The following is a 62538-nucleotide window of genomic DNA, read 5'->3' on the forward strand; positions in this document are numbered from 1 at the left end:
GCAGAGGAGACTTTCTTTTTTAACAAACACAAGCCTGACATGCATTACAAGTTTTCACCAGGAATCCTAACTTTTATACTGATCCTTTACCTTGGAATTCAGACTTTACTATGTAGACTTAGTTTTCTCTTGGGGAAACTCTTAAGATCTCCCTCATTGCGTGCTACCAGCCACTTCTTCCTGGAGTCCCTGTTGGCCATACTCAGCAATTCTTTTTCTTCTCCTAGGTGCTAGGGATTCAATCTGACACCACTCGTGACAGTTAAGTCCTTCCTTCTCTGATGAACCAGACAAAGCAGTAGTCCAGCTGTTGCTCCCATCGACCTGCTGTCCTGGCTGGGTGCCTCTGCCCAAAGCCCTTCCTGTGAAGACTTACTTTTGTCCTTCCAACTGCATGAAACAGCCAACCAACTCAGCACGACTATCAGGACTGGCAAGTATATTTGTTTTCAGCATCTCTGTGGTGAGTCAGCGAGACAGATGCACTCTTCAGGGCTAGCAAAGTTGCACTGCCTTTTTATGAATAGCTGAGGTATTCGAAACTGCAAAACAGGTTCCCAGAGGAGAGGAGTGAACCTCAGTCTGAGACAGCTCAGTCCCTCCTGGAAGACTCACTACCTGGAAACATTAGAAGGTAAGAAATGGCAACAGCAACTGTAAATGTCAAAGAAGAGACTTACTACTCACTAATGATACATTGAAGATCCCCTTCCAGGGGGAGAAATGCATATGATATTAAGCTCTCCCCAGACACAGAGCTCTGCTAGGTAGAGCTGGGATATTTGTAACCGAAGTAGATAAATGCTTCGGCTGCTTTTAGAAAGCCTCCTGAAATATTTGGTCTTTTTCAGTCTAAAAGATTTATGTATCAACACAATCAAGCTATACTAGGACAAGCAGATAAAAGGGAATGTCTGCAGGTGAAAGTGTTACCATGAAAGAGAGAGCATAGCTCCAACATACTGTGTGACCTGGAAGTGAGAATTGCTAGATACTTAGCTCAGTATTTCTGAAATTGTGGCCTGTGATGTTTCTAGGGTCGATAGAAGATACAAAAGACATTAAAAATGCTAGAGAGCAAGAGCAGCTGTAGTTCATTTCTGCAGGAGGTGGGATACAAATGCAGATTATAACGTAAGGCTACAACATTCACAAGACAGTGAACTGCAAATACCCTCAACTGTTGGCAGTAGCTCAGTTCCTTCAAGGCAAACGACTAAGTATAAACACATGCAGCTTGTAATTACAGTTTGGTTTGATTCCCCTGCAAGAAGTGGAAGGAGCTACTTCTGACGCAGTGAGTAAAAAGGCTGGGGTCACATGGAAAAAGATGAGTCAAAAGTAGTCACAGATGGTTTAGAAAATACTACGCCTGTCTTATAGGGAGCTGTCTGTTGTTTTCTACCATCCAAATAAGCTGAGAAATTCACAGAAGAGATCTTCTGTGATGGAAAAAGTGGACAGCAGGAACTGTCAGGCAAAGGGCTACAGCTTTGCTCATGTAAACTAGCACAATTTCATCAATTTCAGTGAAACTACCCAAGTTCATACCATCTGAGGACCATTACATGTACCTCCAAGAAATGCTATGCAAAAAGGTGAGAAAGAATAAAGGCCTTGCAAAAATGAAGTCCTCATCTACAGTACCCACTGGGAGAAAGAATATGGAATACTTGTATCTGTAAATCTTATTCACATACCTCCTTCTCTCACAAACACACAAATACATAAGAATATGCAAAAAGATAAGGACTGTGTGCTAATCCCTGGCTATTGGAAAGGAAGACAAGTAATCCTCTGTAATCAGATCTGTATGAAGCTTCCATTTTTTCAAAACAAAACATTCATGTTACAGATGCCCTGACAAATTTTACCATTTTGCCATTTCTTAAATAGGAAAGCTATCATACTTCTGACTGCTTCTCATGAGGAGACTAATTAGATTATTTCATCATCTGGTTCATCAAAGCAGGAAATACTCAAGTGTCACAGCTGGTCTCAGACTAAATATCTACTACCAAGATTTTAAATGAAAACTATTACATCTTCACTGTGTAAGTATTTCATAAATGGTTAGAAAGTAAAAAATTATGAAGACAACAGATATCACCTCACATCTCCAGGCTGCAAAGGGAGTCTTACCTCCACCAGTGCATTTGGATTTATTTTCATTTGCTTTTGCTACTACTGTCATAGAAAGAGGCTTTGCATAATGATCAGATCTGGAAAACTCAGAGAGCTATTTAGATTTCCAGCAATGATCTATGACTGAGAATTAAAAACTAAGAGGCAATGTCTTCATTTTAAGTGAATCCACTGTTGTTGTTGATGCAACCTTTCCAAGCAGAATACTCACCAGTACAGAGGGATCAACTGCAAGAAGTGTGTCCCCCATGGAGAAGACTGATCCCACTGTCTGATCACTATTCACTTCCCATCATTCCTCTCAGAATTTGTGGGATATTTTCTTCTTTTGTACACACTACTTTGTACAAAAATCAAATCCTCCTGAAAAGAAACATGTGTGACAAAGCCAGATATTCAATTTATATTGCACTTCACCTTCTCATGTGTGTATGCAGAGGACATCAATAGCCAAACTACTCATTTAAGAGTTTGTTCACCGTATTGATTTAGAGTAAAATTGCCAACTATCACCAGCAAACAGTTAACAAAAGGCCTTGGCTTTGGAGGTCTACTTAGGAACTCAAAAAGAGCAGTATGATAATGGATAAATCATTTCCTTTAAACAGCATTCTTAACAAAATTGCATGTAAAAGCAGAGGCTTAGTATTAGTACAATAGAAAAACCTCAGTAACTTTGTTATGGAATAATATAATCCTGTTTCTCTTCCAGACCTGTAATGTCATTATGTAAATGGCTATACAAAGCCATGATTATATCAACAAAATGAAATTGTTGTGTAAGACAGTGCCCAGTCTCTGTAAATGAGGCTTTTCAGCACTATAAAAACCAAAATTTTCCTCCTATAATGTTACAAGGAACGTTAATATTGTTGATTCTTGTTGCATTTTTTACTTTGAGGGGTATCACAATTAACCTTGATGGTCACAGGACAGAAAAAATATATATGTGTAAGCTGCATCACCCAGTGAAAATTGCAACCATATTTAGATTCCTCTTTTGTTCTGCACTTCCTTGACCTTATTAGAAATTTAGAAATCCTTGTAACTTTGCCTGCCCATTAATTGGTCAGAAATAGTCCTTTGTAATCTAAATCCTCTTGGGTTTTTTGATGTGTTAGGCTGTAGGTCTCGTAAAATTTTAGATGGAAGTTTTGACTGGGTCACTTTGATGTGGGAAAACATATTCTTTATGTCAAAACTGTCTCTTAGAAGTTATATGAACCAATAGATGAACCATGAACCTCAGAAAAGAACACATACTTTCTTTCTGAACTCAGCCTAACTTTTGGAGTGCACAGAATAATGAAATAGACAAAGGTCACGTAGTTAAAATCACACATTGAACAATTTGACTGTAGTAACAGTGTCATAAAAATATTTTCAATAAGGTGTCTCCTAAATTAATAGCATATAAGTGATACAAGATAATACTATTAAATAAAACAGCAAAATTTAGCCACAAACTTCAGTTAATGATCCTGTAAAATCATGACCCACATTGCTGATATTTTTAGCCTATTACAGTATTATTACAGCAAATCTTTCAGTTTCTAACATATATAATAATTTCTGCCTCCTTTAGGTAGACAACAAAACTATGACATTATTCTTTTTTTGAGCCTTATCTTGCAATTTGCATGAATAACACAATTGTTTACCTGGATCTTTCTTTAAGTAATACAGTTTAAAAAACAAACAAACAAACAAAAAATGAAAATATGATAGGGAAAAAAGTCAGAAATGAAATTCAGGTTTTTGTAATTTCTGCAATTGACCTGTAACCAGTAGCATTCAATGTCCACTGTGCTAATGATGCTGGGCAGGGGAACAGCGCTCACTCATGTTGAAAATGTTTTCTACAACTACCTGAAAGGAGGTTGTAGCATGGAGGGTACTGGTCTCTTCGCCCAAGTAACCAGGGATAGCGCAATAGTAAATGGCCTCAAGTTGCTCGAGGGAAGGTGCATTTGGATATTAGGAAAAATTTCTTTACAGAAAGGGTTGTCAGGCATTGGAACAGGCTGCCCAGGGAAGTGGCTGAGGCACCATCCCTGGAGGTATTTAAAAGATGTGTAGATGTGGTGCTTAGGGACATGATTTAGAGGTGGACTTGGCAGTGTTACTTTCACAGCTGGACTTGATGATCCTAAAGGTCTTTTCCAACCAAAACAATCTATGATTCTGTTTTGAAAAAGGCTAAGAGATAGATCTTTACAGGTTGTAAAGACTCAGAGCCAGTCCACAAAGGCAGCTTAGAGATTCACGAGCATTGCAGTGGCACTGGCTGTAAACTCAACTTACGAAAGTGTACGATCCTCTTTTCATTATTCCACTGCATTTTGACATCGGTTTCCACTTGGTCTGTTGCATCCTCTTTACTGTCCCTCATTTTCTTACACATCAACTGTTTTAAAAATGCTGTTTAAGGAGGGAAAGAGAATGGAAAAAAGAGCACGTCTAAGATGGACCAAGGTCAGGAATAGCTCACCAAATCTAGGTGATTACAGGACTGTCATCTCCATAAAGTCTAGTTTGAGGCAAATAGGGGCAATGTTACAGACAAAACGAGAATGTCTGACCCCCATCTTCATTAGCAGAAGATATTATTTGTTTTTTATAGAAGAAAACTGAATAAGAGTGCCCAAATTCTAACTAGCATTAAGTAATACAGCTATTCTATTTTGAGACAATTTCCTTACTGATGGGAAAAAAGAAGACATGTCACCGCATATTGAATGTCAGGGGGAAAAAAATCTTACTCAAATATTTGCCTTCATAGCATTTTATTAGTAGTACGTTAACCATTAATTCTGTCTCCCTAGCTGATCTCAAAAAAGTCATCTATATTCAGAGGCAGGGCCATCATTTCCATTAGTGTCATCAAATGAGGTCTCATTCCGCTCTTTTGTTATCAAACATGTAGCACCAGAAAACCGATAAATAAAATCCCACTTGTGGAAAACAACCCTGCTGTGGTACTATTTTTCTGTTTCTCTTATTTGCTGTTGGTTCTTGTCTATTCTCATTCCTACAAACCAGGCAACACCAGGATTAATGGAGAAATCACAGCTTTCTCACACGTGACTCGCACATTTTATGTCCTTGTGACAGCAACCAATTTTGTTATTGCCACGTTTTCAAATCCTCAACTCCAAGAGTTTGGCCTCAGGATGGCATGTTCACACATTCAGTGATGCTGTTGCTTCCATTCACTACCTTGCTACACTCTGCTATGTATAGCTGTCTGCGTGAACAGGTGACAAATCAATTCAAACTGGGTTTTCCTAAACCGTTCCATTTTATGGCCAAGCCTTCTCTGCAGTTACATGAAATTCAAGGCAATTCCAATTACAACAATGAGACTCTGATGTAACAAAATAAAGTTACTGATGCGTAAATAGGTGCTCGATTGAAGCAAATCACTTGAAAAACAGAAGATTGAAAAGGAGAAAGGAAGAACAAACAGCAGTAACCAGAGTTTATAGAAAGTCAGACCCATTTTGTCTTAAGTAGAGGGCAAACTACTAACTAAAATATGTAAGTGTTCTGAAATGATTAATAGAAATTTCATATTTTCTTATCACAAGAAAAAGATTGAAAATGTCACATTTTTTAAGGAAACAACACTGGGATTCCAGTGCCAAAGACCCCGCTGCCAATGGTGCACCCCAGCCTTTCTCACAGGACTGATAGGGAGATACAAAGCCAGAAGGTAGAATCACTGAGGAGGACCACCTGCAGCCTGGCAGCCAGAGTACTTCCAGGAGAGAATGCCTCGTCATTCAAGGGAAGGGACTGTTGGGTGGTGTTTCCTGGAACCGTAAAGCCCTTGATTCACACTAGGTCACAGCGTGCACCTCTTCTACCAATACCAGCCCTGACCAAAAGACAGTGGAGCTCCTCCTGATCATGGGATTACTTCCTAAGGCATCAGGATGTAACCAGGGTACACAGCTACATCACAGAAGCATCTTTCAGCTCTTGCAGTTTAGACTGGTTTTGTGACACTTTCCATGGTCAATCCCCATCCAGGTAAGGGCTGAAGGGCATGGGATGGCAACGTGCTGCCACACAAGGACACTCCTGGTCATTACAACCCAAACACGTTCTGTGGTAAAAGTCATTAAGTCAGGCAAGCTCCATCAGATTTGGCAAACTATTCCAAAAATACCTGCCAGTTGGGACACCACAAGACTTAGGATCATAGAATGTCCTGAGTTGGAAGGGACCACAAGGTTCACTGAGTCCAACTCCTGTCCCTGCATAGGACAACTCCACTGTTCACTCTATGTGTGAATTCTTGCAGCAACTTGAACAAACCTCATCCTTTCGCTATTCTCCAGCCATCTTCCATTGCCGCACTGTTGTGTTCAACCCAAAACAAGCAGTAGGTAAGTCTTACATGGTATGTTGAGGTTAACAAACACAATTCTCCAGGCATAGTAGCATTTTCCTCATTAGTTTATCATTGTCTATATAGTTTAGAAATTCATTTTCAAAGTCAACTCTTTACTGCTTCTGACACATGCCTGAGCCAAATCCTATAAAGAGGTAAGAGCTGCTCACTCCACTTTTTAAATAATGTTTAATCTTGCTAAAGAAACTTCCCTGTTTTCACAGGTGTTCATGCCTAGCAATCACTATTCCAAAAACATACCTTACTGGTCTAATTCTTTTTACTTTATAAAAGTTTAAAAATAAAAGTAAAGGTCATATGCTAATTTGACATTTCGAAATCATACTCAAACCTGAAGCTTCATAAAAGTAAGTTTGATTATGACACTTGATGTACTCTACATATAGGAGCTTCACCTTAAAATGACTTCTTATTGCTCTACAAACTGATTTTTTTTTTCAGTAACCCATAATTTTAAAAGGCTTTAAGTAGTGGAGAATACATAGACAAATATTTTTTTTATCATTGTCCTGCTAAAATAACAGCAGACATACCAAATAAAGTACTCTCTGAAAATTCTTGAGCATTCACAGTTCTCATCTCACCAAACTGCCACAAAAAGAATTTAGAACTGCAAAAAACCTTTCCTTTTTGTCAGTGTTGTCAGTAAAATGCACGCTTCACCTATTTTTCCTTGGAATGTGTAAATTTTAACATACCAAAATAGAAAACCAGAAAAATCTCTTTGAAAATGGGGGTGAAAAACCTATCTTTTCTAAGGAACACTGAAGACGTGCATAACACCTTGGCTGCTGTTTACCATATTCACCCCAACATCTCATTACTATCCTGTATTCCTCCATCCTTATCTTCTTCCTTGTCCTTTACTTTCTTACTAAGTTTGTAAACTCCTCAGAGCAGGTTTCCTTTTTCACACAAGGCTTGACACAACAGAGGGCATCTTTGCACACAGAAGTAATATAGAGCAATTGATATAGATAATATTATTCTTTCACGAAAGGAAATTGGATCTTAAATTGTCCTTTCATATTGGCTGGCTTCACTCATCACTGACTTCTCAATGCACTTTGGATTCTGCCTCAGAGGAATCATCTGATTGACACTGAAAGATCTGATGGCTGGCTGGGAACAGCTGGGATTCTGGACAGCTAGAAAAGTGTAAGAGGACACTTAAATTATGAATTAAGCATAACAGGCCAAACATAATTTTTAAAAGATGACCCTGAAACTATCAGCTGCTAATATCACCATGAGATTTCTGAATTAGCAACAAACTGAGATATACTGAACCTCTTCCTGAGAAAACCTCATAGTTTCAGGTTGGCTGCAGATGTAGAACACCACTTCCGACATATTCACAAGGTCTTTTTCATAGCCAGAGCACTGGAGAAGTTGCAGAGCAAACAGATGTCCAAGACACAATTTTTGTAACTATTTATCAGATATTATTTAGACTTCAACCTTCAATTTCTGGTTACCAGTTTGAGAAGCTTACAGCCTGCCTGCACATGCCCTCTACAAACAAACCACACTCAGGTGGGTGGATTCCCAGCTGCTGGAACTTGCTGCTCAGCTTCCAAGCACAGCAGCTCAGAAGACAGAGGAAGGGCTGGAAGGCTGGGACTTGCCAAGGGACCACACAGAAAAGACAGAATAAATAGGTCATCAATTCTTAAACAGCCTCAAGAAGGGCATTCCCTTAGAAGGATTCTGCTGCTTCGCTCAAAGGAGGAGGAAGGTGGTTTCGTGATCTCTGAGATTGTTCATCCCCTTCCTTTATTTGCAATTAAAAGATAATCTAGAGCCATTCACAGTAGCAGATGTGGAACAGACATCGTCATTTCTTGTGCTGTTTTATAGAATACAAAGGGGAAACAAGGTGTGTGCAGCAGCTATGATTCATTCCATCCTCAAGTCTCATGCACTGATTTAGTATTGGATGAGACCACCTTGAGAGAGCAGGGGAATTCTGGCTGGGAACACAGATCTGAAAGCAAATAAAGAACCTTCTTATCCCTTACAGTAGTATGTAAGGTTGTTCACGTACTGAAAGTTTAAAATGCAAGCTAAATAAAATGATGCAGCAAGAAGTGTTTTGTCTGTAACTACTTTCACTGTTACATTATTTACTGATGTTGAGTATATGTTTAACTGGTTGGGGGCGGGGGGGGGGGGGAAGAAAAAAAGCATTTTGTTTTCTTAACTCTACTGCTCCAGTAGGCAAAACACGAAATTGAACAGTAAGATAGAAACTAGGTCTGCAAATAAGACACTGACAAGTTTTTTTTATTATTATTTTTTATTACAAAATTATAAAAAAAAAAAAAATCTGCTAACATTTAAAGCTTAATTTAAAAACCTCCACAGCTCATCAGACTCCCAAAAGGGAAATGAATGTAAAGAAGGTATGCAATGTATGTTGTTCCCCATTATAAACAGTCAGAACTCAGGAGTTTGCCATCAGGGAAATCGGCTTGTCCAGCAGCTCTGCCTCTAGTGCTGTAAATGAGTAAGCGGCAGAGGGTTCATTAAGTTTCCTTTTTTGATTTTTCAAAGCAAATCTAAGGGTAGCAAAGGACACACAAAGTGTAGCATTCTTAGAAAAAATAATTAACATTTTCATGCAAGCTGAAAAATACAGTTCACTGGCATGGCTTTTTAATGTTCCAATAATATAAGGAAAGATAATTTTTTTAACACTTACAATCTGTTAACATTTCAGTTAAACCTAACAGCTTCATATGCAGAATTTGTAAAATGTTGAGACTGACCATTTACAATGTATTCAAAGAATTAACACCTTATACAGAAAGATGGAATTGCTGACAGTTTTAAAAGTGCAATTTTACATAGAATGTTGTCAGTCAATTCATTTGCCAATTAAAACAAGCACTGCTCCTTTTATTTTCTCTGAGGCAGACAGACAGATACAAACATGTAAGGAGGATACATTGCCTTCACGATTCCTTTAGCTCAAAATCCACTGGTTTGCAAAAAACCTTCTTTAAAGAAACATACGTAATTCAGAACTGTTTACACTCCCACTGCCACTCTTTAAAAACAATACATTATCATTTTTAAAAAATAATACATTACAATGGCAACACCGTAGCACTTACAATGCTCAGATTTTATAGCTGTAGTGAACATCTTTCTTTTCTTCAGGTTTGAAAAATAACTGGGATGGACTTACACTCTAGCATCGGTATTTAAATATCTCAAGATCATTAAAATAAAGCACCAGATTGAACAAATGGAGATAACATGAAACAGATATCCTGTCACTTCAAGAATTTTAACTGAAGCGCAAGTGGTTTTATTTCTGTTACCTTCTGAGTGCACCATCAGTAATAAAGGCAAGTTCGAGAAGCTGCTGGGAAGGTGCCGAATTTCAGAATTAAGCTACAAGACTCAACTCAGTTTTCATTCCGCAGAAGAGTGAAATAATCAATGTGCTGAAACTTCAAAACCTCATTTCCCCAGCTGGTCCAGCCAGGCTGCAGGTTGCGAGCAAACAACTCCAAGCATTCCACATCTGGCTTGATAAACTCTGCCAGAACTGCTGTGCAACAGAAAAACAGAAGACAACAACAGTGACAACGGTACAAATACCAATAGTAAACAAATAAAACCTCCCCTGTGCTGCTAGCAGATGAAAAACTAAATGTTTCATTAAAAAAAAGGAAGTGACAGCAAATTAATTTCTGGGGTTTCATCAAACAGCTGGACTATTTATATTGAGAAAGTCATCTTAAATAAGTGCCCTTGGGATTCTGAACAATACTGTCAAGGCCTTCAATAGCCTTGATTTATTGGTTTTCATTTAGGAAGGGGAATGAGGATTTATTTCAGCCTCTACAAAGATGAGTTCTGAATTTTTCACTAATAACAACCAAACGTCTCATAAAGACTCACTTAGCTCCTACAACACATGGGTGACTTTTCTAAAATAAAGAAGTAAATAAAACCTTCCCTTATTCAAGATCACACCCTCTCCTCTGCATTTTAAAGGCGATATAAGCATTTTTTTGATCACAACTGTTAAAATGTGAAATAAGAAACACCAGTTAAATAAGCACAGCAGTAAAAGGGCTACAAAAATGCAGGAACTTCATTTTTGCCCAACACCACCTTGGCAACTGAAGAAATATTTATGTAACTGTGGTCTTTCATTCAGTAACACAAATCTAAAATGTCTCCTACACTTGGGTATTTTTACTGCTTAAATCCAAATAAACAGATGCCTGTCATTAACACCAGTTGTGTCACTGATTATAACTGGTATTCTTGAAGTGACAGAAATAGATCTTGCAATTCACATAAAATGTATTCTTGTACATAGTTTATTGTTAAACATGTTACTTGCCATATAGACCCATTCAGTTTGTGGCTGGGTCAAACTAATTCTTAACTAAGTTTCAGAAAACAGCTACAAAGATATTGTGTATAAAAATATGTATGAGAAAAGCAAAGGTTTAAGGAATACACAACACAAAGGAGGTAGAAAGACTGAAAAATATCTCTACTAAAAATTACATGCTAAGTTTTAATTTTTGTTACTGAGGACAAAAGGAATACTATGAAACCATCTCCTTTTCCAAAGGCTGTCTTGGTCACTTTTTATCAGATCTCCCTGTGGTTTCTGAATTTCTATAGCTTAAAAATACATCTCATAAATCCAACATCATGTTGTTTGACTCAGTCTCTTCAGATATGATCAGTGCAGAATGCAAAAATATATCCAATCAGCATACTTTTATTTTGGTGCAATCCAAGTTCTGACTTTTTGCATCAAGTTTGCCAGTCACAGCCTCCCTTTGTGACACCCCAGCTGATCTTTTCATGGACTGCTCCTGTTGCAGAAAGATGAGCATCCACTTCACTCTTTAGTAAGTGTTAACCAACCCCAGATAAACTTTCTTCCTATGCAATCACCTCTTCCAAAACTTCAACCCATTCAAAACTTGTTTGTAAATATTTTGTAGTGGGTCTTTGCAGACTTTCTTGTATTTTGGCATAGCACATAAATCTATTCTCCTTCCCCCATCCTTCAACAAATGTCAAATGAATGTCTCAGATGGGTTATCATCGAGGTAGCATTTAATCTAAAAAATACTGCTACCAGCTTGAATCTTATTCTAAGAACCTGCTTCTTTTAGAGGCAAGCTAAAATGTTTAAACAGATTTAACATTTGCAGAGAAGAGTCTGGAAGGTTTAGAGGAAAATGTACATTCTGACACAGACTTGCTGCACTCATTGCTGTTTGGTGTCATGGGAGTTCATCTAATTAGACACCACTTATGAGTAGCTGCTTTTATACCATTTTGCAAACCCACCATATTTTTTAAAATGTGGTAAAAATGTATTGTTTTCTTTCCACGCTCTAATTAGTTAAGGTTTTCTTGTGCACAGTTTGCTGCCACCATGACCAGAGGGCTGGAACAGCTCTCCTGTGAGGACAGGCTGAGAGAGTTGGGAGTTGTTCAATCCGGAGAAGAGAAGGCTCCAGGGAGACCCTGTTGTGGTCTTTTGGTACTTCAATGGGGCTTATAAGAAAGATAAACACTTTTTACCAGGGTCTGCAGTGACATGACAAGGAGTGACGGTTTTAAACTTAAAACCAGTAGGTTTAGAATGGATATAAGGAATATAAGAAATTTTTTACAATGAGGGTGGTGAAACACCAGCCCAGGTTGTCCAGAGAGGTGGTAGATGTGCCATCCCTGGAGACATTCAAGGCCAGGCTGGACGGGGCTCTGAGCAACCTGATCTGGTCGAAGATGTCCCTGCTCATTGTAGGGAGGTTGGACACGATGACCTTTTGAAGGCCCCTTCCAACCCAAACCATTCTAGGATTTTAACAAAGGTCTTCCAAAAATCTATTCTCTTGATCGTTTAAGAGAGCCCATGTTGCAGGAGGCTGCATTTTTTCCACAAAAGAGAAGTAAGAGACTGAAAAGCTTTCAACAAGCTCTCTGTGAGCAGATCCTGACATGTGTATGGTATCTTTTTGGCCCTAGTGGGCATAAGATCATGCAGAGCTTACTGCCAAGTCAGGCTTAATATGATTTTTTTCCCTACCTCCCTATAAAAAAAAAAAATAGAACCATTTTATGCTTTATATCGGCTGCTAAGTAGAGGAAGAAATTATTTAGGTGACAAATTTCATTAAGAGCACATTAGTAATGTTGACATTTGTTCTGAAAACATACAGATTAAAAATATCATCACAGCACTAAGTCCACTAATCAAAAGCAGTTTTATAAGCACCAAAAATTCCTGTGCCTAAGAGAATAAATTTTAAGAGTATGATTAGGAGATTCAACCAACCTCAAAGAGTCCTTTGCCTAAAAGCAAAAAAAGAGATGCCAAAAAACTGGGCAGTTTAACAGAAGCAGGAAACTTGAATCTTTCAATCAATTTGGTTACTGAATTTAAAAAGGAAGTCCCAGGAATCTCCCCCTCTCCTGCTGCCAGAGAGATGGTCTTTTTTAAAGTCAGAGATTATTTTTCAAAAACAGAGACAGATTACATATTGTTCAAGATCACATTTTTCATTGGTAGTAAGTATTTACGTAGTCACATCAGGCGGTAACTAGCATTGCAATGAAAATTACTGTATCAAGAGGGAAACAATGTTACTGGATTTTGTTGGCATAAAATCTCATAACACTTTTTTCCTTACAATAGGAAAATCAGTATTTGAGTTATAAATTACAGCTTCTTTGTTAGGCTCTTACGTCACCAGAAGGCTATCTTAACACACATGGATCTGATTCACAACCCTTAAGCAAAGTCTGAAGTTTTTTTTTTTCCCTCTGGAAACAGGTTAGGGGATCTACATCAGTAGAAAAAGTAAATATTAAGGTTTCTCTACCAAAGGAATAGATTTAAACAAAACAAAACACCCATGTCTATCCACTCACAGATACTACTTACAATAACCAGCTCAAACAGACACTAAATAGATTACTCTTTATCACTTGCAGGTATCCAACACTATGACAGCAACTTAAGCACCACTTGGGCACCAAATGCCCCAGGACACTTGAAGTCAGCACAAAACCAGCTGGTAGGTGTAACACTGATCCCACTTCAGAAAACCCACGTCCTTCTGAAGCACGATCCGGTGGTCAGGCAGGACACCTTCCTGTTCTTAACCCCAAACATGCACTGAAGATGCATGCCACCAAGAATGTTTAAATAAGCAAAAGGAGGAATCATTTTTGAAACAAACAACAGTTTCCTCTTATCTTTTGAGCTTCCATTACCTAAATAGCAAGTTCTGTGGGGCAAACTGGATAAAGTGAAAAAGACCATCTGATTTGTGAGCCATGCAAAGCACAAAGCACAAGACTGAACTCATTTCATAATAACCCTTCAAAAGAGTTGGCAATGTGAAGGTCTTCATCACCCAGTGCGTCTAATCCCTGACCAGAGCAGGACCAGCAAATGATCTGAAACTCGGCACAAAGATGGCTTTACATCTCTGCCTCTTTCCTGAGCTCCAAGTTAAACCTAGATGTAGATGCATCTATCAATTAATCTAACAGTAAGGGCTCACAAGATTTATAAGGTAACAAAAGGCATTTACTTCTTTTTACTTTGAAGAACACGTTTATAACACAGCCTAACAAGCCAGGGTTGCTACAGGAGAAGGGGGCTCCAAATATTTTGAACTGCACTCTTCTACTAGACATATGCAAAGCAGCTAGAACATTGCCAGGAATTAATTCCAGTGGTTTTAAGCATAGTCCTATACAACAATATTATTTTCTAGCAATAAATGTACATACTTAAAAACTGGAGGAGAAATGGCTATAACAAGAATCTATAGAACAGGAAAAGGAAAGAAGGTGTTTGAAGTTCTACATTACTTCACATCATCTGTGTAACAGAATACCTTCCATGGCTTCTAAGAGCAACACTGAATTAAATTAGGAAGAAAACCTGCTGTTATTTGAATAAAAACCAGGAGTGAAAAAATTTCATTTTAATGCATTTGCATAAAGAAGCTTAAGTACATTTACAATGACATATTAAAGCTCCAAGCACTGAACAAAGCACATACATCACCAAAAACCCCTACAGTCGCAATTTCATGGTGAAACACTCTGCAGGAACCCAAACATCTCTTTTTGATGGCTTACTTTAATTTACATCTTTCTCTTCTCCCAAAGAGATAAATTATTATAATCAGTCATTACGAGACTACATATGTACCAACATACAGCCTTTAGAGTAGTAACAAGAAATAAAGTGCCAGACAGCATCAGTAAATACTAATATTTTTGGCTTTGTTACTACTAAAACAAAGCATAAAGAACACATGTGACTCATCAAGTGTCCTTCTCCCCCATTGCCAAATCTCTGGTTCTGTTCAAATTTCTTCTAAACCACTTCAGGATGGATCTCAGCTGCTCTCTACTGGCCACTTGAGAATATTGTCCAATCGTGAAAGCGATACCCTTTTACAATACTGAAGTCAAAGCTTCAGCACTTAACTTTTGTCTTATGGTCTATCTTTTCATTCCATAACCGTGTTCTGAATGGAGCTGCCAAAACTGTAAGATACACGTGGACTTTTATAAAAACCTTGTAAATAACTGATATTGTTCAACAGTAAATTCACTTTTTCATACAGAAACAAATGCTACAGAATAGCACCAAATCCCAGCATTCAAGTAAAGACTAAAGAAATAGATTAATTAGCACAGACAATTTACTTCAAAACCCATTCAGGATCATCATTTATAAAGCATTCCCCTATACAGTTTCTAGAATCTGCCCTACAAAATAAATGTTCTGAGGACCATCCAGGCACTAGAATTCTCTATAATACATACAAACTGCTGTTTTGCACCCTTGGATACCTCATAAGTTTCCTGTTTGTGTCTGAGTGTGCTGCTAAGTATTAGTTTCCCGAAGAGGTGTTAGCTGGCTGCCTCGCAAATCACTACTCGACCATTCATTAGCTTAAATCAACAGACATACTTCCTGCTGTAGCCCTAATTCTTAAAGATGTGGCTTCAGAACTGCAAAAAGTTTCTCCTAGAATTGCGTCACCCCCCAGTTTTTGAACAAGTATACATATGTATGTTAAATTAATAAATACAAGCTCAAAGTACAAATTTTAGAGCCTCCCTGAACATATAACAACTGTTCAGATCAGCTTCCAAGCTGAAGTTGTTCTGTTCCTTGAGAACAGAAAAAGGAAAGCACGTCAGCAAAGCAAACTGTGTCTCTCTTCTCCAACAGCATTATGCATTTCTTCTACGTATCTTTTCTGCTGTGATTACATAGCACCACGTGCACCTGGAATATTCTCAGATTCATCATGGGTTGCCCCCTTGGGGGAGGATAGAACAATTTTTGTGGGAGGTATTAAATACATTTCTTACCACAGCATTGTAAGGCACTCAGGTGCTATAATGACGCAAGTAGGATGACTTGGTACTGATGACACTAGCCAACGTAAGCTTGCTTCGAACAATGTGCAAAAGCTAATGTATCACACAGAAATCTTCAAATCCTTGGGACTAAACTCCAAAAAAAAAAAAATGAATTCATACACGCACTAACTGGCTGGTTGGAGTTACCACCTCAATTTCAGTAAATTAAATACAGCTCCTCAGAAACAAGCAGGTCATGCCTTATTTGTTGCCTGTTGTTAACAATTTTTAAAAAATTAAGTTTTTTAATTTAAAGATACAACTGTAGATGTATAAGCAGCTCACGCAGAAATAAAAACATTTCTTTCGGGATGACATAATAAAGAGGTTTCTGTGTTTATTAGCTAACTAGATTTCCTATTTTATATATTCCCAAAGTTCCCCCTCCCAAGGCACTTTAGGTCATTTGGCATAACTTGATACATACAGCATCTGTAAACTGTTCCTGCAGAATTTAAAAAACAAATTTTAAATATGCAACTTTTTTTTTTCATATCTACCTAAAATATTCACACAGTAATTCTTGAAGTTCTACTTTTCATATTCATTTTTAGAGACCAAGACTTCAGTGCCTGACAACATTTTTAGAAACACTGAGGAACACAAGTCCTGTTGAGCGAAACTGCTTGGCATATGGACTAGATGATCTTTCAAGGTCCCTTCCAATCCCTAACATTCTGCGATTCTGTGATTTGGGAAATTAAAGGCACTTCATATATAAAGGTATCTCATTCTAGGTGTATTGATTTCAGACATCCAAGTCCAATGTCTCACAGACACATTACACAATAAAACAAAACGTACCAGTAAGAGGGGGTTTATGTGAATGCAGACTGCAGGGTATGCTGACAATTAACTTATGTTCTGGAATTGGAAGTACATCTTCAGATTTCCTGTCATATAAATCAGAACAAGAAAAGAAGTATGAGAATGAATGCCGCCAAATGTGATGCTGCAGCTCTCATAGAATTACTTCAGATGGCAGGTAACACACCGCCAAAGTCTAAGGGAAGTTGAGTGTTGTTCATAATATATAAAATGGTAGTTTACGAAATCACTGAGGCTTTAGACAAAATATGGTTAACAATAGCCACACAAGGTCACTGAGGACCAAAAACACGGTTCCGTATGTTTTCACGTGTAGAAAATCACCAGCATCCCAAAATGGCATTAGCCTGTAACAAGGACTCATGGTCCAAGAGAAGCTGTTGGCAAACGAAGCCTTGTCCACGAGGCTTTTATCTGAGTTCCCCAGCACAGAGAGATATTAGGAACAGACAAAGGTTTCCATCCTTTAATTTCACTGCAGCACTACGTCATCCCAAAGCTAATAAGGCTATTTTTAGGTCCAAAATCAGCCAAAAGATGTCACCAAGAGAAAATTCTGGGACATTATACCATACAATGAACAAGAGATATATACAAAGAGAATCCTAGCAGCCTCAGAAAAGACATTTACCATAAATATCCTGGCATACCTTAAGGTTTCCTTTATGTCTCCTTGAACTCTCCCCAATACAAGAACTTCATAAGGCTTTTTGTGTAAAGAATCCAAAGGCAATACAAATTCTCCAGCTCTAGTAATCTGACACAAAGGAGTTAAAAATACACAGAGCAAGATTTTCATATCCATTTTTTGAGTCATTTTCTTTGATAAAAAAATAAGATACTCATGATACCATACCTTTCAAATACAAAAGCACATGGTAATAAACAGACAGATTATAAGAATATGACTTGTCATAGTGCAAGCCCTCTCAGTCTCCAAGAAAGGAACAACATAAATTGAGAACTTACTTTCACCCAGTGCCACTCCGCAAGTGTTTTCACAGACCAATGAGGATAAAGTTCATCCTTAACAAAACGTAAGTGCTTCTGTCTATTAGTCACCCACGTGACTACAAGACAATTTGGAGCAGCTAGGGCTGGTACAGGAATCTGCTTGATTTGCCATGAAGACAAGTAGCTGTATCTATACACCAATACAGTGAGAAAACAAGTTAGCATATACTAAATATAAAAATTGCAAAGCAAGACAAATGGATAAAGAAATTACACAGCCAAGACACTTCAAGAATTATCTCCTGACAACACAAGCCATAAAAATGGATCAAGACTGACACCTAGTGGTTAAATCTGATTGATTCTGCTATAAAATCCTCAGTGTATGTACTTAAGCTTTACCAAGCAGCACCTTTAACTAAGTATTTCTACTATTTCCCCAAATAAAGCATTAAGAGTTATGATTCTGAAGAAGTCTAAAAGCCCACATTTCATTTAAGAACTATCATATATAATTCAATACTCTTAACTTTACACCAGAACAAAGCTATTTAGTGAAAAGTAGCTCTTTGGTCAAAGTAACATTATTCACTTTTCATAATAAGCAATTTCTCTTCTGAATGAAAATGACAAGTGAGTCATTTACAAGTGCAAAGGCAACATTAATTTGACTGGCAAGTTAAAAGGTCATAAAAGAGTAATCACTTCTCCAATTATTTGCAGAAGTTATTCATTATTTTTAAATTACCAGCCATGGTAAAAGTTCTCTGGGTTATTCAGAACAGTTCTGCACAATTTTGAGCTAATTGCATGCTACACCAGTGAACAGAGTATGCTTTCCAGATTGTCCTGTTCTACCATCTTTCTCATGATGTTTTCTACACTCTTCGTGAGTTCTAGTTTAGTGAAATCTACCGTTGCAGAATCAAAAACATCGGCATGCTGCCTAGTGGAACTGATAGCCCCTGTTCTGGATACTAAGGATCCCTGTACAATGCAACAGTGAGAACAACAATGAGAAACAGGATAAAATCCAAAACACCTCCTAGACTAGACTGCCTAGAGGAAACAAGATTCACAACCCAGATGTCAAATGCTTATAAAAGACTAGCCATCAACAAGGTAACTAACAGCAGCGACAGCTCTTCCACATTTTGCCTTTATTTTGTAAGGGAGAGAGGGCCTTGCTGGCTAATTCAGCCATGTGAATCATCATAGAATCGTTTAAGTTGGAAAAGACCTTTAAGATTATCCAGTCCAACCATAAACCTCACACTGCCAAGCTCACCACTAAGCCATGACCCTAAGCACCACATCTACAGGTCTTTTAAACACCTCCAGAGATGGTGACTCAACCACCTCCCTGGAAAGTCTGTTCCAATGTCTTATAACCCTTCTTGTGAAGAAATTTTTCCTAATGCCTAACGTAAACCTCACCTGGAGCAACCTGAGGCCATTTCCTCTCGTCCAGTCACTTGTCACCTTGAAAAACAGACCACCATTTTCCTTGTTTTCCTTTGAGTAACATAAATACTTAAAAATACACTTGAATCAGTTTAACTCTGTGTTTCTAGACGTTTCTGTTGGGCTTTCAAAGTAAAACCTGCTAATCAGTCTCTGCACCTTCAAAGTATGTCTTCATAACAAGCTTCAAAAGCTACAGTAGACATTATTCTAGAAAGTTGTAAGGATGTATTGCCTGTCTGCCCTTTTTTTCACATGGATACGATCCCACCATAATCAAGAGAGCTCCACTGGCATAAGGCTTGATGTTACTCAGTGGAAAAGGAAGCCCATAAAATTTTAAGTTAATGACTTCATAAACTACAGTACTCAGAAAGTTCCTATTGCACTTGAGGATTTTACTGCTGCATTATCACTTTCTTCTACCCATAAGACTGAAGCTCAAACTACAGCTCAAATTAAAAAACAAACAAACCAACCAAACACACACACATATCACCAGCTGCACCTGAAACCTCTAAGTCCAACCTCAGTCCTGGAAATATTTCCACATTTATCTAGCTCTATGCCCACTGAAGCAACCCTATTAATTTCAAATTAATATCTGCATGATCTGGGCGTTACAAAACAGTTGACTCCAGGCTTGCCTTACAAGTCTCGAGGACTAAAATTCTCTCACCAGTCAGGTAATTCAAGAGCTACTCTTGCAAATATTTTGTATGCAAAGCATCCAAGTCATTTCAGTGAAATCCCAGAGACATTTCATAGACTTGAAGGTAGGTATGTGTCAAAATATTTGCTAGTTTAAGCTACAGTCTCAGAGCTATATTAGTGTTGGATTGCACCAGTATATTAAAATGTTAATTACTCTTTGCAAGTTAAAACCACAAAGTCTGTTTGATTTTACAATAAAATTTACCTGTTACTCCTTTTAAGGGACTTGTTCTCCCATGGTGGATCAATCACAATTACATCATATTTTTTCTTGTCTGGGAAGTGAAATTAAAAAAAAAAATAAAGCCAATAAATTAATTTTAAAATAAATCTACTGGTTAAAACTGATAAAGGCTTAGCTACCCATGTACAGACAACATTTAAAAGAGCAACTATGCAGCAAAACCACAAATTTCATCTGTTCTTTCCAAATAAGAAGTTAAAAGGCTTCTAGCACGCTCACTTTAATTCGGATAATCATATACTTTAGAGATTTTTTTTAGGTTGATTACCTAAGGAAAGAATGTTTATGTGATCCATGTCTGATCCCTCAAAGAAATTTTGAACACCCTGGGGACTTTCAGAAAAAAAAAAAAACAACACAACTGATAGCAGAGTGCAAGTGTCAAAGATGTAAAATTCTCCAGGTTTCCTAACAGAAGCTATGTAATAAGGCACCCAGCTGAGTGATAGGCTGCAGCCCCAAATGTAAGACTCCCATCCTGTTTGATCTTTCAGCAGGTCAAGTGGGACACACAGAGCTCCAAACCAGCCCTGGAAAACTGTGTTTTGCACTCCTAGATGTGAAGAGAGACAGACCCAGTGCACGAAATGGAAAATAATGGGCAAGAGGAAGAAAACTGGAAAGAGTTTTCTAGGGAGAAGCTGGGTTTCCTTTAGTTGGAGGACAGAAGATACAGGACACATCCATGAAATAAACAGTACTCTCCTATTTTATTTTTTCCAGGAAAAAATATTTGTTCCTTCATTGAGTCTGATGCCAATTATTTAAATAGATAATAAGAACAACCATTTAATATTTAATATCCATTAAATGTGCTTTCTACATCTTGTTCCTTTACTAACATTGGAGGTGTTATCCTGACAGCGGGCTGACCTGCAAGAAATACTTCTCTTTGGCAGGTCAAAGGAGAGAAGAAAAACAATTTAAATGACAGTAGACTTCCTCAAAAAAAGTCTAAAGTTATGGCATTATATTAATATTCACTGTTGGTTACATTAAAAGCAGTTTTTGACCTGCTCTCTCAGAATCCAAACTTGCTTTATATAGAACTGTGCATAGTGATAGCAATCTTCCTTCTTTCATTCACTTGAAAACAGCTAATTGACTAAATTCTGGAGTTCAAATACAAAATTATTATTTGGATAAGATCCCACCTCCTGCACATCTTGTTAATTAAAAAATATAATAATTTAATTAAAAAAAAAATCAGTGAGCATCTAAGTTGCGTATGAGAGGGAGAAAACATATGTAACTAACAAATCTAAAATTACTGAATAAAGGGCAGAGCAGTAATCCCCAGCTCTTGCTCACAGGCACCATCCATCATTCCTGTAAGGCTGTCTGATGAAGTTTAGCTGCTGCTAATAATAATAACAGTAAAAATGAAGGTCAAATTGAAAGCTAATGGAATGGTGAAGTACAGTGAAGCACGTTATCAGCTGAAAACATTCTGTATGGCCCGTTAAGGCTGGGGATACTTGCTTGGACAGCTTTTGATTTACATTTACAGAGGAGTTATTAATTCTAAAATCCCACCATTTCCCTGCCACTGATTTTGGTTTAAGCCAATACTCTCAGCTGTGAAACGGAGCAGCTGAGAAGTCCACTCAAGTCATGGTCTTAGTTAAAGTGGTGTTCACCTCCAGCTGGGTGCAGCAGCTTCTCAAACATTCACTTTACCTGGGGGACAAAGGTTGGTATCACAATCAGTTTATGCCAATCTAAACAGACTCTGCCACTGAGCAGGATTAATCTGTACAGGAACCTTTGCTTTAAGGTGCATAACCTCATCCCTCTTCCATGGTCTCATTTAGCTAAAAACCAAGACAGCTGGAACACCACCCTAGCAGTAGCATGGATTTATCTACTTGAGAGCCTCATCCAGTGGGGCAGGGATCCAGCAGCATAGCTAGTCCCAATTTAATGCATTTACATGACTTCTATACTGACAGTGGCCCAGAACATGCTCACAAACTGTTTTATTTTGGGCTTAATGTAAAATACTGTGGATGAGATTTTTAAAGGAACCTCCTGGAGACAGATAATCCCCCCACAACATGAGTTCCTTAGTGCTCAAGATTCCTTTGCAAATGCTCACCTAATTGCACAAAGTCAGAAATACCACTTTGAAAGCTTGCTGCAGTGTTTCATATCAGTGTGATGCTGTATACTAATACCTGTTCATTGAATCCTTAGTCAACTTGACATTAAACTGCCCTTCCCAAGAAGGAGAGAAGTGGTAAACTCTAATGCATGAAGATACTTACAGTTCAGCAGGGGCTGTAAACATGAAATATCAGACAGAAGAAAACTGCTTTTTGGTGGCACCAAGTACTTCTGCCCCATTAACACAACTATCTTTGCACAGTTTGAGCTGTTTTCTGTAACACACGAAAGCAGGTCCTGCTCTGGAATGGAGGTTTCATCATCTAGCACATGTACAGCTTGATGGTCACTTTCATTTACAGCTGGAAACTGTTTTGCCATTTCACATAATTCAGCCAACCCACAGTCAATGTGTCCAGGCCCAACATTCTTCCTGCAACTGACTTCTGCAGTATTGCGGTGAAGAAAACCACTTTTGAGTCCTTCTTGGACTAAATACCAAGTGCCTTCCCAAATGAGTTTCCTGACCTGTATGGGCATAAAGAAACAAGGGAAAAAGAAATTATCTTTCAAGTACCTACTTGATTAGGGAAGGCAACAGAAATCAAAACACTTTCAATCTGCAGAGCAGGGAAAGGATCCTCACCACATAACTGACTTAAAGGCTACAACGGCATGAAAACGAGGCCATGCTAAGTTTTGTTGGTTTTCTGGTAAAGTGACAATAATCAGAAGCCTGAAGGAAGAAAGAGTGAGAGACTACTGAATAAAACATTTCAGACCATAGAGGTAGAATACTATTCTTCCAAACAAACATAAATTTAGAAGCAATAATTTGAAGTTAAAATTCTAATCGAATTTCAAGTTACTGCACCCATAAACATACTTCTAAATGAGATGTATACTGGGATCTATAATTTTTTTTTTCCAACATTTCAATTCACTTTCAAAAACCATAGTTTATGCATTTTAAAAGTACTATGGAAGAAAAATAAGCAAATCAAGTTAAATTATTAGAATTTGGTTTTGCAACTTTTCCAAGTGATGCACCTCTCAAATAATCTGCCACTGAGTCCGAGTAGACAAGATTCTTGGATCTATATATACTCTCATTCACCTCAGCACCCTGCCTTTGCAAAATTTAGAGACCTAGTTTATTCCCAAATCATTGACCCTTTATGATTTTAATTATCAGCAAGGCATTTTTGTTCATTTAGAAAAGCAATATCACCGGTTACAGTAGCTTTATCAAAGGTTTCAAATACTTATTATGGTTTCTAAAGCTCCTGGTTGTGGAATCCTCAACTTTACAAGATCTTTTTACAAGTTACTCTTTATTGCAATTTCCAAATTAACAGGGAGAGGAATTTCTTTTTTTAATACTTTCTTTAATACCACCATCATCTAGACATCTTAGGGGACAGAGTCGTAAGTTTTTAGTGCCTATGTTTGCAACAGTAAAAATTTGTACTGCTTTAATATAACTAATAAACATATCTTTAGAAATGCTACAAGTTGTACAGCTGAATTAATGCAGATGGCTTTTCTTCTTACACTCACGCTGATCCACAGGTGGCCAAAGCCTCTTGACATCAAGCAATTTAAACAGTAGTTTTAACAAATGCAGAAAGAATTTAGCATATTTTGTCCTGCTGCTTATGTTGGCTCTGACTGAAATTCATAAGTGGATTCAATGCCTACTGTCACTGGCAGACACAAATTTGGTTGTTGTTTTGGTTTCATTTCTTTTTTTTAATGCTTCTAAAGATATGAATAAGTGCCAAAATAACCTGAATTGACACTCAGAGCTACAACCTTTAACACTACAAACACAATAAAAAAATAATACATTTTAATCTGAAAATATTATCAGAGGCTGTGATCACAGATGTTTCAAAACTGTGTCCTTTTTGCACCAAAAATCATTTGAAGTTACACAGGCCTCCAAGACATCAAACAACTTATCTTTGTTTCTTCCCTATTATTTAGCTACTTTATTTTAGCTTAAATATTTTCATACTCATAAACCTCTGTTTAATGTTGAACTACCAAGTTCTCTCTTTTAAGGAGATTCTGCACATGCACAGATTATTTACAATAATAATTACAGGACTTCTACACTATATTATAGCAAACTATACATGTTTACTACAAAATTGTTGCCATCTAAGAGTAAAAAATTCAGTTATTTAAACATGATCCAAGAGGAACAAATTTTATTTAAAAAGCCCAATATGACTAACACCTTTGTCAGAGGAAAGAGAGCATGTGTAGGTCCTAGTTCAGGTTCATATCACTATGTAGGAAAGAAACAGGAACACATCAAACATTATTCACAGTTTACATTTCTAGGATTTATTAACATGCTTCAGTACAATTCAGTTGTAACTTTACCAGTATATCGTTGATGTAAGCCTAAATAGAGACTTGCATTCTAATTCATTCATGACACTTTAGTAGGACAATATAAAATATTAGAGGGAATAATTCTTTCTAATTAGCAGAAGCAAGACATCTTGCAGCACATTTGGTCAGAGAAGATTTGAATAATTTTGGCAGTGTCCTGTTATAATAAAAACGAGTTGATCTTCAGAACAGGGTATGCTGTTTATTTCAAATCAGTCACGTCCTGCTCAACTAATACTCAATTCATCACTATGTGATGCTCAACTATCCATGACAGTAAAAGATATTTTGTGAATGCAGCTTCAAGCTCTTCAAAATGTCTCTGCTGCAGTTTCATGTTTAGTTCATTTCACAAACATACACAGTAGATATTCTCTGTATACACTAATTGATTTAAAGATTGGAGAGATGACCTTCCCAACAGTGGAACAAGCTACAAGAACTGAACCTGTTTGTAAGCATGTTTTGCACCCCATACACACCCAAAGCCAGGTATCATGTACTTGCAAAGTATACTTTTATTGAGACTTACCTTTGAATGGTATTCTAAAGCATCCAGTTCCCCTTGGTTGAATACACATTTCCTTTTACGCTTCTGCAGAATGAGCAAACAGTGGAAAAAAAAAAAATAATCCACAATGAAAGGAAAAAAAAAATCAAACACACCTGAATTACAAATTAACTCTTTTGAAAGCAAAAGAAACTTTTAATCTCTTTATTTTCCTAGCATGAGTCCAATAAGCAAAAAGATGTTCTCAAAATACCTAGGCTGCTGTAGGAATGCTCAAGGTACACAGGCTTAAGGCTGTGTTATGTTCACAGAATCACAGAATGTCAGGGATCAGAAGGGACCTCGAAAGATCACCTAGTCCAATAACCCCGCCGGAGCAGGAACACTTAGATGAGGTTACACAAGGAGAGGTCCAGGTGGGTTTTGAATGTCTGCAGAAAAGGAGACTCTACAACCTCCCTGGGCAGCCTGTTCCAGTGTTCTGTCACCCTCACTGAGAAGAAGTTTCTTCTCAAATTTAAATGCAACCTCCTGTGTTCCAGTTTGCACTCATTGCCTTACCATTGGTTGTCACCGAGAAGAGCCTGGCTCCATCCTGGTGACACTAACCCTTTACATATTTATAAACATGAATGAGATCACCCCTCAGTCTCCTCCAAGCTAAAGAGACCCAGCTCCCTCAGCCTTTTCTCATAAGTGAGATGCTCCACTCCCTTAATCATCTTTGTTGCCCTGTGCTGGACTCTCTCAAGCAGTTCCCTGTGGAGAGTCTCTGGCTGTGTGCTGTGAACAAGCCAGGGCTTGATGCGGCTGTGCTACACGGAAGGATTTCCCTGAGACACCAGAGACAAAAGGAAAGTAAACAGAAGCTGCTCTGCCCTCGACCCAGGCTGCAGGAGGGGCGTTGCCGCTGCGCATGAACAGTCTGTGAACAGCGCCCTGCAGCCAATCGCCATAGTGGGGGGGGATGAGTGACTGTAAGTGTAACCAATTGTAGCCTGCACTTGCCGCATGGCCTTTTGGTATAGAGTATATAAGGCTTGGAAAAACGTGGTCTCGGGGACATTGATATTCAGTGTTGTTTAAGAGTGCATTAAAGAGTACGGATGGTAAATTCACATTGAATTAGACTCCTTACTCTCGCCCGGCCCGCCCGTTCGATCAAAGAGCTTATGCCGGCGTCTGGATTCGTCGAATTTATTACCACTACAAATGGTAGCAGAAGGATGGATCGTTAGCAAAGCATAACGCTCCGGATCGACATTACTGCGGTAAGCAGCGTTCATAAAAACGGAGCCAAGCCGGGGTGTGGGAGAGTGTGTTTTTTATTATTTTTCTGTCCGATATCAAAAGACAAACACCCGTCGAGCTGGCCACTCGCCTCCTACAGTTAAGACCGCGCTGATAAGATAATGGATATTGAAACAGCCGCGGCACTGCTGACGACTATTCTCTCTAAGAGAGGTATCAAATCGTCACAGGAAAAGCTAATCACATTGATTTTTTTAGCTCAGAAGTGGGGACACTTTGGAGAAGTTCCACTTTTGTTTTCCCCAACGGAATGGAGATCAGTGGGGGACACTATGTGGGACAAAACTATCAGAGGGGAAGAAGAGAAAGAAATTAAAGCTGTGAGAGAATTGTGGAAAACCGTATTAGAATCATTAGAAGTTATGAAATCGGAACAACGTGCCGCCCTAAGAGCCGCGGAGGCGCTTGTCCTAGAACAAACCTGAACTGATAAAACTTGTCCAAAAGAAAAGAGGGGCCTGTGGGCTACTCTGTGGGGTCTGCCTGCCGTTCGGGGTGGTCGCGGGGTCCCGGCTCAGCCAATACTTTCACAATCCGATCTGCAACGCGGATTAGAAACTTCGCGGCTCGTAAACAAAGGACCGGAAGTTCCCCCTCCGAGTCTCTGGGGCAATGTGCCAAGAAAGCGGAAGTGCAACTGGTCGACTGTCCGGATGTGGGAGGCCCTGAGTGCCGCCCTCCTCCTACCGCTCCGCCTCTGCCCTGCCCCGAGCCGGACGCCCCCCCTCCCTCCGAGAAAAGCGTGAGGGCCGGGCCCGGACCGGCCAGGCCGCCGCCGCGAGGGCCAGGGCCGCCTCAAACTTTGCCTCCGCAAGCACCCGCGGAAGTTTTTTGTGAGCCTCCTCCTACATCATTGGGCTCACCCCAAGCAGTAGAGCAGTTACTGCAAGTCATTACCAACAAGCTTGAACAACTTAACTTAAAAGTGTCAAATATAGAGAAAAATAAGGCACAAATTGAGTTTCAAAAACCAGCTTGCCCTTCACAAACAATGCAATCAAAGGTACCTATAGATTGTACTGACCAGCCGCAGCCCCGACGTGGCAGGTGGTCAGGGGTCATCAAAGATGCCATTCTAGAAGGTGATTGGTCTCCAGCAAAATTAGCCCTACCGGTAATTCAAAATATGAACACTCAGACAACGGTATGGGAACCACACAATTGGAAAATTTTGCAGCAAGCAAAACAAACAACCACAAGCTATGGTATACGTTCAGCAGCTACCAGACACAAAGAACATCTCCAAACCTGTATCACAATCAGCGACCAACCGTGAACCAGGCTTCTTTTACCTCAACAAGCCAAGCACCGCAGGAAGCCTCGGAGTTGATGTGAAGACAGCAGTAGATATAACATTGACCAATACTGCAATTCATAGAATACCAACTAATGCTAAAGGACCTTTATTTAGACAAGATAGTCGCATTGGAGGCCTATTGGTTGGCCGTTCTTCTGCTAGTATCAAAGGTCTTCTAGTAATACCAGGTATAATTGATGCAGATTTCACAGGAACTGTTCAAATCCTGGCCTACACTCTGCATCCGCCAATTTTTATTCCTTCTGGGAGTAGAATAGCTCAGGTAGTAGCACTGGAAAACTGCCTACCAATGCTTCCAGGAGTCCCTCCAGCATCCTCAACAGAAAGGCGTGATAAAGGATTTGGATCGACCGGTCCTGCAGTTTGCTTCACCTCATCAATGATTCAGCGTCCCATGTTACGTGTGCAACTATTTCAGTCTGATTCTACTGTTGTTGTAGAGGTAAATGCAATGCTTGATACTGGAGCTGATGTCTCCATCATTAGTCAATTCAAATGGCCACGAAATTGGAAACTTCAAAAATCAATCTCTTCCACTGTAGCTGGAGTAGGGGGTCAAACTACTCCAAATATAAGTGTTGATCCCATTTCCATTAGTTTCCCTGAAGGTCAATGTGTTACCCTTAGGGTGTATGTAATGGAATTGCCAAGCAGCCTTGAGGCGCTTATTGGCCGTGACGTCTTGGGGCAACTTGGTGCCATGTTAACTACTTCGCCTTTTCCTTAGTGGTCACTGGAAAGCAGTTGCCCAACCCTCCATTGACCTGGTTAACAGATAGCCCAGTTTGGGTTGACCAGTGGCCATTAACAGAAGAGCGACTGCAAAAGGCACGTGAATTAGTAGAAGAGCAATTAGTTGCAGGCCATATCAAGCCTTCTACTAGTCCATGGAATACCCCAATTTTTGTAATACCAAAAAAGAGTGGAAAGTGGCGATTATTACATGACTTGCGAAAGGTAAATGATCAAATGCAAGCCATGGGTGCTTTACAGCCTGGATTACCATCACCTGTAATGTTACCAGAAAATTGGCATATTCTAATTATAGATTTAAAGGATTGTTTCTTTACCATTCCTTTACATGAACAAGATACACAGCGTTTTGCATTTACACTGCCTTCAGTAAACAAAGCAGAACCAGCTAAAAGGTATGAATGGGTAGTGCTACCGCAAGGTATGAAAAATTCTCCTACACTGTGCCAAATGTATGTTGCATGGGCACTTCAACCTATTCGTGCATCATGGAAACAAACAATTATTTATCATTATATGGATGATATTCTGTTCTGTCAACAAGCTGAGTTCACAGAAAGTTACATAGTCCAAATTACGATCAAACTCAAAGAAAAGGGGTTGGTTATAGCTCCAGAGAAACTTCAGAAGTCTGCACCTTGGAAATACCTTGGTTGGTCCATTTGTGATGCACAGATTCGTCCACAAAAAATTGAATTACATACTGATTTACAGACATGGAATGATGTCCAAAAATTGTTAGGGGACATACAATGGATTAGAAATTGCGTAGGCATTGCTAACAATGATATAGCACCTCTTACTTCACTTCTAAAAGGAGGTGATCCAGCTAAGAAAATAAGCTTAGAGTCCGTGCATCTCAAATGTCTTTCTGATATTACACAAAAAGTACAGACAAATTGGTCTAGCCGAAGACTTTCTGATCGACCAATTTCCCTCCTTATTAGCAATCTAGAACATCCGTGTGCAATCATCTGCCAGTGGCAAAACAAAAACGGGGAATTCCCCATAGATGTTGCTACAGATTCTTCCTTTTGTGCCACTGTCAGATCAAAACCAGAAAATGATTTACGATTATTAGAGTGGATTTTTCTCAGTGTCCAACCAAAATTCAGTATTCAAACGAGACCAGAAGCAGTTGGAGAATTGATTCGAAAAGGAAGATCTTGAATATTAGAAATTAGCGGTCAGGAACCAGATGACATCAGTATTCCGATAAATGGAGACGATTTAGAATGGTGGCTGAGACATTCGATGCCTATATAGAATGCATTATTAGGATTTATAGGCAAGGTACATTCACGACAACCAAAAGGTAAACTATGGCAATTCCTTAGAACAAATCAGTGGTTAGAGAGAAGCAAAGTAAAAGCAAAACCTGTTGAAGGCCTTACAGTATATACAGATGCAGGAAAACGAAGACACCAGGCAGCATGTGTCTGGCAAGAGAATAGTCAATGGAAACAGCATTTAATTGAAGGTTCAAAAGAGGATTCATTGCAGACTTTAGAGCTCACGGCAGTAATATGGGCCTTAAATAATTGGCTTAAATCTGCTTTAAATGTTGTCACAGATTCTTTGTATGTAGCAGGTGTAATACCCAGAATGGAAAATGTCCTGTTAAGACAATCGAATAATCCTCAATTAGGAAAATTGTTTGTACAATTGAGAGCTATTTTAAATCAAAGAAAAGAACCCTGTTGTGTGATTCACATCCGCAGTCATCAATGGAATCTTGGTCTAGGTGAAGGAAATCAAATTGCAGATAGTTTAGTAAGTTCTGTACAGCACATGCCTCCTGTGATCTTTCATCATTATCAGATCAGACTAGGAAGGAAAAACACTTTACCAGAATTCATGGTGAGATATCGTGATCCCACCACTGAATTGTGGAAGGGACCAGTACCTGTTATTTTTAATGGTAGAGGGTATATGTGTCTCTCCACAGATCAAGGTCCATTGTGGGTTCCAAGCTGAGCAGTAAAGCCGGAGTTGAAACAAACTCAACCAAATCAACTCCCTGCAGCAGAACCTTCGGAGGTCACAGAGTGAGGTGTAACCTTTGCATTGATTTAGCTGTGACATGTATGCGTACTATAGTTATATAAGTAGATCTTTAAACACCACTACCTCTTGAGTAAGTTTATCAACACCCAGCACATCGTTTGTTATAAGTTGAGTATCTTTAAACCAAAGTTCTTGGAATTTGTTTAATCAATCCATTGCGATATTTAAACGACAATGGAATACCTCAGGTTTATTGCAAAGTGCACTGTTTACGTTGATTGTTGTTGTTATTTATATGTTATGTATAAGTTGTTTTTTATCACATATCAAAAAAGGATTAGAACACACAGCTGATCAATCCTGGCTTGTCCAAAAAGAAAAAAAAAAAAGGAGGAATTGTGGAGAGTCTCTGGCTGTGTGCTGTGAACAAGCCAGGGCTTGATGCGGCTGTGCTACACGGAAGGATTTCCCTGAGACACCAGAGACAAAAGGAAAGTAAACAGAAGCTGCTCTGCCCTCGACCCAGGCTGCAGGAGGGGCGTTGCCGCTGCACATGAACAGTCTGTGAACAGCGCCCTGCAGCCAATCGCCATAGTGGGGGGGGATGAGTGACTGTAAGTGTAACCAATTGTAGCCTGCACTTGCCGCATGGCCTTTTGGTATAGAGTATATAAGGCTTGGAAAAACGTGGTCTCGGGGACATTGATATTCAGTGTTGTTTAAGAGTGCATTAAAGAGTACGGATGGTAAATTCACATTGAATTAGACTCCTTACTCTCGCCCGGCCCGCCCGTTCGATCAAAGAGCTTATGCCGGCATCTGGATTCGTCGAATTTATTACCACTACAGTTCCCTGTCCTTCTTGAACTGTTGCTCATGGCACTGGGATCTGAAGGTACCTGGTATATACCACAGTTCATGTTCACATTTCCTTTGGTTCCACACCAGAAGATATTTGTTCAGCTGCCAAATGCAGCTTGTCTATAACAGGAGAAAATGAACTAGGTGTTCACAATTACATTTGTCTGTTTATACCTGCAACTCATTTTTCTGGTCCATGAGGATCAGTACTGAACACTCTATATACTGCAAGCAAATTCACCCTGTCCTTCCCTCCTCGTTCATCTGCACAATCTTGACAGCTTCCAGAGTTTCAGCTCAAGTGCCTGACCACAACAAACATCAGAATAATTTGTAAGAAATTCGCTACTCTTGAGTCACAGGATGTACATTACTGACATAAGGGATGCAAGAATATCATCAGGAGTGATTACATTTTCCAGTCATCTTGAAATCTACTGTAGAAACTTTTCTGCTCTCCTACACAACCTCAGAAAACTGAAATGTGCAAGACAACGTTAGTGATATATTAGTTACCAGGGTTTACTGTATTACAGCGAACATACCTTCCTAGCACTGGCAACAGAATCTCCGACACCACTCTTGGTTCCTTCTTGGTGTTCCTCTCTGTTGCTGTTGGCCTTAATTTCTGTGAGACTCAACTCCGGGCATTCCCGACACAGCTGCTCTTCAGGAGCTACAGCAATATGGGGCTTAGAAATGTCAAAGAATTCCTCCCGAAACACATATCTCATTTTTTCTGTTTTAAGTTCTGCTTCTACTACATCTCCAGGACCAGGAATGGAACCATCTCTTGATGTGGAGGTGGCAGCAAAGTTAGAAGTATGGTGGCAATCTCCAGTAGATGTGACAGAGGTACTGAGAGTGACACCATCAGCGTAGGCAAAGGAGTCACAGATCTCATAGCCATACTGGTTGATGAAAGCGAGATGATCCAGGAGCCACCCTGCTGTCAGCCGATGTACCACGGACATCATCGCTTGCCGCTTCAGCAGGAAAAATCAGCTCCCTGAAACCATAGCTGGTAATCACACACAAGTCCCAGAGAAAACTCCTCCTGTGGGAATTTTTTTAAGAGTTCACTTTTCAGAATTATTACTGTTTCGTTAAGTGTCACCTCTCTTCTGACAGACATTTCCATGCACACACAAACTTCAGCTAGTTTTCTCATTACGACTTCTGTTTCATCCCTATTTCACTGTTCTTGTTACAATAAGTAATTTTTTTAATAAGCTTCTGTGATTTTACACAGTCTAGATGTACTCTGAGATCACTCTTAAACAAGGTAGAAAACGGCACCATCGCAACGCAATTACATAAACCAGAAATTCACCTGGCAGCACCCGGGAGCGGTAACGCAAGCACCGGGGCAGAGGCAGCACCAGCGCCCAAGGGCACGGGGGGCCTGGGAGCTCCGGCTTGTCCCCAGGCACCTCACACCGTGTTCCTCCTGCAGTCCGAGTGCGCAGCAGCCGCCGCACCGACGCTACGGGCAGAGAAAAGCCCCGCGGCTCTCCCCAGCACGGCAGCGCCGCACATACTTACCCGCGCTGTCTCGCCGCTCCAGGACGCCGCCATCTTGTTGTACGGACACGCTGTTTTCCACTAAAAGCTTCCGGAGGAATCAGGCAGTTTACGCGTGAGCAACCGGGAAGACGGAAGTGACGACACACCCCCGCGCCCCTCCTTCCCTATCTTACTTCTCCGCCGCCTCGCTGTGACGTATGGTGGTGCGTGACGTATCGGCGGGCGGATTTGAAATTGAGAGGAAGGCGAAGGCGGCGGTCTTAACGGTAACGGTTGTTGGGACAGGCCGCTGAGTGGCGTGAGCTTTCCCCGCTGAGCGGACAGGCAGCAGCTCCGGGGTAGTGTCTGTTCTGTCCGTGGGGCGGACGAGTGTGCATGTGTCCATGAGGCGGGCGTGTGTCCGTGGGGCGGGCGGCGGGCACGGGCCTGCCCGGGAGAGCCGTTGACCGCGCACCGGAGGAAAGCCTCCGTTCTGCTGGCGAGTCGATTCTAGCGACCTACGCTCTTAAACTAATCGTTCGGTGTGTTTGTCAAGGCAATTTACTTTGTTTGTGGTGGGTCCCTGGTAAAGCAGTGGGAGAGCGCAGCTTACTGCTCCAGAGAAATTGAGGTCGTGGACAAGCTACCTGGGAAAGTGGGCCCGACCTAAATTTCTGTCACGGTTTGTGAGAAGTGGAACTAGAAGTATGATCATGAGTCACAATTTAGACTGTTAATGTGTTTTTGTAACGTTCGTAATGATGGTTTTTTTTTTTTATTCAGTCATTTGAGCCTGCCCCGCAAACAAAATAGATCCTCTGTGCAGGGCAAAAGTTGGCATTTTTTTTTTGCAGAGTTAATTTTGTTTGCCTCAAAATCTCACTTAATACCACTGTGGGGAAAGTTCAATAGTTGTAGTTTGATTTATATTTTGTGTGTGTAGCATGAAGTTAGCCACAATATTATCTCAGAATAGGCTTTCCAGTTTTTGTGCGATGATACTGTGTTATCATTTGCAGAGCCAATAAGTGGTCTCCGAATTAGTGGATAAAGGACAGATGGATGGCTGATTTGTTAGCGTGGCCTTCCTCCCAGCTGACTGGACGTAAACTTCTTAAGCCATTATGCCTTTGGAACCTGTAGGTTAGATATGACCGACATATACATAAAGGCAGAATACTAGGTTTGGAACAAGCACTGTTACTTTCATCAATAAAATAATTTGAAAGGCTGTGGCTGGTGCTATGTAGTTCTGGAGTCTGAAATAAATTTCTTTGTTTGTTTGTTTTGGTTTTAGGAGAACCCATTATTTCTGGAAACTGTCTGTCACACCGCCTGCACCAAAGTACAGTTCTACTTGCTTATTCTGACCCTTTGGAAAGTCCTTGTGGTGTTTAAGAAGGCGAATACTCTTAGATCCTGGATTTTCCAATACTGACAGCTTGTGATTTACAGTTTCGTCACCATGAGACGAAGCTCAAATATTACTAGAAGCAGTGGTCGGCAATCTATGATGGCACTGAGAGTGCAGGACAACAACAAGATGGGTCTTCAGACACCTCAGATGTAAGTCTTGCTTAATGTCTTGCTGAGAACAGGTATATAAAACTAACTATGAAGAGATTTACTATAATGTGTTTGAGTGTGTGAGTAGCAAATGAAAAAAAAAAAAAATCGGAGCAGCAAGAAGAAAATTCCCTGCAGCCAACAATAATTGCACCAATAAGTGCTCCAGTTCTGCAAAAAACTTTTTAAAATTTATTTGTATACCTATGACACATTTCAAATTGTAACACTTTTTCTTACCTATTTCTTAGGAGGTGGCTGGGGGGTGTGTATGTGTATGTATACTTAGAAATCTCCTTGCAGAAGTAGTTTTGTTAATGGACAAATAATACATTAAAATCAGGTGACTTTTCTAAGATGTTTCTAGGCTGAAGATGCTTAGGCTTATATGGATGTGTTTATAGTTTTCTTACATAAGCAAAAGATGAAATGGTCACTTGAATCCTTCTCCCTATCCCTCAGGAAGGACAGAGGTACATTTGGGAAGCTGAGCATGGGCAAACCTACACCTGCAACGCTGGAAAGAAAAGTCAGCTTTTTTGGGAAAAGGTATTAATAGCTTTAGATCTCTGTACTGTAAATTGAAACAATAACAGTCCCACATCATTTTGTAATTTTTGTGTCTTGACAAATTTTCCTTATAGGGAATAATGGACCTGAGGCCAGCAGACCTTCAGGTCTGTCTTCCTCCCCTCTTTCATCACTAAACAATAATGCCATGGAGTAGGAATTGCTGTGAGAGCTGTTCTTACTCTTGGAAATGATATGCACTGCAGATCTTAAGAGCTCCTCAATATGTCTGCCTGTTTAAGGAAGAGTGATATCCCCAGTACGCTATGCTGTAGTTTCTTTTCTCTCAGATGCAAAACTTCCTAAGTTCTATAATCTTTCAGCTTAGTTTGTGGTTTCTGTGTTCTTGCAAGTATCATCTTTCATAGGACCCCGCTGTTTCAGGGATCTATTCCTTTTAAAGATTCCTTAAATATTTCAGACTTTATTTTCAATGACCTGCATCATTTTATTTCTTCATTTTTGTGGTATTTTTCTGCTCTGTAAAACTTTATTTCTTTCAGGACACTGAAGAAAATATTCACCTAGGATGCAGTAATCCCTCTGTTGTGTGTGTGCATTATGGCTTCCAGATTGATGTTTTTCCAGTCATCCTAGATAAAGAGAAACATTCAGGCAGCCCTTTGCATAACAAATGCAAAAGAAACATAAAAATAGCAATTGTAGTGACTTAAACATTAAGCAAATTCTTTGTGTTGTCACAAGAGCTGTATTGATTTCTTGTTCTTAGAACTAGTGGGGCTGGAAGTACACGCAACAGTCAGTATGGTATGTTTGGTACAGAGAAGATCAAGGATCCCAGGCCACTTCATGACAAGACATTCATCCAACAGTGTATCAAGCAGCTTTGTGAGGTAACTTATTAACTTATTCTAAATGTTTGTTGTTAGGCATAAAAGATACTACTCAAATTAGTTTTTATGGTTTCAACTTCAGATTTTATTTAGTGACTAATATGCCATGTCTGTTTTTCTCAGTTTCTTTCTGAGAATGGTTACGCGCATAATGTTTCCATGAAATCACTGCAGTCTCCATCGGTTAAGGACTTTTTAAAAATCTTCACTTTTATCTGTGGATTTCTCCGCCCTTCTTATGAACTACCTAACTCAAAATTTGAAGAGGAAATTCCCAGAGTTTTTAAAGAACTTGGGTAAGATCATTAATGTTGTGCTAAATAGATTTGATACAGCTAGAAATTTAAAAGCTAAGAATTCTGCTTGATAGTTGCGGAGAACAGATAGGTTTCCTTATTCAGATGAGGCTCTGAAACTACAGTGTTGTAATTGTTTTTCCCTTTTGTTTAGCTCTAAGTTTACTGTCTGATTCTGAGACTCTACTGTACATTTTATATTTGAACTTGCAGAACTATAAGCACTTGGAAGCTTGCTTTTTTTTCATTACCTTGATTTGTATTAAACTTTGAAAGATAGAGACAATTTTTTTTTACAGACTCTTCTGGTTCGTTCTGCTAAAATCCAAGAACTGAAAAACAATTTCAGAAAGTTGTATCCAGCTCATTTAGTTAATATTTTTCTTGTAATTTCTCATTCTGCTTTCAAAGTAGACAGTGGAAATAAAAATTACATCGGGGGAGTGGAGGTAGGATAAAAACAAACAAACACCATCAACAACAAACCAAAATAAAATAAAACACACAAAAAAACCCACAAAACAAATTAAGTAGCTGGGTGGTTTATTTCCAATCTTGTTCAGTAACTGTTTGAAATAATTAATGTACTAACACTTTTCAAGAAAAAAAGATGCTCTCCCTGTTGATAACAGTGAATTTTCAGTCTTGCTTAAAAAAAAGAAAAAGTGTATTTTACTCCTGTAGATTTGAACCTATGATGGTGTCAAAGCACCAGGGCTCCTTCGATGGAGGTAAAAGTCTGTTCTGTTCACTTTCCAATGTTTTAATAAAATTTTGGTTTAACCTGTAACATTTTAAACTGCTGACCTAGCTGAAATATTGAAAAGGAAGTTGCTCTCAAGAGGATTTACTCTGCTGCACCAAAAGTGTAATCCTGTATAAAAATACTTATTTTGAGGGCTCATTTTAAGTTGTCTTTTGAGAGTCAGAAAATGGAACTAAATAATTTATTTTTTTAAATTCTCAGGCTGAATGGCTCATGAGAGCTTATTTAAAACTATCAGTCTATCAGTAGCTTCTTGTCCTATGTTCTTAAAATAACTTTGGGCAGCTGTCAGTCTAAAGACGGAATAAAATCTGTACTTCTGTGTTCCATTTTTTTTATAGATTTTGAGAGGATTTCTGTAATTAGCAGTATAGCCTTCGTGTGTTCTGTATTTATATGTAATATTAATATTATACTTTGATATGCAGCTGTTCTGAAATTCTTTTATGTAGTTACATGGCATTAAGCTGATTGAAAAACTGAAAAGCAGCTGACAAAGTGCATTTGACCCAAGAAGCAAGTATCTTGCCCTCTAAGAACAGGACTCCAATGTATCAGTTTGTTTTCATCTGTTAGGAAAGCCTTCAGGCTTTTACACCCAGTTTGGAAGTCTAAACATCATCCATTGGATTATTACTCCCTTCTTTGTGTTTGTTGTCTTTCCTTTGAGGTCTTTGTCTCATGGTGAATCACCTCATGCCCACAGCGTACACACTCCTTTGTCCTTAGTATTGCAGTGCCCATCTCTCCTCCCGCAGTAGCTTCAGAAAGAGAAAGACAGATCTGCTGCTACCAAGACCAAGCCAACATACTAAGTTGAATATGAAGAGGCTAAGGAATGTGTGAAGGAATAGTTTATGCTTCTTTGTATGAGGCCTTAATTGTTCCTAATCTTTGGAGATGCAAAAAAAGGCCACTTCTTCAATAGCTAGCCGTTTGAGGGGAGTGATTGTCCCACCCTATATCTCACTGGTTCTGCCCTGTGTGCAGTTTTGGGTGCCTCAATATACGAAGGATATCAAGCCTATTAGTGTATGTCCAGAGAAGGGTGACCAAGATGGTGAAAGGTCTCAAGGACAAGACTTATGAGGAGCGGCTAAGGTCACTTGGTTTGTTCAGACTGGAGGAGAGAAGGCTGAGGAAGCACCTCATCACAGGCTACACCTTCTGCAAGGGGGTCAGTAGAGGGGTGAGGTGGTGATCTCCACTCTAGTGACCAGTGATGGGACACAAGGAGACGAAATTAAGCTGCATCAGGGGAAGTTCAAATCAGACGCTAGGAAAATGTTCTTCACTGAAAACGTGGCCGGTCAGTGGTACAGGCTTCCCAGGGATGTTGTCACAGCACCAAACCTCTCAGAGTTCAAGGGAGTGTCTGGACAAGACTCTTAGTCATATGGTTTAGGTTTAGGTAGTCCTGCGAGGAGCAAGGGAGTTGGACTTGATGATCTTTATGGGTCCCTTACAACTTGAGATATTCTGTGATTCTATGAATCATGAAATGAGAAACCCATGATAATCGAATAAAATAGTGCTGTAAGAACTCAGCTTATCTCCCTTTGATGCATGGCATAAAGTACAATTCTTGTCCTTCCTACTGTGCCTTGATCTACATGTAAAAAACTGCTCTTTTGTTTTCATCACTGTTTGCCCCAGCTATTAAAGATGTCTTTTCTTTTGCCTTGTAGGTACCCCTTTGCTTTGTCAAAAAGCTCCATGTACACAGTGGGAGCACCACACACGTGGCCTCAGATCGTGACAGCTTTGGTTTGGTTAATTGATTCTGTCAAGGTATCACTTGTCTTCTTTAAGCCAAATAGTTTCATTTTTCAGGCTGGAATGTTAGTTTCAATAGAGACCTCTTAAATGCTTTCTAAAAATCTTTGTTTGACACTTATGTAAAGAAAAAGGCAGGTGTTCTTACCTGCCGTCTGGGAGCTAGTTCTTAGCCTTACTTTTAGTAATTTTAAACTGTGTTTTAATGATGTATGATAATATTTTATTTAACTGTGTGCACTGGATAAATTGGGAGGCAATGATGCCTTCCACATAATTAATTTGTGAAAAGTTAATCATGCATTTTCAGTGCAGATCTTCCTGTGACATCTGCAATCTTCTCCTAAATTTGAAGTCTAAGGATGGAATTTTCAATAGCAATTATTCAAGTGTCCTGTGATTGTTGTATAGAGTAGGGGGGGTTGTGTTTGAGTAGGGTTTGTTTGTTTTTTTAACAGTGATAACTCTGCTGCCAGCTCAGGTCTGAGCAAAATTTGGAAACTGTGACAGAAGTTCACCACTGCTGAACTGGGCACACATAAATCTCATCCTTTATGCTGAAAAGACGTGTTTGGCTTATAAAGACAATTTGGCAGTGTTGAATGTCCATTTAATGTGTCTTCATCTATAGTTTTAGTCAACTAAGCACAGGCTCATTACTCTGATGTGAGTGGTCACATTCTGAAGCAGAACCATTACACCCTGCTTATGGAAATCCTAATCCAATGTTATTCTGCTTCTTGTGAACACAAAACTAATATGAAAATTAATGGGTATTTTCACACTTGCTTTTTGTATGTACACCTGTGCCTTTCAGTTGTATGCGGCCACAAGGGAAAATGCACCATCGTTTGATGATGGACAGAGCTGGGGAGCAGAGACAGAAGATGGAATTGTACATAATAAGGTAGCATAGAAGTAAATGATTACCAGTATTATTCAACTTAATTTTGCCATGTGCTGTAACAACACAATTTAAATATATGACACCACAATTTTAATTGTACTTACATGTCCTGTTCAGTTTTATATTCACAGACTTCTCTTGGAAGTATAGTAGCATTATATTAATATAAAAGGCCTGATCAACTGCTTTCCTGAGCAGGCATCGTGGACAGTCTTTTGGTGAAGACTGGGTATTAAATTGAAATGCCATATTCTCTGAGTTGCTACTGTTCTCCTTTGTGGAGAATGGGGGTCACTATGCTGTTTGTTTATTGTTTTAGTAGGGTCTCAGGTGTATTTCTCTTTGGCACTTGAGTCTCCTAAGATTAACAGCAGTACAGTGTAAAGAGTGACTTAAATACAAATGTGGTGGCTCCTGCCAATATCTGCTCAGTTTACAATTTAAACGTTGGTCATAATGTTTAATTGCCTAGCCACAGAATAGGGTGGCAATGTAATTCAGACATTTAAAAATCCAGCAGCTTGCTTTCTTTCTAATTTATCGTAGATTATTAGGACTATTCAGATCTAACTCTGTGTTAACTTGCATCACAGCAGATGTTTGGATGAGGCTGTATGATGTACCAGAACACTTAATTAAAGAATTGCAAAAATCAAATTAAATCAGAATTTTGGAGTAAGGTTACAAACCTGACAGTTGACAAGTAAAAATGCTTTTAAGCTAAATGTGTGCTTATACATCGATACATAGGCATATAGGTGGAAAAAAATGTACAATACTGATGTAATTGCTTCTGAAAGATCTGTAATTTAAAGTCTCCAGTAAATTCTTTTTGGGTCACCTTTCTTTAATTCTAGATCAGTTCTCTGACATCTGCACATCTGAAGCATAGTGGTCATATTTACTGAAAAGGTCTGTTGAACAGACCTACAGTTTCCATAAACAAACCGGAGAGGATCATATGCTTCAAAATAATACATTCTTAAATATTGTACCTACTATCCTTATTAGGTATCCCAGAAAAATGTACCAAGTATTTCCAGATATTTCTAAATGTGAATTCTAGATGCCTCCTACTGCCTGGATATAATCTGTTGATAGTCTGTGTTTAAAGGGAAGGGAAAAAAGTTGATTTTTACGGAAGTGCAGGCAAACCAGTGAAAGATATTTTTAGTGCCTGTTTAATTTAATTGGTTAAGTACATTTAGACGGTCTAGATATTTTACACCCCTTTGAATTACTGAAATGAAAAATTTTTTAATTGTTTTCAGCTTTTTGTGGACTACTCTGTGAAGTGCTATGAGCAATTCATGAAAGGAAGAGATACTTTTGAGGAACTGGATGCAGAAGTGCAATCAAAATTCAGTAGGTTTTCATGTTTTAATGAAGTATTTAATTGTGTTACTGGTTTCTTTTATCCTAGCCTCTCTTTTGCTCAGTTTACAAGTGAAAGTGATCTGACGTAAGAGAACCTGAAATTCCCAAGTACTTCTCAGTTACTTCGACTTATTTTTCTTTTTGTTGATAGTACAGACAAACAAGTCATGCTCTGCTGTCAGCTGTACCTCTGTAACCCTACTGTTTCAATGGCTTTCTGACAGAAAAGCAGTATACAGTTCTTCAGATGCAAGCTCCGTCTATGCAAATGACTCTTGTTTCTGTCTAACAAAGTTAACAATTAAAAAAAGAAAAATATTATCAGAGGATGCACATACGATGAGTAAGAAAGTTCAGCTTCAAAGAGGTCTGAAAACAGTCTGCAAGAGTTCCATACTCTGTTGTGAAGGTTCCCATATATAATTCAGCGTGCACCTGTGTTTGTCTTCAGGGAGGTGGAAAGTTATTAATTTTTTACTCATTCATTTCATCACCTACTGAAATAACAACAGAATATGAGAACAAGGAGGAAAAATAGTTCTCACTTTCTATGCCCTTCTATGAAAAGCCAGACTAAGGACACTACCATTGCAAGCCAGAGCCATCAGTTAGAGAAGAAACGTAAGCTACCAGACTGTTACTAGATATTAGTAGGAAAAAGTAATCATGCCGTTGTTTCACAAACACTGAGGGAAGTAAGGGAAAAGATGTCTCAAGAGGCAAGGAAGTATGTGGATAGGAAAGGAGTATACAAATTGCATTACCTTGTGAAGCTGCAACAGATAACCACTACCCTGCAGTGTGGGCTGTATGAGAGTTTGGAAACTGACTTCACAGGAGTGATTTTGAGGTCTTAGGAGGACTGAAAAACATATTTATGGTGGTGGTTGTTTGTTTGTGGTGTTGTAGCTTTGTCTATTTGCTTTCTAATGAAAGTAGTTTGGTGGGTTTCATAGTTGTTTTTTGATGTGTTTGGTTTTTTTATTTTAGTTTAAAGTAATTGTCCAGATAATGGGTATATACTGTGCTGAAGCTAAAGCACAGATATTCAGATTAGGTTATGATATCCAGTGAGATTTATTTGTAACCTGCACCCATCTTTTTTTATTTCCATAGAGGATTTATTTAATATAGATGAATTCCAGATAGAAGGTTTAATATCTGACAACAGAAGACTTAATGAAGAGATTGCAAGACTAGAAAAAGAAAAGGAAAGTGAGCCGGTTAGTAAATTGTGTCTATGCTTGTTTATATGGTGGAGTTGAATTTTCTATTATTGATTATTATTGTCATTATTAAATGAAGATACTGGTGATATGTTACAACAAATGAAAAAATATTTTCAGTGCTCTGTGATATTTTAATTAGGCCAAGTTATTACACACTCTATACCATTATAGTACAAGGCATTTGCTGTGGAGTCTTCAGTTACTATTTGTTGAATATTATGCAGATACTTTCAGGTAATGAGATCTTGCATTAGCTGAAATATTAATAAAATATTTGAACCGCCTTTTTTTGTCTGAATTTCAACATTGTCTTTTCCAAAAGTGTTGGTATAAGAACTTATTGGGGGTTGAGATTATAAGATTCAGTTGTAACAGTACATTTTAGGGAAAATATCTTGTTTGAAAATATAGTTTCTGCTTTTAACACATCATGAATATAAAAAGCTTTAGTGGCTGTGCAGCTGGCAAATTGAGACTCCTGCCTACTGTGCAAAATGTGCTGCTCGTATTCCCAGCTTTCCTTGCCCTTTGTTTTATCTGCCCTTTGTGTATTATTATTGTACTTAAGTTGCAAATAATCTGTGGTAAGAACTTTCTTAATGCAATGCCTAATGGAAATCCAAGACTAAATGATGAAATGCAAGAATTAAGGTACTTTTTTGTTTTTATGATGACTTATTCTTTTGTTGTTATGATTAAGTTGATTCAGCTGTCACAGAGATTAAAATTTATTAAAGGTATTTAATTTTATATTTATACTATTGAAGTTGACCAATAACTCTACTGTCTGGTCTGGAAAGAAGATCATTATTTTAGATTAATATAATAGTGACTGTTCTTTCCATCCATTCACTAGGATCGTAGAGTAACACTACGAAACCTGAAATTGTCTCTTCAAGCAGACATCCAGAAATACCAGACTTATTTGGCTAATCTGGAATCTCATATAGTCATCCTTGAAGAAAAAGTGGAAGGTGTCAATGAGGAAGTTGAAACAGGAGGTAAGAAGGCTTTGGTGATAGTGAAGCTAGAAGTAGGTTTAAAATAATTGTAATTCTCAGCTTCAAGACAGGGAGAGATACTTAGTGTATGATACTACAAATAAACTTTCTGAAATTGATTGCTAATATAGAGATTATTTGGGCTGATAGCTATTTGTACAGTGGAGTATTGAAATGCAGATATTATTTACACATAAAAATACAGAGATTAAGTTTAACTATATATGCTGGTATTTTACATTCATTTCACATATGTTTTGTGAACTTAGAAATGGAAGTAGAAGCAATGAAGCAGGAGAATGCCCGGCTCCAACACATCTTTGATAACCAAAAGTACTCAGTTGCGGACATTGAGAGAATAAATCATGAGAGAAATGAGTTGCAGCAAACCATTAACAAGCTGACTAAGGAAGTGGAAGCAGAAGAACATCAGCTGTGGAATGAAGAGCTAAAATATGCTAGGAGTAAAGAGGCGGTATGTGAAAACCCAACTATGCTGAGAGATGGCTATCAGTTTTCATTATGCAAGCTTAAACTTGGGACTTGCACTATTGCTGACTTCTTTCCTAAATAATTTAAGAACAGCATAGATATGTCTTAACAGGCTAAAGTGACAAGAATGGCTTCTGTTTACAATCTCTCTGAATTTTTTTTCCTTTGCGCCTTTTCTGTTTTGACCATAATGGAAATGTATTCTTTTCATTTTTTTCTGCATCATAAGGGACATAGAATATGCACCACTGTCAGCTCTTCCTGTTACAGCATCAAGAGCCTTGATAACATTAACTTGAAATTGCCTTGATAACACAAGCAATTTCAGACTACTGTTAAGACTTGATAGCAAGGAAGTAATGCAAAACTAGTGCTTTGAATCAATATCTCTGCATGCATTTAGGGCTAGATTGGTCCCTTAATTGGAAGTTGTAGTAGATTTAAGGGCCAAATTCAATTCTCTCAAACAGGGTGAAAAGATGTGGTTCTGTAAGTGATGGGACATAAAAGCTTCTGCTTTGTTTTTTGTTTTTCATCTAGCAAAGTTTCAAATATGTTTTGCATTTGGAAAGGATAATACTTTATCAAGCACTTGGTATTAACTTAAATTCCTCATACTGTGCAAGTATGAAGCATGTAAGACTGGAAAAAATACTTATGTTCTCTGGCGTTTGCACATCGTTGGTACTCATTAATCAGAAAATAGAGCATTTAATAAGCTTTGTCTAGAGGTATGCTCAAGTTAAAGTTTGTTAATTAGGATGTGTGGCTATGTGGCATTTCCTGTCAAAACCAATGAGAGAAGGAATATCAACATGATGAATCACAGAATGTTAGGTATTGGAAGGGACCTCAAAAGATCATCTGGTCCAATCCCCCTGCCAGAGCAGGAACACCTAGATGAGGTTACACAGGAAGGCGTCCAGGTGGGTTTTGAATGTCTCCAGAGAAGGAGACTCCACAATCTCTCTGGGCAGCCTGTTCCAGTGTCTATCACCCTCACTGAGAAGTTTTGTCTCAAATTTAAATGGAACCTCCTGTGTTCCAGTTTATACCCATTGCCCCTTGTCTCATCATTGGTTGTCACTGAGAAGAGCCTGGCTCCATCCTCATGACACTCACCCTTTATATATCTATAAACATTAATGAGGTCACACCTCAGTCTCCTACAAACTAAAGAGACCCAGCTCCCTCAGCCTTTCCTCATAAGGGAGATGCTCCACTCCCTTAATCATCTTGGTTGCCCTACACTGGACTCTCTCCAGCAGTTCCCTGTCCTTCTTGAACTGAGGGGCACAGAACTGTACACAATATTCCAGGTGTTGTCTCACCGGGGCAGAGTAGAGGGGAAGGAGAACCTCTCTGGATCTCCTAACTACCCCCCTTCTAATACACCCCCGGATGCCATTGGCCTTCCTGGCCACAAGGGCACAGTGCTGGCTCATGGTAATCTTGCTGTCCACCAGAACCCCCAGGTCCCTTTCCCCTACACTGGTCTCCAACAGGTCATTCTGCAACTTATACTGGAACCTGGAATTGTTCCTGCCCAGATGCAAGACTCTACACTTGCACTTGTTATGTTTCATTAAATTTTTCCCTGCCCAACTCTCCAGCCTGTCCAGGTCTTGCTGGATGGCAGCACAGCCTTCTGACTGGTCATTGTTTTAGTTATTTGTATTTCCAAGCATATTCTTCCTTCTCTATCCAGTAATCCTGAAAAGTTGAGGGAGCAAAATATATGGCAAAAGAGTAGGGAAAAACACAGGTGAAACCATTCAGTCTCTCCCACACAGACTGAGAAACCTTGCAGAGTAAACTTTGAGAGAATCATGAACCAGCACTTAATCCAAACAATGCAAACTGCTGGACAGTCATTACATACAGCTCTTGCCTGCTGTGGCATGACTTGGGGTCATGTTTGTACAGAGAACTTGGAAATCTATTTAGAAGACCATATGAATACTTTTTGCAAAGCTTTTCACTTTGTTTCTTCTATGTTTTTTGCCCTTTTCTCTTCTGAACAGATTGAAATGCAACTGGCAGAGTATCATAAACTGGCTCGAAAACTGAAATTAATTCCAATAAGTGCTGAGAATTCCAAAGGCCACGATTTTGAGATTCAGTTTAATCCTGAGGCAGGACCAAATTGCCTAGTCAAATACAGAACTCAGATCAAGGTAAGTCAAGTCAACACTGAACATTTCTGTTATTCCTCACCAAAAAAAAAAAAAAAAAGCAAGCTTGTATGCTGCCATAACTACATCATAGTATAGGAAGGAAGTTTGATATTGGAGAGTACAGCAGCCTAAACAAAAACGGGAGAAAGAAAAGATGTATGGGGATAAATCTTAGTTCAAATGAACAAATTGCATTAGCCAGGTCTTCTTGTATATGTATTACAGGCTCCCCTTATGGAGATCATTAACCAGACTGAGGAAGAAATTAGGAATGCTACTCAACGGCACATGACGTTGGCAGATACTTTGGAACAGGTGTGTTGGTTAATGAAGATTAGGACTAAAATACTGTAATGTTATCTGCTGGCCCCATTTGACCTTTTTGCCTGCAGGAAGTGTGGTGTGATGGGTTGTTTTCTGATTGGGTGACTGGTTGGTGGTGCTAGGAGGGGAAAGCTGTGAGAAGATTGCTTTAATTATGATGGAACCTAACATTTTTTGAGAGAATTAGGGTCATCTTCTGACGGTTGAAATACTATGTATTCCCTGCACTGAAGATTACACAGCTTACATGTATTTGACCGTAAACATTGAAAAGTTGTTTTGTTTTTTTTTTTAAAGAAGTTGCCCATTCCAGTCTTTTGTGTGGCTTGCCACTGCTACCAAGTTGTCACCAGGAAGATTTTTAGTAATGTTGGGTTCAGAATGGATTGGAAGAAAGAGAATTTTATTTCCCCATTCTTCTTCCCCTACTTCAGTTTTTATTGCTCAGCATGACAATATAGGGTATGGAATATCCTTCTGGACCATTTTGGTGAACTGTCCTGGCTGCGCACCTTCCTAATCTGTTGCCTCCCCCTACCCCACTCACTGAGGGGCTGCCTTGATGCGGTGCAAGCGCTATACCAGCAACAGGCAAAATATTGTGTGTTACAAACAGTCTTTTAGGCACCTATTCAAAACAAAGCACCACACAGGCTGCTATGGAGCAAGTTAATGCAATCCCAGCCTGGACCGGTTTAAATATTCCTGGGCTACCATGTATTGTTTGTGATGGCATGGATTTATGTGGTGGAATTCTTTTTGAATTATATTTCTTGGTCATGTTTTTGTTCTAGGTGAAAGTAATGGTAGCAGACAAGAAAAGCAGTGTGAAAATGCTGGAAGAAGAAGCTGAAAAGCTGGATGATCTTTACCATCAGAAGCATAAGGTAGAACTTCTTATGGGTTGATGATGATTTGTCCTTAATGGTATCCTTATCCTTAATCATTACGTTTATACATAAGGGTTTGGGGTGCATTTTTTTTTTTGCCTGGACTCTTGTGTCCCTCCATTCCTCTTGCAGGATTCTTTATTTTCAGAAATATTTGAGCACTATCTTAAGTGACTCAGTTTTCACTTTCTCATAAAAAAATCTGGCATCATGTTTTGGCAGATCTTGTAAATCACAAGTTACTACATCCAGTAAAAAAAGCGATGGCAATCATCTCCTGACCTCAAGATGTCTCAAAGCATGTTCTTGAAAGAGATTTGAGAGTTAACAGTATCTGCCTTGTCTATTCAGTTTGCATAAAATAAATACACTTATAGATTTAGCAAATATGTTTAATTGTATTAAAAATAAGGAAAACATTATTTACTAAAAGCACATTACATGTTTTAATTATATAAAATTATTGCTTTATTTGTTTTTCTTCCCCAGTTGGGGAGCAGTTTCTATCCTTTTCCTCACATCTTGTTTAGCAACAAAACATAGCCCTCAGTGCTTCCCAGGTTCTCTAACAGAATGGCTTTGGTGGGGCTGTGGTACCCAGGAGAAAAATGCTTTTTGAACTGAACTAGTGTTTAACATACCTGCTCTTTCAAACCCCTACTTCTGTGCTATAGCCATGAAACAGGGTTATTTCATTGCTAATACCTGCATAGGTGGCTGAAGGCAATTCATTTAATTTATTGCTTTCAAAATCACCTGAAATTTAGTTTCTGATCTATAGCGTTGCATACGCTTTTCTTTTAAGGTAAGCTCATAAAAATACTCCGCTGCAACTGGATGGTCATAATAAAACATAAAACATGTAATTCCTCATGTAATTTTTAAAATGTTATTGATAAGACTATAGTATTAAAATTATTTTGAAGGATGATGTTTCAGTAATTGACCAGAATTGCATGTTTAGTTGATGGCAGAATTTAGTTTGGTTTTGTGCATTTAATTGTGCTAAGTATAGTGTCAACAGTGTCACTCTCCTTGGAGGGAGGATTACTTACATTTTGTACTCATCTTTCAGACATGAAAGGGAAAGCAGTTTTCTTATTCAAGTATTTTATTTTTTTAACCTAGAAACAGTTCTTCATTATGTTCCATTTTTAAGCTATTTAAAGTATGCAGAGTATGTAAATAACACTTTTTGAGTGTTCCTATGAAAAGAAAATAGCTGTAACACAGACCTTGCAATATGGTTAGAGAAATAAAGGGAGGGTTAGGTTGGTTTTGGGTGGAAGGTGATACAAAAAAATACCTGAAACTTCAGATTTGGGGGATGTCCTTGGGTTTTTTTTTTTTTAGTTCTCAGTTTGGAGTTCTGAATTTGCTATTGGAATGTAATCAGGCAATATAAAGGAGGAAAAAATCCTGATTATTTCTGAGTTATGCTCTTTATTTTTTTTTTCCCTCTTTCCTTATGTTTACAGGACGCAGGAGAGGAAGAGCAAAAATGGACAAATGAACTGGAATTGTTAGAGAAGCATAAACAGTTACTTGAGAGTGGTGTCAATGAAGGTCTTGGTGAAGCCACAAAAGAATTGGATGATCTTCAACGCCAGTAAGGCCCATAACTTCATGTTATTTGTGTAGTTTGTTTTGGTTTTCATGTGTTTCAAGGATAAAGACACTTTCTTGAATTGTAAGGTAAAATTATTTGGTGAGCATATTAATTTCAAAAATTCACAATTAAAAGGAATTTATCGTTAACACTTAAAATTTTGCTAGAATTTTGTCTGCTACATGATAACTCCTGGTTTCCATGTAATTTTTTTCATATATACTGTTGTAATAAAGAAATTAGTTTGTTTCCAAACTTATATGACAACTGCATTTTACAGCCTGAAGTCTGGAAAGACTATTCTGACTGTATTCTGACTCTGATGTACTTTGTTTCATATTGGTTAGCAAGTGCTTTTTCTTCTAAGTTGAGTACCAATATACAAATCTAACTTGTTTCAAGTTAATGCTAATAGAAAAAAATATGGCTAAACATTGTATACTTGGTGAAGGGTTTGTTTTAGATGTCAGGAATTTTGTAATTATGGATGTGACTTTCTGAGTGTCTTTACTTTTTAGATATCAAGTTGTTATGCAAACAACAACAGAAGAGAGCAGGAAAGCTGGTGATAACTTGAATCGACTTCTAGAAGTGATTGCGACCCATGTAGTGTCTATAGAGGTAAACTAAAATTTTATATTCAAAATTAAATCTTTCTAGAGATGCACAACTGCAGTTAAGCACATGGAAATTAGAACTTACTCTTTCCAATAATGTATCAGTTACTTGGAGCTGCTGCACTGAGTCTGGGGATTCTAGTTAAATAAATTCGTTGACAAAATCCTTGGTATAAATAATCAGTGTTGATTATTAAATTTTAGCAGTAACAGTCAAGTTTAATCTGCTTCTGGTAGATGTCTTTCAGAGAAGTGTTGAACTGAAATAACTTAAACTGTACAATGCCTGCTTAACATGCTTTAGCAGAACCAGTACAATAGAGACCATGATAGTTCTAATAAACTTTCTGTAACTCTTTTCTAGAAATATCTTGATGAACAGAATGAAAAAATTGACAGAGACTATGAAGAATTCATTTCTGAAGATCTATTGTCATCCTTGACCAGAATTCTGGACAGTTATAAAAAGAAGGCTGAAAGTCTATAATTACAAAAAAAGTGAAGATGAAAATTTTGCATTTCTGAAGCTCTGGTATGATGCCTTCTACAAGAATGGGTACTTCCTGCATTTGGCAGTGAAACTGGTTTTAAGCATAAGGAAATGTTTATGGACTTCCTTTGTTGCATCAACACAAACACATTAAAGAATATATTTGCATTTTCTTAAAAAAAGGCTTTGCTTTCACTTCCTCCTTGCAATATATCATGCATGATTACAAAAATCTGTGACAGGACAACTGTGGAACAACTTAATTTCATATTTCCTTTATAATTAAATCATTTGTGCTCTTCTAGGAACATTAGTAAGTCAAAAGTACAGTTAGCCTGTTAAAATAACAGCCCGAAGTGGACTTAAAGATGGAACCACAAGTGAGAGCACAAATACAGAGGGGACTGACAACTTGAAATACTGCTACTTAACTTGTGGTTTTTGTAAACTTGTAAAATTGCTAACTGTGTGAAGAGTTACGCTTTCTGGAGTACAGTTTGTTTATTTCTTAGTATACATATGTATTTGTTGCACATGCATGACAGTGTACATCCTTCTCCAAGCCTTTCTTTAAGTAGCAAGACCAAATGTAAATGTCTTTCAGTCTCTTGCTTTTTCAGTTATATATGAAACTATTCAGAGACCCCTCTTCCATGAGTAAGATTGCTTGGGTTTTTTTAACAAAAACCTCTTTGAAAAGATCAGTAGTAGTTATACAATAGTCTTCTAAGTAGTTTAGAGAAAGAAAGTCATTTTGAAAACAAAGTTCTGTCTCTGTCTGCTTATAGTCCCAGATGAACCTTCACTGTACTACTTCAATATGTATACCAGAGATAGTTCTAAGTAGGACAACATCTGAATTCTGGCAATATAGCTGATCAGTTGTAGATTTCGCTGATGTTAGATACATCAAAAAAAAAAAAAAAAAAACAAACAGCATTTCTATCTTGGGTAGTTTACGGTGATATTTCCTAGTAAAAGTATAGAAGTATTTGAGTGTTTTTATTAAAGAGCTCAGTGATAATAAATATCACTGATTCATATACACAATGATAAAAACAACTTTGCAGTCTGTTCAAAAGATTTTAGCTGTTGATAGCTAAATGAAGTTGCTCCTTAATTCTATGATTAGTCACAATATTTGAATGAAACACAGATCCCTAGCATCTATAAGAAAACTTAAGTTAGACCAGCTGAAAACAGACTGCAAATAAAAACTGAATTGTCTTTCATTCCAGGATACTTATGCAGACCATATATAAAACTCAGTTGTCCTAAACATAGTGTGAGAATCTTCTGGCTCCAATATGTGTATTTTGTTTCAGACATTACGACAATGATGGCATTGTTTAAGCTTCTCACTTTCAGTTCTTTTGTCCAGACAGCTATAGAAGTTTTCTGACAGGTGGGTAGTATTTCTGCTTTCTTCTGTTGTCCTCTTTCATTTTACCTTTACAAACTTTTTTTCCCTGTTATAGCCTAATCCTTATCAAATCTCAGTTCCTTCTCTTTAGGAGCTTTTTTTCTTTTGTGATTTTTTTCTAATATTTTTGTTATCTAAAGTAATATCCTTCTAATTAAGTAAAGCTGTGAAACATACAGCATAATCACATTCCTTTAAAATATGTACTTGCTTAGGGACTATGCTCTCTCTTGGCTGCCTCATACCTGTTTGCCTCTATAGCTGACTGTTCCTGTATTTATTAGTATCTGCAGGTTCTTTGTCATGTGCAGTAGTCAGTTGGCTGAGTAAATTAAAGCAAAATAAATGTAATTTCCGAGGACTAATACTAACCAAATGATAATAGGTTAAAGAATCAAGGTCACAACCACCTTCTTTCATGTACTGGCAAACATAATATTCTGAAATTAAAGTAGTCTGAGTAATAAAAAGTCCACATTTGTAATGTTGGCAACATGTTTTTGTTATTGGGCTGAACTATTGGTCTGTATATCAGTTAAACTGGATTGACTATAGAACCAGCTCAGGTTTTGAACTAGCTTCTGTAAAATATTTTGGGGATTTTTAGGTCATAAAATAACATAGAATAACACTGGCCAGTGTTTACTAGGTAATATTGTCTTCACATTTTGAAAGGGAGGAAATTTTTCAATGCTCCTTGAACATCACTCGTGTGTGATATATGAAGTCAGGTAGTTGGTTATTTTTTATTTGTAATCTGGAATGTGGTTTTAAATTTAGACAATAGACACTAGAACATAATTACTGCTCTTGATATCGGTTTTGTTTCTTTCTTTCAGAATGTACCACTGGCACCTGTATATTTCAGTAGTATGAGTCATTTGTAAATTTTTGCTTTTATATGGATACAGTTCCCTCATTTATTGCTTGTGTATTTTTTGTACAGTTTACTTAATATGTCTTACGTATTTTTATATTCAATAAAATTTCTTCAACCTCTTATCTGAAGAACAGCTTCTTACTGCAAATATAGAAACATGACATAAAAAGCACAATTAACTTTATTTTTATGGAGAACTAGGTAATAAATGATACTTAATTCCCTGACTATCCTTGCTGTTAAATGTGCATTGTGTAGAGGAAAAATAAATATAGAAACATCTATTTTCTGTAAATTGCAAAGGAATAAAAATTGTCTTAACCTTTTAAAAAATAGATGGCTTTATAAAAACAGAGGTCCAAGCTACTGTCACAACTTATTTATGTGTGTACATATCCCTGTGGTGTCAATCTTCCCAATGAGACTTTTGCTATTTTAAGCATTAAAGGACTATTTCCTTTACCACTGTTCCGATTTCTTTTTTCTACCTCATTATTTAAAAAAAAAAAAAAAAACCAAAACACATTGATGTTGTAGATGCATGGTAGAACACTGTGTATAGCTTTGTTCTATTCCATGGAGTATGTTACTTTTCATGGAGTATGTTACTTTTACTTTGTCAAAAACTCACATCACTGTCAAGTAATGGGTACTTCTTTTTGGAGTACTTATTGAATGCATCATATGAGCCTGATAAGTCTTTTCAGTTTTGCAGTGGCCATCCAGCTCGTGTGTGTGAGGCTACTCAGACCCTTCTAATTGGTTTTGCCAAGGTACAGTACTGTGTGTCTATGCTAGTATTTAGCTCCAAGCTGGATAACAGTATGTTGTTCCCTGTTGGTTCTGTAATATTTCTAATTAATATTATGTGTACTTTGGCTTTTAATTGGAGTTCTCATCCTTGCTCTCCTTTTTGTGGCAGAATTGAAAAACCATGTATATATTTGTCATGGTTTAATCTCAGCTAGCAACTAAGCAACCATGCAGGTGCACAGTCAGTCTCCCCTGGTGGGATGAGGGAGAGAATCAGAAAAATAAGTGAGAAAACTCATGGGGTCAGATAAGACAGTTTAATAAGTAAAGCAGAAGCTGCATATGTGAGCAAAGCAAAACAAGGAATTCATTCACTGCTTCCCATCAGCAGGCAGGTGTTCAGCAATCTGCAGGAAAGCTGAGCTCCATCATGCACAATGGTTACTTGGGAAGACAAACACCATCACCCTGAATGTCACCCCTTTCTTCTTCCCCAAAACACATATATTGAGCATGATGTCATATGGTGATGAATATCCCTCTGGCAAGTTGAGGTCAGCTGTACTGACTGTGCCCCTATCCAGCTTCTTGTACTCCTGGCATGGTTTGAGAAGCTGAAAAGTCCTTGACCACAACATAGCAACAATGAAAACATGAGTGTATTACTAACATTTTTATCATTCTAAATCTAAAAAACAGCAGTATACTAGCTACTAGAAAGAAAATTAACTCTATCTTAGCCAAAACCAGGACAATATTTTCATCTTATTTCTGAAAAGACTACAAAAGAAGAAAAGATCAACAGCTGAAGACATTCTATTTTCAATAAGTGAGGGAATTCCCTCCAGCAATGCTCTACACTAATAAGCAACTCTGTGGTCTTTCATGGTCTTTCATGTCAAGTGACTCTATGCTACCCAATGGAGGTTTTGTGAACAAGGGTACTGACTCCTGCCTGCCTATGTCTACTCTATAAATTGTTTGGTATGTAAGTATTTTGAGCACTGCAAAGGATCTGAAGAGAATAAATACATCATCTTTCCACTCTTCTCTGGGGAGCACTCTTTTTTGTTAATATTAGAAACCTTAACATCTCTCTTTGAGTCGGTTAATCCTGCTCTTTTTGTATAGAACAGGTAAATTATCTGTTTTTTCTAGAGTTGCTATCTCCAGATTTCTGGCTGTGAAAGGGCCCTGGCATGATGAAATAATGTATGGAGATCCTTGTCTTTGCAAAGATCTCCACCATGTAGAACTACTGTATCTTCATTGAAGTTTTAAATTTTAGGTGCTTGCCGAAAGTTTTTGATGGCATCCATTGCCTTTTATGGAACAAAAGGAACACAGAAGACTCATACAAACCCTCAATGTCCTCATAGAATGAGGGACTATAGGTGTCTTAGCCAATGTCACATCTCAGCAAAGTGCACTGATATCTTAAGTCCTGTATGAGGAGATTGGCAGAGAATGTTTAGTCAGCCTGAGAAAACTCTTAAAGGTTTTTGCAGGCTTTTTCTGTAGAACTCTATTTGTTTACAAGGTTCTTCTAGAGATGTCAGTTTGCATCAGTACGATGGCAAGATCTAGCAGAAGACCATCTGCATGCCATTTTGCTGTCTGGTTTTCAGATGTGCAGGTTAAAAATTTACTAGAGGAATAAAAGGCAATTGTTATTTATCACAGGTCAGGCAACAGTAATGATTGCTGAGCAGAGAAGATGCTCCAGATTATTGCTCATGCTTGAGACTGTCCATGGTACTGGTCTGATGATGGAGTACTACATGGAATCATAGAATCGTAGAATCATATCAGTTGAAAGACACCCTCAGGATCATCGAGTCCAACTGTGAACCTAACACTGCCAAGTCCACCTCTAAACCATGTCCTTAAGAACCTCATCTATGCATCTTTTAAACATCTCCAGGGATGGTGACTCAACCACTTCCCTAGGCAGCCTGTTCTACTACCTGACAACCCTTTCTGTGAAGTATTTTTTCCTAATATCCAATCTAAACCTCTCCTGGTGCAACTTGAGGCCATTTCCCCTCATCCTATTGCTTGATACTTGGCAGAAGAGACCAACACCCTCCATGCTACGACCTCCTTTCAGGTGGCTGTATAGCAATAAGGTCTCCACTCAGCCTCCTTTTCTCCAGGCTAAACAGCCCTGGTTCCCTCAACCGCTCCTCATCAGACTTATGCTCCAGACCCTTCACCAGCTTTGTTGCCCTTCTCTGAACTCACTCTTGCACCTCAACGTAAAATATTACAAACGTCAGGTCTGTTGTGCTCTGCTCCCCCCTGGAGAGTGTACCTTTTGTGAACCTCAGTTCATAAGGCCCTAACAGTCCTAGCATTTGCCCAAAATTGATGAGGTTGCATGTCTGTCTACAGGATGACTGACTGTGTTGTCCCTCCATTCCAGAAGTCCCTTATCAACAGTTTTGTGGTAACAAGGATTCTTTGTGATGTGTGTTCTGCATGGTGTTTTCCATAGCACCTTATGCGTGGGATCAAAATTTTAATTGGCAGTGTCTTATCTGATCAGCATTTTAGTCTTAACCCTTTGCACAGAGCTAAGATTTAAAAGGCACATAACATTGTCTGTTACTCCAATTTCACCTCTACTGAAATATGTATCAGCTTGGCAAGACTACAAAGCAGAAGGAAAGACAGGTGGTGATGGAATGTATATAAATATTTTGAAAGAAGATGTATGGAATTTTGTTTCACTTTTCATGTGAGAATTCCAAATACTGAATGCTTTGTATCAATAGAAATGACATGGCCCTTTGGAGAACGCTGAACACTAGCAGAGTCATAAGTGACTACTGGTGCATCAAGCTGAAAGTCCTTCACTATTCTGCCTGGAAAAGAGCATCTGGAGTCATCAGTTCTAATTATCTGGCAGGTCTTAATTAGCAAGGGTCATTACATTACATAAGAAGTGCACAAAAGACACCAAAGTAATGGGTTCTGCTTGACTAATACTGTATAGTGACTTACTGCCCTCTTCCTCTCTCAAGGGTTTGGCCATCAGCTGTGAGAAAGTTATAAGGAAAACTGCAGAGTAGAGTCACACAAGAAAGAGAAAACTACAGCCAGGGGTTGCACTCTTTGGACAAGTGTAGGTTTTTTTAAGAGGAAAACCACAAACTTGAAAGACATAAAATTGTAAATGGATAAACAAGAAATCAGAGAATAGTAATTCAGCATCACTGAGGACCTCTTCTAGCAACCAGCAAAGACCAACCTTTCCCACCTGACTGATTGCTCAGAAGATATTCCTCAGGTGCTTTATTGTGGGTGCTGGACACACAAATGCTTACAGAATCACAGAATCGACTGGGTTGGAAAAGACCTCAGAGATCATCAAGTCCAACTCTTGGTCCAACTTCAGTCCATTTACTAGATCATGGCACTAAGTGCCATGTCCAATCTCAGTTTAAAAACCTGCAGGGACGGTGAGTCCACCACCTCCCTGGGCAGGCCATTCCAATGCCTGATCACTCTCTCCATAAATAATTTCTTTCTAATATCCAGCCTAAATTTCCCCTGGCAGAATTTAAGCCCATGCTCCCTTGTCCTATTGCTAACTGCCTGGGAGAAGAGATCAATCCCCACCTGGCTATAACTTCCCTTCAGGTAGTTATAGAGGGTGATGGGCTCACCTCTAAGCCTGCTCTTCTCCAGACTAAACAACCCCAGCTCGCTCAGCCTCTCCCCATAGGTCTTATGTTCAAGTCCCTTCACCAGTCTTGTTGCTCTTCTCTGGACCCGCTCCAGCACTTCAATGTCTTTCCTGAACTGAGAGGCCCAGAACTGAACACAATACTCCAGGTGTGGCCTCACCAATGCAGAGTACAGGGGAAGGATCACTTCCCTTGTCCTGCTGACCACGCTATTTTTGATACAGGACAGGATACTATTGGCCTTCTTGGCCACCTGGGCACACTGTTGGCTCATGTTGAGCTTAGCCTAGAAGATCCTTAAATCCTAGCTGTCTTTTGCATGCACTACAAAAAAACTCTGTGACACATGCTTACAGAATCTCTGCATGGCAAAAGGTGCCCACAGTGAGAAATACAGGGCAATGGTTAATGTGTCACCATCCCAAAATATGGAGCATGGGGCAACGCCATGTAGAGATATTAAAATGACTAAGCAGTCAACTGGTTTTGCCTGGACTTTTGGCTAGTGGAGCTAGTGATGAAGACACTCCTTGATGGTTCAAGAGAAAGCAGCTACTAGTCCATGGTAAAAGGGAAGAATGTGAAAACAGAGCTAAAAGCCAAGGTGACAGGAAGATTAAAAGGAGGAAACAGCCTTCCAGAGAAAAAGCAAGTTGCAACAATGTAGAGTTAAAAAAAGGCTGGAAGATTGTCCTGGGTACAGCTGGGAAACAGTTGATTCTCACAGGAAGCCAGGAGGGGACACAGCCAGGACAGCTGACCCGAACTAGTCAAACTAGGCATATTCGATAACATACAACATCATGCTCAGTATATAAACTGGGGAAGTTTGCTGGGGGAGGGTATCACTACTCAGGAGCAGCCTAGGCATTGCCTTTCCAGGTGGTGAGCAATTGCATTGTGTATCCCTCGCTTTGTATATTCTTTTTTTGTTATTATTATTGTTGTTCTCTCTTCATTTGTTTTCCTGTTAAACTGTTTTTATCTCAGCCCATGAGTCTTACTTTTTTTTCCCCCCAATTCTCTTCCCCATCGACCAGCAGGGGGATGAATGAGCAAGTGGCCGTGTGGTACTTAGTTGCTGGCTGAGGCTAAACAAAAAAATCTGTTCATTTAGTGAGGGATGAAGATGAACCAGGGTCATCACAAGAACAGGAGGAAGAGGTAGAACCAGAGATAATTGACCAATCCCTATCCCTGAGTGAGCTCCGAGATTTGTGAAAAGATTTCAGCTGCCATTCAGGTGAGCACATTGTTACCAGCAGTTCTGATGCTGGAATAACACGGCCAGTAGCTTGAAATTAGAGGGCAGGGAAGACGAGCAGTTGGAATTCCAATCTAGGGAAGGGGGCATTGACAAGGCAAGTGGGAAAAAGAGAGGAGACCTCAGCCTCTGGAGGCAACTTCTGTGAGGTGTGAAGGAAAGGTATCCCTTCAAGGAAGGCAAGTGGACCACCATGGAGAGAGGCATCCAGTAACTAATGGAATTAGCTGTGTTGGAGGTGATTTGTGATTCGAATAACGAGTAGTTATCCACCGATCCAGATGAAGTCCAAGTCATAGAACCCATCTGGCAGAATTTTCTATGGTGTGCACCATCATTGTATGCCAGCTCATTGGCAGTAATGTCCTAGAAAGAAGGCAAGGGACAAACAATGGATGAATTGGCTGGCCAACTCCAGCAATACAAAGCAAGCCTCTCTTCCTCCCTATGGGCCTGCATCTTGGCTGTAGAGAAACTGCCAGACATACTAGCTGAGAAACTGTCCTGAGAGTTCCAGTGATTTGAGGATAAGTTCTGCTTCTCATCTCTATGGACAACTATCTCAGCTATTAGGAAGAAGCAAGCCTTTCTTGGCTCAAGAGACAGGATACAGAGGGCACACATCATGAGGCACCCTGCGGTTTTACCTGCATGACCATGGAGAAGACATGAGGAAGTGGGACGGAGAATCTACCTGAACCGTAAAGGCACAGATACATGACTTGCAAGGAAAAACAATCACAAAAGTGGATTCTTCCAGGAAAAAGGCCACTCCAGATTCCAGTGGGTAGTTCCTCAGACGAAGTAGAACAGCTGGTCTTACTTCAGGTGCTCTTGAAGGGACTTCGGATTCATTGTTACAAGAAGCATATAACGGAAACTATGACCAGGACTAGAGGGCCTCTGCCTCCAGTCAGGTGGAGGAAGGGGACAACCAGGTTTACTGGACTGTGTGGATTCAATGGCCTGGCATGTCAGACCCACAGGAGTATAACGCCCTAGCGAACAGCAGTGCACCAGGTACCCTAATGCCATCAAGCTATAATGGAGCAGACCCCATCTGTATTTCTGGAGTGATCGGGGAGTCCCAACAGCTAACTGTATTGGAGGCTGAAGTGAGCCTAACAGGGAATGACTAGCTGCCGCACTGGACATGACAAAGCTGCAAATGAACTGGAGTCAGAGGCAGCTCAATGGTATGCTGCAATTGGTATCACCAATGTGTTTTCTCAATCCTTTTAGCAGCAAAGTGCAGGCTACAGTTTGCTTTCACTTGGAAGGGTGCCCAGTACACCTGGAATCGACTGCCCCAGGGGCAGAAAAAAAGCCCTTCCATTTGCCATGAACTGATCCAGACTGCACTGAACACAGTGAAGCTCCGGAACACTTGTAATACATTGATGGCATAATTGTGTGGGGCAATACAGCAGAAGTAGTTTTTGAGAAAGGGAAGAAAATAGTTCAAATCCTGCTGAAAGCTGGTTTTGCCATGAAATGAAGTAACGTCAAGAGACTTGAACAGGAGATCCAGTTTTCAGGAATAAAATGGCAAGATGGATGTCGTCATATCCCACTGGATGTGGTCAACAAAATCACAGCTATGTCTCCATCAACTAGCAAAAAGGATACACAAGCCTTCTTAGGCATTGTGGGTTTTGGAGTATGCATACTGCAAAATACAGTCAGAATGTAAGCTCTCTCTAACAAGTGACCCAGAAGAAAAATGATTTTAAGTGGCGCTCTGAGCAGCAACAAGCCTTTGGACACATTAAACAGGAAAAATAGTGGTGATCAATTGGAAAGGGTAGGATCTGGGTATGATGTAGATGGCACAGAATAAGAGGTGGATAATGTTCTGGGTACAGGTGGGGTAGAATTAATTTTCACAGGAAGCTGAGAGGGGACATACTAGGACAGCTGACCCAAACCAGCCAAAGGGACATTGAATAACATGTGACATCATGGTCAGAATATAAACTGGGGGAGCTGGCTGGGGGAGGCTATTGCTGCTCAGGAGTGAGCTGGGCATCAGTTTTCTGGGTGGTGAACAATTGCATTGTGTATCCCCTGCTTTTACTGTTATTGTTGTTACCTCTTCCTTTGCTGTCCTGTTAAACTGTTTTTATTCCACCTTATGAGTTTTACCGTTTTTTTTCCCCCGACTCTCCTTTTCATCCTGCTGAGGAGGCAGGATGAGGTGAGTGGCCCCATGGTACTTAGTTGCCAACTAGGGCCAAATCACAACACAGATACTCAAATACGACCATGTAGCAGCAATATCAACTTGAAAAGCATGGTGTCCCACACATGTAGTAGAACCTTTTATGTGACAATGTATTTATGAAATTTTTCAATTTCTTACACGCAGGATAGAATGATATATTTCATGACTTGTAAGAGTGTGGTTGGAGGGACTTGTTCAGACATGGTCTTAAAAAAAAAATCTTAGCAAGCATAACAGCAACAGTATTCTATTACAATACTAATGCTTGAAGACATCAATCTTACACTCCAACAGCCTTTCCAGAAATTAAAAACTCTGTTTTCTCCCAGTGTGTATTTGTCAGACATGTTTTCACTTTTTCACATGCTGTTCAAGAATGATTCATGCTTCTTTGTCTCAAAGAGGAAGAAAGTTTTTAAGGTTTGATCCATTCTTATTCATTTCTGATGAAAGAGGTGACTCTGGTACTCACAAGTTGCAGTATATTTCTATCAAATTTATTTCATGACCACTGCATTTTTGGATGCAGTCATTTGTCCCTGGCAGGTGAATGGCAACACCTTTTTGCTAGTTCACTTTTCACAGAGGTTCCCTGGTGTTGCTACTAATCTTCTAATCCTAGGAGAGCTGCCAGGCTAAATTCTACAATTATCCATCTAGTCTGGTGTTCTCCTTCCAAATACTGATCTGGAAAAGGGTGCAAAAAACTCTACAACAATCAGATATGAGATGACTTGTTTTTTAACTCAAACTATTCCTATTCAGTAACATTTCAATATTTTATCCTAAGGCCAAAGTAAATGATCCGTATGTCTCCTGGTAATAATTTATTTTTTTTTCCTAGTTCTTTATCTCCTTTCTATCCATATAAAGAAAAAAAAATTGGTTTTAAATCTCACTAAATTATTAATTCTCATTCCATGAAAACGTATTTCACAGTTCAGTCAAATGTTCTATGAAAAGTATATCTTCCTATCAGTTCTGCATGTTTTTTAAAGGTAATTCCATGTCCCTTCTTGCTTTATAAGATAGACTGGAAGTTCCTGATTATCTATCTTATTTTTCTATTTTTAATGACAATATTTTCTTAGTTTGGAAATCCCAGTTGTGGTGGGCACACTTTCCACAACTACTTGTACCCCATCTGTAGTCATCAGAGCCATTATTTCCATTAGATTTTAAATGAACATGTCACATTGTATCATTGTATTTTTGTTAATGAAGTATACAATGAGCAGTGAGAATTTACATGAGTTTTATTCACAAAGCCCAGCTGACAGAGTTAATTTGGAACACAGGAGGGTGAACAAATGGTTCATTGTCCCTCCACCATCTTTTCATTTGTTGCCTTCAATTTTTAAAAATATAATTTAATCTGTTATCACATTGGTCAGATATCTCAGAATCATGGACTATCTTTACAGTCCTTCCAACTTGACTAACTGGATTGTGTTTCACAAATTTTGTCACTGCAGCTGCTCACTCTTTTTTTTTCAAGTTATAGAGACATAAATGAAGAAAACAAAAATAACAGAAAACAAACAAAACAAAACAAACAAACAAAAACCCAGATAGCATTTCAGTAACCCACTTCTACACATCTACCTTAGCTTGCGTGTTATGATGACGATACACTGTTTATTTCTATTCTTTTGTTTCTGTCTCTCAGTGGGTTTTTGAGAAATGACACTGTCGTTTCATACCTCAGCAGTTCAAGTAGTGACATTGTTTTGTTTCACACCTCAGGGGTTCTTATAATGGTATTTTTTGTAATGGGCCATCTCAGAGATCTATGGAGATCTAAATGTAAGATGCCACAAGCTCCTCTTCTTAGATATAAAACCTTTTTTATAAAACCTAAAGGAAGAGCAGTGTTAGGTTGTTAGGTAATTTGGAATTTGTAGTTTTGTACCTACAAAGCATATGTAGGCAGTAGCATCCACTATCACCTGATAGACTGTGCCACTGCAACAAGCCCCACTAGAGGGCGCTTTATTCCAGTGAAGCCACAGCCATTTCCATTACATGTATACAAAATATTTACTATCTACAAATGTCCAGTGCTGGAACTTGGTTCATATTCTCCCTCAATACAAAGAAATCAATTACTTAATTTACTCCTTGAATGAAAAATGTAGATACAGGGAGGACATAATGATAAATACATTCTCACACATGCATAAAAAAAACACATTCCTGAGCATCATCTAAAATATCAAATGGCAAGATGATAAACCATTGGTTACTCTACTGCTACTATTAATTTTGAAAAAAAAAAAAAAACAAAAAAACACAACATTTGACTTTAAAACCCAGCAGGTCAATATAACCAATATTCCTTTTTTCCAGCAAAGTTAATT

The 62538-nt window shown here is 38.8% G+C and overlaps 2 protein-coding genes across 7 annotated transcripts; one reads left to right on the forward strand and one right to left on the reverse strand.

Annotated features, from left to right (window-relative positions):
- Nucleotides 1-8872: 8872 nt before the first annotated feature.
- Nucleotides 8873-33130, reverse strand: METTL4 (methyltransferase 4, N6-adenosine). Of its 3 annotated transcripts, none has more exons than XM_065832858.2 (9): nucleotides 33041-33130; nucleotides 32041-32552; nucleotides 25267-25329; nucleotides 22490-22856; nucleotides 20184-20253; nucleotides 17816-17990; nucleotides 17497-17603; nucleotides 16823-16911; nucleotides 8873-10124 (listed from the first exon to the last, which is right to left on the reverse strand). In XM_065832858.2, the coding sequence occupies exons 2-9, from the start codon at nucleotides 32470-32472 to the stop codon at nucleotides 9982-9984; spliced, it is 1446 nt and encodes a 481-aa protein (XP_065688930.1). In that variant the 5' UTR covers nucleotides 32473-32552; nucleotides 33041-33130; the 3' UTR covers nucleotides 8873-9981. The 3 variants fall into 3 exon arrangements, with proteins under 3 accessions (XP_065688930.1, XP_065688928.1, XP_071660311.1); XM_065832856.2 differs by having other exon boundaries at nucleotides 8873-10127; XM_071804210.1 differs by lacking the exon at nucleotides 25267-25329 and having other exon boundaries at nucleotides 8873-10127.
- A 56-nt stretch (nucleotides 33131-33186) lies between these two features.
- Nucleotides 33187-52707, forward strand: NDC80 (NDC80 kinetochore complex component). Of its 4 annotated transcripts, XR_010650985.2 has the most exons (18): nucleotides 33187-33288; nucleotides 34299-34567; nucleotides 35030-35116; nucleotides 35868-35991; nucleotides 36115-36287; nucleotides 38742-38844; nucleotides 39647-39736; nucleotides 41008-41101; nucleotides 42230-42336; nucleotides 43199-43343; nucleotides 43613-43818; nucleotides 45860-46012; nucleotides 46238-46327; nucleotides 47131-47223; nucleotides 48705-48835; nucleotides 49354-49456; nucleotides 49817-51347; nucleotides 52205-52707. XR_010650985.2 is itself a non-coding variant. In XM_065832515.2 (17 exons), exons 2-17 carry the CDS (start codon nucleotides 34467-34469, stop codon nucleotides 49937-49939), a joined length of 1923 nt encoding a protein of 640 aa, XP_065688587.1. In that variant the 5' UTR covers nucleotides 33187-33288; nucleotides 34299-34466; the 3' UTR covers nucleotides 49940-52707. The 4 variants fall into 4 exon arrangements, 3 of the variants coding, with proteins under 3 accessions (XP_065688587.1, XP_071660312.1, XP_065688588.1); XM_065832515.2 differs by having other exon boundaries at nucleotides 49817-52707; XM_071804211.1 differs by lacking the exon at nucleotides 33187-33288 and adding an exon at nucleotides 33294-33360 and having other exon boundaries at nucleotides 49817-52707.
- Nucleotides 52708-62538: the final 9831 nt, after the last annotated feature.

Source organism: Patagioenas fasciata, chromosome 2, assembly GCF_037038585.1.
Source record: "Patagioenas fasciata isolate bPatFas1 chromosome 2, bPatFas1.hap1, whole genome shotgun sequence".
In the NCBI taxonomy this organism is placed as follows: domain Eukaryota; kingdom Metazoa; phylum Chordata; class Aves; order Columbiformes; family Columbidae; genus Patagioenas; species Patagioenas fasciata.

What these genes read in the sequence shown, in the direction of transcription:
- NDC80 (XM_065832515.2), top strand. Translation starts at nt 34,467, where the DNA reads ATGAGACGAAGCTCAAATATTACTAGAAGCAGTGGTCGGCAATCTATG. An exon ending in ATGGAATTGTACATAATAAG is followed by an intron (nt 39,737 to 41,007) that starts GTAGCATAGAAG and finishes AATTGTTTTCAG; the next exon opens with CTTTTTGTGGACTACTCTGT. An exon ending in TTTACCATCAGAAGCATAAG is followed by an intron (nt 47,224 to 48,704) that starts GTAGAACTTCTT and finishes TTATGTTTACAG; the next exon opens with GACGCAGGAGAGGAAGAGCA.
- METTL4 (XM_065832856.2), bottom strand. Translation starts at nt 32,472, where the DNA reads ATGATGTCCGTGGTACATCGGCTGACAGCAGGGTGGCTCCTGGATCAT. An exon ending in CTGTTGCCAGTGCTAGGAAG is followed by an intron (nt 25,330 to 32,040) that starts GTATGTTCGCTG and finishes CTCATTCTGCAG; the next exon opens with AAGCGTAAAAGGAAATGTGT. An exon ending in ACATAAACCCCCTCTTACTG is followed by an intron (nt 10,128 to 16,822) that starts GTACGTTTTGTT and finishes TCTGTTGCACAG; the next exon opens with CAGTTCTGGCAGAGTTTATC.